The 72089-nt window shown below is 33.7% G+C and overlaps 3 protein-coding genes and 2 long non-coding RNA genes across 7 annotated transcripts; 2 read left to right on the top strand and 3 right to left on the bottom strand.

Moving 5' to 3' along the window:
* Window positions 1-7954: 7954 nt before the first annotated feature.
* LOC25483350 (uncharacterized) lies at window positions 7955-9300 on the bottom strand. Its single transcript, XR_003008095.2, has 3 exons — window positions 9168-9300; window positions 8941-9031; window positions 7955-8230 (listed from the first exon to the last, which is right to left on the bottom strand). It is a non-coding gene; the product is annotated as an uncharacterized lncRNA (long non-coding RNA).
* A 12320-nt stretch (window positions 9301-21620) lies between these two features.
* LOC25483349 (structural maintenance of chromosomes protein 3) lies at window positions 21621-42352 on the bottom strand. Of its 3 annotated transcripts, none has more exons than XM_024776405.2 (30): window positions 42246-42352; window positions 41390-41426; window positions 40917-40992; window positions 39828-39866; window positions 39628-39695; window positions 39446-39517; window positions 37408-37487; window positions 37191-37269; window positions 36970-37087; window positions 36674-36849; window positions 35092-35337; window positions 34875-34996; window positions 34434-34578; window positions 32733-32905; window positions 32511-32610; window positions 32032-32168; window positions 31616-31817; window positions 29576-29663; window positions 29342-29491; window positions 28387-28538; window positions 28075-28266; window positions 27807-27990; window positions 27651-27721; window positions 27429-27580; window positions 26673-26841; window positions 26114-26260; window positions 24640-24735; window positions 24133-24307; window positions 23347-23538; window positions 21621-21948 (listed from the first exon to the last, which is right to left on the bottom strand). In XM_024776405.2, the coding sequence occupies exons 2-29, from the start codon at window positions 41402-41404 to the stop codon at window positions 23348-23350; spliced, it is 3615 nt and encodes a 1204-aa protein (XP_024632173.2). In that variant the 5' UTR covers window positions 41405-41426; window positions 42246-42352; the 3' UTR covers window positions 21621-21948; window position 23347. The 3 variants fall into 3 exon arrangements, with proteins under 3 accessions (XP_024632173.2, XP_013467478.2, XP_039691067.1); XM_013612024.3 differs by lacking the exon at window positions 42246-42352 and adding an exon at window positions 42008-42026; XM_039835133.1 differs by lacking the exon at window positions 21621-21948 and having other exon boundaries at window positions 23342-23538.
* Window positions 42353-45881: 3529 nt separating this feature from the next.
* On the top strand, window positions 45882-46801 carry LOC120580902 (uncharacterized). The gene is made up of 2 exons (XR_005646668.1): window positions 45882-46115; window positions 46509-46801. It is a non-coding gene; the product is annotated as an uncharacterized lncRNA (long non-coding RNA).
* Window positions 46802-47627: 826 nt separating this feature from the next.
* On the top strand, window positions 47628-51364 carry LOC25483348 (eukaryotic translation initiation factor 3 subunit E). The gene is made up of 7 exons (XM_013612023.3): window positions 47628-48094; window positions 49153-49380; window positions 49477-49598; window positions 49805-50024; window positions 50181-50323; window positions 50586-50723; window positions 51038-51364. Exons 1-7 carry the CDS (start codon window positions 47732-47734, stop codon window positions 51135-51137), a joined length of 1314 nt encoding a protein of 437 aa, XP_013467477.1. The 5' UTR covers window positions 47628-47731; the 3' UTR covers window positions 51138-51364.
* A 2088-nt stretch (window positions 51365-53452) lies between these two features.
* Window positions 53453-56201, bottom strand: LOC25483346 (protein IQ-DOMAIN 14). Its single transcript, XM_013612021.3, has 6 exons — window positions 55884-56201; window positions 55406-55522; window positions 54998-55288; window positions 54622-54852; window positions 54302-54433; window positions 53453-54189 (listed from the first exon to the last, which is right to left on the bottom strand). The coding sequence occupies exons 2-6, from the start codon at window positions 55469-55471 to the stop codon at window positions 53797-53799; spliced, it is 1113 nt and encodes a 370-aa protein (XP_013467475.1). The 5' UTR covers window positions 55472-55522; window positions 55884-56201; the 3' UTR covers window positions 53453-53796.
* Between the last annotated feature and the right edge of the window lie 15888 nt (window positions 56202-72089).

The following is a 72089-nucleotide window of genomic DNA, read 5'->3' as shown; positions in this document are numbered from 1 at the left end:
TATACTATACAATTATTATGTGTTTAGTCTACAATCTGCATGCGTTGACTGTCAACGATTTCAAAACATGAAACCCTGTAAAAGAGAATTACAGTTTACACGAGCGCGCGCACGCATACATATTAATTATTAATCAAAGTTCAAAAAACTTAAAGCTCCTAACCCAAGATCTTGGCAACGCCACTGGTTACATGACAATCATCATGCATTACTATTTAATCAGATTTAGAATATGGAATCGGGAATCAAAATTAATCAAACTCTGGAAAAATAATTACCGCATAGTCCTCCTCTATAAGATATCTCACAATCCATGATTTGCTATACTTTGTTACATCGGTAAATTATGCTTTTCCTGCCACATTCTTTTTTCATTTGATGTGTTACGATTGAGCATGTAATGAGAATACTACTAATGACATATTCAAAGTAAATAAATACATCATATATCACTAATCCTAGACCAAAGTAAGTTCATAGTAGAACACTACAAAACCGCAGTGGTGGAGGCAGCGGCGACCCGGAGGAGGCAGCATTGAGGTCTGAGGACTAATTAAACAGGGATGAAATGTTTTTTTTTAAGATAATTTTCTTCTTTCTTTCTTCAAACTTCATTGTATTCCTTTGTCGTCTCTTTCTCACATTTCCTATGTTCAAGTACATGTCACTTTGTTTCCCAAAATATAGTCCGAATGTATAATGCTATAAAGATAAAAGATTTTGGATTATTTCCTATTATTTACCTACTGTCTGTGGTCCTATATTCCTACGTCATCATCAAATCTTAGCTTTTTAATGGTTACAAGTAAGTAAAAAAAAAGGTCTAAAATTGGGAGAAGGGTTCAAAGAGAGGTTAAGCGCTTCAAATAAATGTGTGTGTAGATAATATACCTTTTCTCGTTTTTAATTTTGTTTTTATAAATTACAAATTTAAGATGCCATATTTTAATTTATACTATACAATTATTATGTGTTTAGTCTACAATCTGCATGAGCTGACTGTCAACGATTTCAAAACATGAAACCCTGTAAAAGAGAATTACAGTTTACACGCGCGCGCACGCAGGCACGCATGCATACACGCATACATATTAATTATTAATCAAAGTTCAAAAAACTTGAACCTCCTAACCCAAGGTCTTGGCAACGCCACTGTTTACATGACAATCATCATGCATTACTATTTAATCATATTTAGAATATGGAATCGGAAATAAAAATTAATCAAACTCTAGAAAAATAATTACCGCATAGTCCTCCTCTATAAGATATCTCACAATCCATGATTTTCTATACTTTGTTACATCGGTAAATGATGCTTTTCCTGCCACATTCTTTTTTCATTTGATGTGTTACCATTGAGCATGTAATGAGAATACCACTAATGATATATTCTAAGTAAATAAATACATCATATATCACCAATCCTAAACCAAAGTAAGTTCAATTATATTGGATAAACCCTACAAGGTATGAACCTGTCTTTCTATGAGCACAAAGTAGGAGCAACACACCTCTATATTCAATGCTTTCGTGTTCTTACAAATAAATTTATGGTAGCTTACGTGTTCTTAATATAGGAATAACAAATGGATAAGGATCTAAACACAATAAGGAATAAGTTATTTCTTTTGAGATTAGCCTTCTCGGTTTCCATTTTGTTATTTTATTATTTAACTAGTTACAAACCCGTGCTTCGCACGGCTTGAATAACGTATCTTATAAAAAGATTATTCCAAAAGAAATATTTACCAAAATATTTATGAAAGCTCTACCAAGTCTTGATTCATGAAAAGAGGATATACTTTGTTCATGAAACCAGGAAAACATGATCATAATTAGGTTGAAACTAATTGGAACCAATGCAGGGTAAAGGGCATAGAAATAAATTTGAACTTCGTCGAGTTTCTTTCTTTTTTTTAAACAGTTTCACTTATCACCTATAGAAGTTGAGATTTGATTAAATATGATTGTTGGTAATGTTTTTTGTATAATTAACATGAACTTTCTTACAATATTATTAGTGCAATTTATCTCTGTATAAACTTCCTAACTCAACTCCTCTAGAAGCTCCATGAACATGTAAGTCAAACATTTATTCAAAAAAGAAATTGATTAGTATCAAACGGCCAAAGGACTAAAGTTTAAAATAGTAATTTTACGACCATGACAATGATAATTTTTTTCAATCAAAGAAGGGTACCACCATTCCTATTCCTCAACTATACCATCAATTGTACCACAAAATATAAACGTATCACTCACCCTAACTTCCTTTAGTTCTGCAATAGACTTCTTTGGATAGAGATGCAAGAAATCTTCATCTATCGATGGTTTACCCCTCGGACCAATAAGCGGCACAGTGGGCTACTTCCGATTGAATTAACATCCAAACTGATACAATATGCAGTCATTGAGGCGTAAACAAACGCAACACATACATATTTAATTAATGTGTATCAGAATCTGAACATATATTAAAAACCACAACAATCCAAATAAAATAACTAACCCTTTCTTAACTTCAGCAGCCTCTGATATATCCAGATTGATCATAATTCGGGTAGTATTCACTACATTTTGCGGGGATCCATTCTCTACAAAAATTCAACCAATGACAAAACTTATAAGAATATTCATACATTAAAAATTCAAAATGTTTAGAAGAAATAGACCAAAAACACACCACTGAAAATCTTCACTTTTGTGAACTGCATATCCAGCACATGCAAACCTTCATCAACTTTGGCCATGAGTTGTTTCAAGTGATCCACATAATCTCCAAACAGAGCAATCTCACATTTTCCACTTGTGACAAAAACCAAACAGAAGTTTAAACGATGGTCCCTTCTATAAACAAAACGAAGATAAATCTTAACATGCCTCATAAAATAAGATATCAACATGTGATCAGTTAGCTGAAGCAAAATCATCTTGGTGATCTTCCCATCCTTAATATACTCCCTTACCTCCAATATTACAGCCAATGTCATCTAAACAACAAAAACGATTAAGAAAAGAAAGAGGTAATCATAACAAAAAAGGAACAATAACAAAGGGAAGCATAAGGAAAATAAGCAAATTAGGAATATATGTAGATAACTCTATGAAAACAATAAACCAATCAAATAATCGTTGTCCACGGTTTGATGGTTAACCTCAACTATATTAGTCAAAGTTAATCCAAACATGGGAAGCAAGGGACCCTCAACAACACTCACTTTGGTCCTCATATGGAAAAACAACTTATAAGTATGTGTAGTTGTCCTGTACAAACCACTGCTTAGAGCATCTGAATTCTAATCTTATAAACGCATAATTACTTGAATTCTAATCTTCCGATTTTGCCAAAGACATATCCTGAAAATGCCCTCGATGACAATGTAGCACCTTTTTATTCTACTCTTTAAGGGGCTGACACAAAGCATTATAAAACTTTTATGCATAAAAAGTGTCTCTTTCACTCTGATCAATAAAAACTGGTGCAACTATATAGTAAACATTTTAATGTTTTTCAATGATTAAAATTAGGTGTCATTGCATGAAAGTTATATTATGTAGTTCGTAACACCATTGTTTCTACAAATGTGTTTTCATGGAATGCTATTAACATTTTTGTCTTTAAATGTATGCAACATGTTTTAGCAATTTTTTACAGAGATGTTAATTTTCATTTGTTTCAACAATGTTGATGCATTTTTTCTAAGAATATTGGTTAAGATCATAGACAAATCAATTGGGTGACATAATGCACTGATAAAGTTAATATTTTCCGTCCTATGCAACCAATTATAAATAAGAGTTCAACTGTTCTTGTTCATTGGTGACTATATTCAACCAATTATTTTTTTTTAAAGAGGCAGAAATAGAAATCATAAATTATGATCAATCTTATGTGTTTCACATGCTAAAAAACTTTAAAATTAAAAAAAAATGTTGTTCAACTTACATACATGATTTCTTTATCATATTAGATTTTGGACACAACCATTATTTTCTAGTTAGAGATCCTGACTAACATATCAGAATCTAATTATATATGAAAGTCAAATAACTTTGCAAGAGTCTATGACATGTTTTCAAAAAAGCAGACAAAGAAAAGGTCAATCACTCCTTCATGATGTGTTTGGCCAACTTAGTGGAAGACAATTGCATTGGATTATAGGCATCAGATGCAATGTCATCTTGGTATTTTTAAGTGGACGAACGCTTTGCATGAGTGCAATTCCAAATCATTTTCACCACAAGCAGAGAAGGAATGTTGTCACAATAAGGATAAAATTTTCATAGTTAAAATGAATATAATATTAATTATTACAATAACAAATCACAGAGAAATTCAATGTGCTTAATTATTATACCGTAGGAGTGTTAAGGGAATCTGAGCACTTAGCAGAAGCATTATTCTTCTCAAGAATGAATGTCTGGGTTGGATTATCATAGATAACATTCTACAATAATAAAATGAAAACCAAATATAAGTGCCAGAAAAAGAAACAGTTAAATCAATTATTAAAAAAAGAACACGACAGACACAAAGAACCTCATCAAGTTGTTGCTTCTCTAGCTGAAGATGAGACTTAATTTTTTTGATGACAACGGGATCACGGGAAACACCTAAAACGAATGATTGATGATAGTATGGATGATGGTTGACACGTAACACAAACTCAAGGCCGAGTAGTTTATATAGATGTTTTTGGTATATTTTAGGATCATCTCATCGACCTTCATAAAAAAATACAATTACATAAGTTATAATATCTATCAACCATGCGAAAAATAAGATGAAAACTAAATTAGGGATACCTCTTGCATAGTCTTCCTAAGAGCTTGGGCAGTAATACCAATAATCTGAAGACCTTCACTATCCCAGAACACAAATTTAGCCTTGTGACTATCATGAACAACTTGCACAACAACCTTGTATTTGATAAAATGGATAGATTCAAAGACATATTATAAATGTGCAAAACAAAAAACACTAATCTACCACATGAAATTTTAAATATGTAACCTAGTCAATGGAGCATCAACATCCTGTCCGCATGTATATCTATAGCTAGAAACCATTTGACTTTGATTCCTTTGGATATTTGGTGCAACTCTTATAATACCATCCAAATTGGTCAGGATTGAATTTAGTTATTTTTCCAATAGTGATGCAGTATGTATCTTAACACAAATTAACAAATTTTGTTATAAGAATACCATATTTTTGGTGACTTTCAAAAAGATAAGAATTTATATTATTTGACATTATATTTGCTACATTGTTGGTGTCATTGAAACATACATGTTTAGTTTTTTTTAATAAGAAAAATATATGTATAATTTATTACAATATAAAGGTGCAAAATATATATAAGTATAATTTTTTTAGGCATCTATACTTGTATTTTAATTAAAATCAAAATTTTATAAAAATAATCATATGCATTATGCAACGCTAAAAAAAATTATACGCATTAGCGTAACAAAAAAACAGACATACGGACATAAAATATTACTCTAAATGCTAGCGTGTGTGAATATATTTGCGAGGTTGAAGATAGAAAATAAAAATATTTGGTATCATTAAAAGACAACGTGAATAAAAATATTTGTGAGGTTGTGATGATTAAACTATATTGAAATTAAATATTTGAGTGATAAAAAGATAATAAAATTCCCTTGAAAAAAAGATAATAAAATTCCCTTGAAAAAAAGATAATAAAATTAAATGGAACCTCCTTAAAAAATTAAATGGAACGGTTCAAAAAATAAAATAAAATTAAACGGAAGAAAAAAAAACATATTGAAATATAATATTAAAAAAATAAAGAAAAAGGTTCCCAACATGAGTTTAAGAGAGGTGCTTGTAAAATAAATTGTCGACAAGTAGTTTTTTGAGATAGCATTCCACAACTTTTGGCCAAAGCTCATTCCATTCAATTTTATGCATTAAAAAAATACTTTTTTTAGTAAGTACTTAATTTGAGTGGTTTAATTTTGGCTCGTATCAAACATTTTGGCCTAACTTCTCCTTAAAAATGTAGAAAAATTGAAAAAAAGTCGAGTCAAACGGTGTTTTAATCTCCCACAACAACAGTTTAGAAACAACTGAATTTATGATTATTTTTATTCTTATAAAATAAATATAAAATAAAAAAGAAAATAATATAAAATAAAATATAGAATATTATATATATATATATAATGAGGTGAGGTTAATGAATAATTGAATTACCAAATTGCCCCTCTTGAGGGCAAAAATGGTAATTCATAGGATATTAACTTTTATATAAGTAAAGTAATAGATTTTATGAAGTTAATTCTAACATTGTTTGATTATTGTTGTGAATTCCGGTCTCAAAATCACACCAATACAAACTATGATGTGTGGAGCAAAGGAAAGTAGTAACCAATATCAAAGTGAACACAAGCAATAATCAACAATAACAGCACCTAGATCTAATCTAGGAAGTGAAAAGCACAAAACCACAAGCAAAAGATAAAAGGAGAGAAGAGAGAAACAAACACACCAAAGATTGGTCACCTAGTTCGGTCCAAACTTGACCTACTCTGTAGGAGAGATTGATCTCTCCAATCCACTATCAATGAGTTCTTACGAAGAGATACAAAAGGGTTACAAGAAATTAGCTTTGACAAGTTCACAAAGAACAACCCTAATTTCTACCCTTTTTTCTCAATCTCACCAATGAACAAGATACTCAATGATTTTCACTCACCAAGGTGTTTACAATGTTTCCCAACCCAAGAGAACTCTAATCAAAGACCCTAAACCCTAAAGTTGCTTCCTTTGATTTCCCAAGTTTCTCTCTCTTCAAGCTCTCTTTCAAAATCTGCAAAGAACACTTATATAGCTGTCTTCTGCGTCGAAATCGTGTCACGTTTTTCCCCAATCGTGCCACGATTGATGCGTTCGATCAAAGGTACGACCAACCTTATCCTGAAAATCTTGCCCAACAAGCCAAAAATCGTGTCACGATTTCCCAAAATCGTGTCACGATTGGACGCCCTGAAAACCAGCTCTCGACATTACCAAAATCGTGTCACGATTTCTCTGCTTCCCAACTTTGCAATTTGAAAACATACACAACAATTATAATTAAAAGATATTTCATTGTTTTTTCTCTCCATTTTCTAAAATTTGATAGGTATAGAATATGGTTAATTTGAAAACAACTCATAAAGTTCATTTTATTGCAATCTTCTCCTTTTGTTTCTAAAATAAATTTAATAGGATTTCTCCAAGTTGAGTTTGAGAGCTTATAAAATTGTTCTATCCCTTTTATGCAAAAATGGATCAACTTCGTTTCCAACAAGCATTTTCTTTTTGTATTTTAATTGTTACACTAATTGTGTAACTAGACTCATAATGATATGGAAGAAAAGGTTCAGAATTCCTTTGACATTTACAATGTTGTATTTTGCTTCATTGCTTCATCAAAGTTGTAAATATGGATGTTAGATTTCATTGGGTTTTGATGGGACTCTATTTCGACATCTAGAACTCAAGATATGATTAAAATACTACACATAGGTCAGCATGGTCGTGCACTTTCCCCCGGCTTAGGAAAATCAACTTTTCTACCACTTTCTGTTTTGAATTAGGTTTAAGTGTCTTCATAAAAGTCGTAGATATGAATATTAACATTCATCTTAATTTGGTTGAACTCCATTTAAATTTTTAGAACTTGAGTTATGATTAAAATACCGCGCATAGGCATTATGCGTTTGGACTATTTAAAAGAAAACCTCTTTGATTATAAGAGACAATTTTAGGAGCCACAATAGACAACCTGCCAAAATTTTGGAAATAATTTTGTATTGAAATTTACTAAAGCAATAGGACGAAAATTCTCGAACTTATCTGCACCAGGCACCTTAGGAATCAAAACCACCAAATTAGAATTCAAATTTAACTAACTCCCAGAAGACTTGGTAAAAATAACCATTAAACCCATCAGGCCCGGGAACCCATCTCCATTAAGATCAAATAAAAATATATATTAAAGTGTGAGGGAAATTATGACATACAATTAAATTATATGCTTATATCAAACATATACTATTTTTCATATTAATGGATAGAACTTATTAATACAAAATAAAGTGGATAAACATCTTCTACCAAAAAAAAAAAAAATAGATAAACATCTTTAATAGCCACCGACAAATTGACTTGATACGAATGTTGATTCGTACATGTTCCTGTTACAAGCGCCTAACACATACAACGAAGGATGGTTTAATCAAATCATGTCAAGGTATATTAGTAGTAGAAAAAATATTTAAATTTAGTCGTATATTCACACTTAGTAAAATATTGAACATATTGCACATTTAAATAGTTCAAAAGACACTAACACATATACATAGCACCAATATGGTTAAGGAGACATAAACATATCAAAATGTACACTAATATACTTCAGGCTTAATGATGTGTTTCGTCCTTACAATTAGGCGTCATTTAAAAATTAGTCTCTGTAATCGCTAATCCTGGCAATTTACCCTTGCATTGTTTAATCATTTAAAATTTCGTCCTTTGACCAACTTAATCACTACCAAATCATCAAATTAGCAAAATGACATGGGAATGGACAAAAATACCATCGTTTTTATTATGATGAATGATAATATTTCACTCCTTAGTTAGAGAAAGTTCATAGATATGGTCGGGAATAATCACATATCACAATTGTTCATATCAAAACAACACAAGATAATATTTCAAGCATTGCCAAGTTTTTTTTATGAAGACTATTTTTTTAGACATTAATGTTTACGCTATACACCATACCAATTTATCATAGCTTAACACACAATTATAAATCGACATAGGAGGGTCTTATGTTTGTTTATTTTCTCGTCCTCCATTGGTTAAGAAAAAAAAAAGATTAATTAAAGGGTTCAAGATTCAAATAGACTTACGAGCACGCACAAAAATAAGTGAAACACTTCATAACCCAACCAAGGGGACAATTATGAAATAGACATTCACTACTGTAGTTGCACGTCTTATCTGTATAGTATAGTAAGATAATAATAAATGAATGTTACTTCCTTCAAAAATAAAAAATAAAATGAATATTACTTAAATGTAATGAAATATTATGTATAACATAAAGAAGAAAATGCGAAAATAATGCAAGAATTACTTCGGCCATTGGTTACAACAAGAAAAAGAGAAAAAAAGATTATCAAAGCATAAAAAGATATGGAAATTTGAGTCATATTTTTCTTCTCTTAAATGTTTTTTTTTTTTTTTCTCTTAGATGTTATAAATATAAACTTGTTTGATTACTTTATAAGTAAAGTTTCATGTTTTTTTAATGTCAAGTAAATAGTTTTTATCCCTTTGGTGATGCAATAAACCATTATTAAATTGGAGTTGTTGTTAAATGCCTCCCAGCTAGATCAATAGGTCATTTTTTTTTAATGTAATAGAGTGAAAGTAACAAGTAATTCCTATGACATACTGATGAAGGTAAAAAGGGATATAATTTTGATTTGAATATATTTGTGAATAATGCGGGGATTTCGTTATTAAGGTTAAAGAATGATGGAAATAGACCGAAAATGGTAACTAAACAAAATCCCAATCTAAGGAAGATGTTTAGCTTGGTAGAGGATCGCCATAAAAAATGTAGTTTTTTGATAAGATCAAGTCATGGTTTAATCCAAAACCAAAAAGAAGCAAAGCTTTCAAATTCACATAAAGTGACCTTTTTTTTTTTTTTATCAAAATTCATCTTATTTTATTCATTGTGTGAGTCCCCTTTATATAGGAATAGGCTGCAATACTTATCAAAAACTACAATTATTGCATGATTACTAGTGTTATAACTCCTAGGTTGCTAGTTATTAGAAGAGAGGTTACAATTTAATTGGATCTTTGAAGTTGGTCGCTGATCAATGCATGAGGATGTTACATATTCATTTGCACATTGATTAATCAAGGCTTGTTATTTATAGATGTTACAATTCCACAAACACCATCTTTAATTTTTCAGCTTATACACTTTAATCATATCTTCAACTTACAGTTCATTTTACACCATTAAATATTCCGAATTTGCTCTTCAGACAAAATGTAGAGAATTTTGTAAACTTTCCATAGAGTAAAAGATTACCTCACTCGGACATCCAGAACTCCATATATATAGCCAAAACAAGACATACATATCATGACCTACGAAAATAAAACTTTGAACCAAAATTAATTTGGTTCTTTTTCACAATGACTTTATTATTCTTGTCAAGGGAGAGAATTTTAGGATCACATCACATACCAACTATATTAAATTGATTGATGTCTTACTTGCATAAATTAATTTTTCATGCATAAACTCTTTTGTTAAAATTCATATTTCAAAGCTATGGGAAACCTTTTTGTTGTAGTCTGGGATCTTTTGTGCATTTTATTATTATTTTTAAACACTTCTTTAACTCTTGAATTAACTCAAATGACATAACTAATGATCTGAATCGACTAACACATGTTAGAAAGTTTTTAGTCCATTTTAAATTGATACAGGTCAGGGCAGTAGGATCGTCAAATTGATTCAATCGTCAAATTGATTCAATATTCATGGAGTTCATGTGAAATCGATTACGTTCCGGACGACATAAAACCCAATGTGAATTCACCAATGAAGTCAGGGCCCACATTCCTCACAGAGAAGCACCATGAAGGTGTATGATAAGTCCTATGTGTATTGCCGCACAGTAGCACACCAGGAACAATTCTAGCCGCCATAATCATCTCTAATTGCTTTGTAATTGTTTACACGTCTGATTGTATATCAAGTGTAAAATCAAACAATTTTTTATTTGATTACGATATATTGTGAGAAGTCTCTTTCAGTTGCGATTGAACATTATAAGTCTCTTGCTTGTGTGCTTGAACATTGGAAGTTTCTTGATTGTGTGCTAGCATTTGAAAATCCCTTTAAAGTGCAAGGAGATTGTACTACTCTCGATTTATGAGAGGAATCATGATATATGTTTGTGTCTCTCTCTCTTTCTCTCTCTTTGTGTTTTGATCTTAAACCGCTGAGTTCAAATATGCATCAGAATCTGAACACTACTCCAGACTCTGATTAGTGAAACACTCTCGAAAATAATATATATATCCCAAAATCAAACCTATAAAGCAGAGTGAAAGGCATTGATGCTCTAGGTCCTGATGGGTTACATGCCCTTTTCTATTAGTCTTATTGGGTGGGAAATTATTGGTAATGATATCATAAGTTATGTCTTGAATATCCTAAATCAGAATGGAGATCCTAGTCATATCAATTACTTTCCTTTGCCTTATTCCTAAGATTAAATATCCTAAACTTCCTACTGATTATAGACCTATCGATCTTTTCAATTTAATCTTAAAAACTATAAATAGAATAAAAAGGATCATTCTTCCGAATGATCTTCCCTTATTAAATCTATCTATTCTAAAAGTTATTATTTAAAAAACAAATTCAATGGAAGCATGAGAAGTTACATTTGTAAGCTTTTGAGAGAACCACAAAACAGAACATTAGCTGGTTGACTGATTTCTGTGTCTCCGTCTTCTTTAAGATTGACCAGCATGAATATCGAAGTTGGTCAAATTTCTTTGAGTTGTGTAATGCCCTCCTGTTTCTACCAGTAATAGGTTATGATTTTGAATTCTAAAGTTTAATGTAGTCGAAATTCCCACATTATGCACACGAATTCGATAGGTCTTGCCTGCGAAATATATTTGTAGTTTCTGTCAGAATTCAAGTTCTTCCAATTCTAACAAAATGCAGTAGAATATAAGATGAAAATCTATGTCACATTTAAAGGTAAAGTAACTCGAAAATGAAATGTAGTAATAAGAAACAAATGCAGCCAACAAGTTATTACCAATCTGAATGTTATACAATACCATTTGAGAAAATACAAGGTATTAGAAAAAGGATTCAAAAGAGAAAACAAAATAATACATTTCATGTTTTAACATAAATCAAGAATGAGAGCTGAAAATTTAAGATATAGTTATTTGAGATGTTTAAAACTATTTTTTTTACTGAATGGCTCTGGTCAAAACAAACTACTCTGCAGAGGAAAGAACTAGCCAAAACCAATATACTTAAGAAACTATTAGGAAAAAATACAAGGCACCAAAACTCGCAATATCTACTAGCACCGACCCTTCAGAATAAAGGTTACTGTCTAGTATCCGACACGTGTCAGTATTGTATCTTGTGATCATGTATGTGCTTCATATAAGTATATGGCATGAAAAGGGGAAAGATGAAGATAACTAATGTCCAGTTCGATTTTGAAGGAATAGGACAATTCGTGCCAAGAACTCCGTCTTGCCACGAGTTACGCCTCATTTGAACACCATGCCTGTCACAATCATTTGTTTCCTCAAATTTATTAGATTGCCACAAAGTATATGAAGAATAGTTATGTTGTTTGAACATTAAAAAAAGACATCGTATACAAGGCATGTCGTGAGATTTTTTTGTCCTGGACGAATCAATAAATTTGTATTCCTTTTACTTATTCGAATGTCTTTCTTATTGTATTCTTTATTGCAAAAGATTCATTCTTTCAAAAAAATAAAAATAATTTAGTAGAATTGATCAAAACCAGTTAAAAAGAAATATATTTATATGTACTAACCACCGAGTAAAAATAATAATTTTGATGCCCTAAAAAATTGGTGTCTAGGGCGGTGGCCGCTCCTACCACCTATGCTCAACGCCATATGTTTAATGGTAAAATAAAGTTTTGAAAACAAACCATGTGAGAAGAAGATCTTCATCCAGATCATTGAAAACATTCAATGATACATGATTATTGGTAGTAACGTTAATAACTGGCCTGGGAATTTGTTGTTGATAGCTATAACCTGCAATAAATCAGATCGTTTAAAATTGATAGTAGAAGCAACAAGTCAAAAATTATATAGAAAAATCACTATACTATTATTCATCATCTGGTTGCATGTTGTATACATTTTTGCCTCTGCAAATATGTCTCGTTTTGAATTTAGTCCTTGTAAAAAAATAAAATTGTTTTTGGTCCTTGCGAAAGTTTTTGATTTTGAAAATAATCCCTCCAGGGACTATTTTCAAAAACAAAAAATTTCGCAGGGACCTTTTTGAAAAACAAAATATTTTGCAGGGACCAAAAACTACAAAATGGGTTCAATCATCATGTGCCACGTATGCAAATCATCACAAAAATAGGGTCAGGGACTATTTTCAAAAACAAAAAATTTTGCAAGGACCAAAAACAAATTTTTTTTTTACAAGGACTAAAACCAAAACGAGACATATTTACAAGGATTAAAATCATATTTTAACCTTAATTTTTTTTCATTTTATACTCAAGTAGTTTTTTCCAAGTAATATGTATTAAATAAGGTTGTGTGACAAACACGTATATTTTTCTTTTGGTTACATGACAGACACATATCTAAGTATATCAAAACAAAGATGATTTAAATTTACGAAGAAAAATAATTAAACAACATATCATATATGTTTAAAATTCTTTAACTATCAAATATTATTTTTTGTTCCTCAAAAAGAAATACTTTTTTTTGAAGAAAAAAATAGAGATACTGATTTTAGTTTTCCGCGTAAATAAGCTCTCTAAACTTGGATTACAATAGTAGAAACTAAGATTGTTAGCATAAATAAAATAAATTAAAATTTGCAATTTTTCTCTATTTTAGCCTAAGACACATATAAGATTATTTTGTGTTGTGCAAAATTATTATTAAAAATTTAAATATCTCATAAATAATTAAAGAAAAAGAAGACTCATTATAGTAAGATCTCACTCACTAGTACATGTCGAGAAAGAATAAAATTAGTACATGTAATCATAAAAATTATTTTCTTATCTTTTCAAAAAAAACTTATAGATACATAAAATTGATTAAAATAATAATTCAATCACATAATTAACCAAAATTTTTGCAATCAATTCATCAATTAAAAATGATTATATTAAAAGTTACCTAACGAATATATAATAAATAATTTATATAAATGGGTACATGATTTTGGGAGGCTTTTTCACTTCTAAGTTTTTTTTTTGGTGGTGTCCGGGTTCGAACCACGTATCTTGCATATACTTACCAACTGAGGTAAACTCACAGAGACTAAGTTTTTCCTTCTAATACTTCATTTAATTTTAAACTATTATGTCTACAATTTTATCCATTTTACTTTATTATTTAAATTATTAATTAAAATAATTTTGTCAAAAAAATTATTAATTAAAATATTGTTGAATCTCATTAAAATAGGAAGAACACCACTACGGTAGGAATTTAAATTATTAATTAAAAAATAGTTAAATCTCATTAAAAAAACAATATTTGACACTTTTAAAAGGGTTTATTTTAATCTTATTTCGTTATAGTATATGAACAATATTGATTTCTCTCATGTGACCGAACAAAAAAATGTCAATATTGATATCCTTTTCTATATTTACAAAGTAAATATGCATGCAATCTTATATGTATAATTAATGATTTTTTTTAGGGATATATTTAAGGGTTAAATATGTTTTTGGTCCATATAAATATACCAACTTTTCGTTTTAGTCCCTCTAAAATTTTCCTTCAACTTTTAATCCCTGTAAAATTTTCAATCACTACTTTTGGTCCCTATTTTTAAGTAAATTTTTGTATTTTTTAATAAAATTGTGCAGAAATGTATGAAATATTGTAAAAATCACTCCAAAAAAAAATTTTGAATTTTTTAACAAAACATGAATTAAATATGAATTTTTTACCGCCAAAAATATAAAAATTCATATTTAATTCATGTTTTGGTAAAAAATTATAAAATTTTTTAGGAGAGATCCTTGTAATATTATACGTTTTTTTGCAAAATTTTATTTAAAAATATGAATTCTACATATGAGTTTACTTTACGAGGGACCAAAAGTAAAGATTGAAAATTTTATAGGGACTAAAAGTTGAAGGAAAATTTTAGAGGGAATAAAACAAAAAGTTGGTATATTTATAAGGACCAAAAACATATTTAACCCTGTATTTAATGATTGATTTTTTTTTTAGGGAATATATTTAAGGGTTAAATATGTTTTTGGTCTCTATAAATATACCAATTTTTTATTTTAGTCCCCCTAAAATTTTCCTTCAACTTTCAGTCCTTCAAATATTTTTCATCTTCACTTTTGATCCCTCTCTTAAAGTAAACTCATATGTAAAATACATATTTTTGAATCTAAACCCAGGAATTATGAAGATGTTTGCTTGGACAAGGGATTTTAGTCCTAGTTTGCAGAATAGTTCCAATGCACAGGTTTGGCTAAGAATTTATGGTCTGGCTCAGGAATATTGGAGACCTAGGATTCTTTTTGCTATAGCAAGTAGTGTAGGAACCCCAATTTGCACTGATTCTCCCTCTTCAAGGCCTGTGATAGAAAGATCTTTTGGACAATTTGCTAGGGTTCTTGTGGATATGGATATATCACAAACTCTAAGGTATCAGGTACTTGTTGAAAGGAAGGATTTTGCCTTCTTTGTTGATTTCGAATATGAAAACTTGCCTGATTTCTGCAATCATTGTAGGAAGGTTGGGCATTGTATGGACGTTTGTAGGTTTATCACAAAAGTAGATGCTAAAAATCATGATGTTCCATCTAAAAATGATGTCGCTGAGATAAAGAAGGATGAGAGAAACAAGAAAATGAATTGGGTAAAACAGGGCAAGACAGTTGTTAACCCTATTATTGTCGAAGAGATTGCAGATGCTGACAAGAATGTTTCTGCTGCTAAAGCAGTTGTGGGTGCTGATGGTGTTGGCACAAGTGGAACTAGAGATACAGAAGAAATCCAACAAAGGAATCGTTATGAGATTTTAGAAAATGAAGTAGAAATGAAATGAGAAGGAATGATATGGAACTTGAAAATGAAATTAATGAAGAATTTCATTCTGGAAAAGACTCTGCTTCACATGAGTCTGAATATGTGGAAGATACAATGGTTGATGGAGATGACTTTAAAGGTAGGGATATGCCAGAGGGTGAAGAAGTTACCTCTAGCTCTCAACATATTTCTACCAGGCAGCAGGACATAGAAGAAGCAAGAAGAGTGGAAATGGAAAAAAGAAACACAGAGTTTCTCAATCAGTCTTGGGCTAACATGGCTGAAGATATTGATGCAGAGATAAAATTACTTAGTGATTTGGAGAAACTACCCATTCAGGAGGATGTTGATGATGGTTTCCAGGTGGTTAAATCCAAAGCAAAGATGACAAAGAAGAAACCAGCTGTTGTGGGCAACTATGGCACCAGGAAAAAGACTGGTAATCCAAAACCCTTTAGACGAATACTTTATATTGGAATATAAGGGGTATAGCTAACTCCCCATCAAGGTTAGCTTTGAAAAGACTAATTTTACTTCAAAAACCTGACTTAATTTTCATTTTTGAACCTTGGATGAATTATGATGATTTCCCTTCTACTTGGTTACATAAATTAGAGTTTAAGACTTTTTCCTTCAATGAAAGACAAAATCTTCTACCTAATTTATGGTGCATTTTTGCTTCTGACATTAACCCTACCTTGATAGATATAGATGACCAACAAGTTTCTTTTAGTATCACTGTTGATAATAACCTAGTGTATATGTCTGCTATATATGCCTCTACTGATCACTTGAGAAGAAGAAACCTTTGGGATAAGCTCTCTCTGCTGCAATCTCATTTTAATGCCCCTTGGGCTTTCATTGGTGACTTCAATGTGATTTTAGGTGCACATGCATATTGTGGTAATTTTATCCCTGCTAGAATTTCTATTGCTGATTTCCAACATTGGACAGATATACATGATCTTGTTCACCTCCCCACTAGGGGTGTATCTTTCACTTGAAACAACAGAAGATCTGGTAGAAGGCATACTAAAAAAAAGACTTGATAGAACCATTTGTAACCAACAGTTGCTTGACCTTTGTGCTACCATTTCTTGCTCAACCCTCACCAAAACTAGTTCTGACCATTATCCTATCCTGTTAGATTTCTCTTTATCCACCCAGACTTTTGCCTCCAACTTTAAATTCCTCAAAATGTGGACTCTTCATAAAGATTGTAAGCAGTTAGTCTCTGATACCTGGAATACTAGAGTTATTGTCTGCCCCCTACACATCCTCAGCACTAAGCTCAAAATTTTGAAGGACAAACTCAAACTATGGAACAAAGATGTGTTTGGCAATATACATGGTTATGTTTCAGAAGTTGAAGCAAAACTTGCAGCGATCCAACACCAAATTCATCTCAATGGACATAATGACTCCCTGATGATAGAAGAGAAGAATGCCCAATGTATTCTTGAAGATGCCCTTAACAAGCATGATTTATTTTGGAAAGAAAAAGCAAGAATTAATTGGCATTTGGATGGTGACAGAAATACCAAGTTTTTTCATAGAGTGACAAAAATCAAAAACGAAACAAAGCTCATTTCTTCTCTAAGAAATGGAGATGAAATAATGTCTGACCCTCAAAGAATATCTTCACATGTTATTAATTATTATGAAAATCTTTTTTCTACTAACTTTGGTTTGCAGGATCCTTTGCTTGCGAAAGAAGTCATCCCAACAATTGTTGATTCCTCAACCAACAGACTGCTTACTATGATTCCTTCCCTAAGAGAAATCAAAGATGATGTTTTTGACCTAAATAGCAATAGTGCCCCTGGTCCAGATGGGTTTGGTGCTGCTTTCTTCCAAACATACTGGGAAATTGTCAACACAGATGTCATTGCTGCAGTACTCAATTTTTTCAGACAGGTTGGCTTCCCAATAACTTCAATGCAAATTCCTTGATTCTTATCCCCAAGAACCCCAATGCTGACACCATTGATCAATTTAGACCCATTGCTCTTGCCAATTTTAAATTTAAAATTATTACAAAGGTACTTGCAGACAGATTGGCAATAATATTACCAGGTATCATTTCTAAAGAGCAAAGAGGTTTCATACGAGGCAGGAACATTAAAGACTGCATTGCTCTAGCCTCTGAAGCAGTTAATGTTCTTGATAAAAAGTGCTTTGGTGGGAACCTTGCACTGAAGATAGACATCTCAAAGGCTTTTGACACCCTAAACTGGGATTTTCTTATTGCAGTTTTGAAGAAGTTTGGTCTTAATCAAATTTTCTGTGATTGGATTCTCACCATTCTCAACTCAGTCAACATATCAATTTGTATCAATGGCAAGCAGGAGGGATACTTCAAGTGTAAAAGAGGGGTCAGGCAAGGAGATCCTTTGTCCCCTCTTTTGTTTTGCATTGCAGAAGAGGTTTTAAGTAGAGGAATCGCTAAATTGGTGGATGAAGGGAAAGTTGATCTTATCAGTGCTTCAAGGACATCTAAAATCCCCTCCCATTGTCTTTATGCAGATGATATAATGGTATACTGTAAAGGAAAAATGTCTAGTCTTGAGGCTTTGAAGGACCTATTTACTTCCTATGCTAATTGTTCTGGCCAAGTGATTATTTTAGGTAAATCTTCCATTTTTTTCTGGTGGTATCAATCATGATAGATTGTTAAATATTGTTCATTTCTTAAGCTTCTCGATGGGTTCTCTTCCTTTTACCTATCTTGGTGTCCCCATCTTTAAAGGTAAACCAAAAGCCAATTATTTCCAGTCAGTTGCAGATAGAGTGAAAATCAAGCTTGCAGCTTGGAAGGCTTCCCTCCTAACAATGGCTGGAAGAGTTCAACTGGTAAAATCTGTCATTCAATCCATGTTTATTCATTCAATGTATGTGTATTCTTGGCCAACAAGACTGCTCAAGGATTTGGAGAAATGGATAAAGAATTTTATCTGGAGTGGTGACCTTAACAAGAGGAAACTGGTGACTGTTGCTTGGAAGAAAGTTGGTGCTCCCTATGAAGAGGGAGGTCTAAATCTGAGGTCCTTAATTTCCCTTAATGAAGCAACTAACCCGAAGCTCTGTTGGGAATTTCTTCATTTTGAGGAACAATGGGCATCCATCTTGAGAGGGAGAGTTCTCAGAGGTACTTGCATCAAACATCATATTTTTTCATCTATTTGGAGTGGAATCAAGTCTGAATTTTCAACTGTGATGGAGAATTCAACCTGGTAAATTGAAAATGGTGTTAACATCAACTTTTGGACTGATGTTTGGAGGGATGAACCAATGATCCACACTTTAAATGTCTCACCCTGCATGATTGAGTCTTTCCCTTCATCTCTATGTTCTTATATCTCCAATTTTCAATGGAGTTTTCCCTCTGAAGTTTCAAATGTGTTCCCTCAAATTAGAAGTCTTGCTGAGCAAGTTACTCTTCCCAGTCAAGAGAAAGCAGATTGTTTGGTTTGGAAGCATAATTCAATTGGCACCCTATCTCTTAAAGAAGCTTATGAATTCAAAAGACACCATTTCCCAAAGATAGACTGGACAAAACACTTATGGTCTATTGATATTCCTCCCTCCAAGTCTATCACAGTCTGGAGAGTTATGCTGGATAAATTACCAACTGATGATCAACTGGCCAATAGAGGTTGTCAAATGCCTTCCATGTGCTCTCTCAGCTATAAATGTGAAGAAACCTCATTCCATCTTTTTTTCCAATGTTCTTATGCAGTGCTTGTTTGGAGATGGCTAGCTACTATGCTTAATTGTACTATGCAATTTCAATCCAAAGAGGATGTCTGGTCTCTATGTAATAAAGGTTGGAATGCACAATGCCAATTGGTGGTGACTTCTGCTCTAGTGAATGTATTCTGCTCAATTTGGTATGCCAGGAAATCAATTAAGGTTCAATAACAAAAAGATTGATTGGAGAACAACTGTCTCAAATATATTATCTTATGCCTCCCTATCAGGTAACTTAACTGGTAAGAAAGCTTCTTCTGACATGAGAAACTTCATTGTCTTAAAGAAGTTTGGTGTCAGTTTACACCCCGCAAATGCCCCTAAAATTATTAAGGTTGTGTGGAATCCTCCAATCTTCAATTGGATAAAGTGCAATACAGATGGCTCATCTAAAAACAATCATTCAACTTGTGGAGGGATTTTCAGAGACAGTCAAGCAAAATTCCTTCTTTGTTTTGCAGAAAATTATGGATTAGGTAATGCTTATCATGCTGAACTCTCTGGGGCTATGAGAGCTCTCGAAATCGCAGCTCAACACCAATGGCATTCTTTATGGTTGGAATATGATTGTATGTTGGTAGTTAAAGCTTTCACTAATCAGCTTCTTATCCCTTGGTATCTTAGAAACAGATGGGAAAAATGTCTGCAATTTGTTTCTGGCATCCATTTTTTGGTAACTCAAGTATATAGAGAAGGCAACTGTTGTGCTGACTCTTTAGCTAACATAGGTCTTAGTCTTCATGGTCTCACTGTTTGGTTAGAGATCCCTGATAGTATTAGAGGGATTGTGGTTAAAGATAGGCTAGGGATGCCTAATTATAGGTTTGTAAATCCGTGAGGAGGTTTGGTCCCCCTCCTTTTTTGTTGTTCCATCTTTTTCTTTGTTATTATATTTTAAGTATTAAAAAAAACATATTTTTGAATATAATTGTGCAGAAAAATGCATAATATTATAATAAACTCTCAAAAAAAATTAGAATTTTTTAACAAAACATGAATTTAATATGAATTTTTATATGTTTGACGGTTAAATATTCATAATTAATTTATGTTTTGTTAAAAAATTCTAATTTTTTGGGTTAATATTTTTTACAATATTCTACATATTTCTGCACAATTTCATTAAAAAATACAAAAATTAACTTAAAAATAGGGACCAAAAGTAGTAATTGAAAATTTTACAGGGACTAAAAGTTGAAGGAAAAATTTAGAGGGACTAAAACGAAAAGTTGGTATATTTATAGGGACCAAAAACATATTTAACCCTATATTTAATGATTGATGTCAACATATATTTTAGAAAAATGCTGCGAGCCTGCAACAAAAACAACCACGAACAACTCGCGAATGATGTGTCTACTAAAATCACACGCTTGTTGAGTGTCTTCTGTGAAGAAGGCGATTTCATCTGCCTATTCATTTGCTATTTACCATTGCATCTCATCACCTTAGTAACTCCTTCCATAGCCTCCCTTATTGTTTGATTAGATTATTAATTAATTGTCTAAAACTGATCTCAGAAAGGAGATTTCAAAGGCTGTAAATAATAAATCAATTAATCTTCATATTGCAAATTATATATTGTTAAGGATTGTGATTTTTGGAGACCCACGTGACAGTTTGATTGTTTATCTTAATATTTAATTTGATTGATGGTATATGGTGACGGGTAGCAAAGACTGCTCTGCAGTCGAGGATCTCTAACATTTCATGGATGCTCGTCCAACGACGGCAAACCATTTCAAGGTAAATTGAACACTTTGGTGGTCGTTGAAGCCTGAGGAGCTCGTGTTTACGATGAGAGAAAGGAGGGAGAGGCTAAAGTGATGGAGATTTGAGCGAATCAGGTTCGGTTAGAGGATGGGTAAGACTTCTTTGAAGGAGAGTCAAAGTCGGTGTGGTTGAACAATTTGCGGAATTCTCGTAAAATATTTTACGTTGTACATAGGAGTCGCTGGCTTTTTAATCAATCAAAGGTGTTAAAAAAGTGTTAATATTTTCTTTTATCCTGTCATTTTTTTCGCCCTAAACACATCAAATCAAACATCGAACAACCGTTACATTTTTTCAAATGAAACGGAGTCAAATAAAATATACAGACCCTGATCTTCTCCATGGATCTACGGTTATCACGGTAAGCAGAAGATATTAAAAAGGATTTACAAAAATTAATGAAGGGTTATCAAACTTCTGATACTAAGGCCTATGTTATGGTAGCAGCAGTTCACAAAAGAGCAGGTTGGAGAGTTTGACAACTAGGTTGGAGAGCTGATATAGGTCGGACCATGCGAATAGTACACCTAATAATACATGAGAGATAATGAGAAAAAATGATATTATTAAAAGGGAAGGCAAGAAATATAAATATAAACCAAATAAATTAAATATTAACTTTTCTTTATAATAAATAACAACAATTCATAAACCGGGGAGCCCCTAATATGGACCCTTTTTTTTAGGACCCACCCATGGTCCTTGCTAAATGACTTGCAATAGTGGGTAAACACACTTCCTTCTCAATTTACATGGATGGCCTCCATATGAATCTTTAATGTGAGTGAGCTTTTGCAATCAAAACAAGCGAATCATCTAATTCACAACAAGCTCAATCCTTGATTCCACAACTTTAATTTCATCATTCAACAAAAGCTTAAATTCGAATTCAACAATTTAACATAGCCATCCAAAATGGTCTCAAAAGCTTAAATTCGAATTCAACAATTTAACATAGCCATTAAGTCGAACTGAGATTCCATTGCAACTCTAGCATTTGAATAAGGTCTCAAAAGAAAAGCTTCAATCCATTTTTCGAGAAAAAGGGCAAACGCCGCTACCGTGATTGCAACTATTAACGCTCTCACGCTCTCCGCATAACATCTCCATGATAATCACTTTCATACAGAACCCGAAGTCAAGTTTGTTAACTGGAACAAAATTAATGGCTCCATGGAGGACCTGGGATGTTATGCAGAGAAAACGTCGTGAAGCTGTGGTTTTGAATCAGCTGTCGCGATGGATCAAGCATTTCAGAGCAAACCATTTTTCTTTTAATCTGGATTTCTTAAACCGGTTCGAGTTTTTAACTAAGAGGTTGAAGCATTATGTGGTTGTTACATTCTGTGCGGAAGTTGTTCTTCCTGTTAGACTTGAAACGGATGGCAAAATAACAGAAAGGTGAATTGTACCAAATTTATACTGGAGTGGAAGTGTAATTACCCGCTATTGCAGGTCATTTACAAAGGACTATGGGTAGACCCTAAAAATAAGGGTCCATATTAGGGGCTCCCCATAAACAGACGTTGAACATAAATATGTATTTGACTAAAATGGTGTGATAAATTTTAAAAATGGAAATAATAAGTTCATACCAATTCAGTTTGTTACCCCAAAAATAAAAAATAAACAATTTAGTTTATAAAGCCTTGTAAGTAGTTTAGAGATACTAGTATTATCTTGCTTTGCAAGCTTTAGATAGCTGTCATACCAGCCTAGGGATTAACATTTTTCCCTAACATTCATCAATGGCGTAATTCTAACACAGTTTATCATTTTTCCAGAAAAATTAAGAGTTCAGTTTGTCTACCACAAGAATACGAGTTTCTTCCACTTTGTCTAGCCCCAAATAAGAGTGACGAGCATTCATCACAGTCATAAACATCGGAAAGAGAAATAGTGAAGTTATAGTGTTTAGTGTTTACCTTATTCAGCATTTTGTGTCTGATCCTGATTAATGAACTCTAGAGCATCATTTTCGGATATAACATTAACACGGCTGACCCTGTTTTTGTGAGTCACTCCATATATCTTGTCGGCAACTTTCACTAGCTCTGGACGGAATGTTGTCGTGATAAATTGAGTGTTTGCTATGTCTGCCAGGCGCCGTATCATGTCTATTAAAGTCAAGGATCCCCAAAGGAACGAGAGTATAAAAGGAAATCTAGATGTTACTAAAGAGTATCACAACCATGAACAGATTTCTAATATCACAAGTCCACCTAACAGTAATAAATAAACAATAACAAATGTTTTTTACCACTGACATGGACCAAATGACACTTAATACCCTACCATATATCATGTCACATACCATTTCTGTAAGTATTTCTCTATTCAAGCCTTGTGTAGCTTGCTTCTTGAAACTTACTTGAAATTATATATTTTTCTCTTGCACAGTTGTCTCTTTTAATGTGCATGTGTTCCTAACAGAAGTACTAAATGCAACAAAATAACTCATGCTATGAGGAATTTAGTTAGCAATAGCTGAGGAAAAGAACACAAACCGAGTATGGGTTGCATGTTCAATGATAAGGAACCATAAGGTTTATATATTCCAATGGTCAAAGATCCTCTACGTGCAACTGAAACCTTCACCTCTAATATGCAATGCAACATTATATGAAGTGGCAGGTGCAGCATGCAGATGGAATAATGCAAGAACAGACATTGGGCATGACAAATAGCACCCACAATGATAAAATGGATACTTCCAACAGCAGTTCTGTACTGAGGATCCAACGCTGCATCAATCTCGTCAAATAGATAAAAGGGTGCTGGATCACATCTCTGTATGGCAAAGATAAGTGTAAGGGCAACAACAGTTTTTTGACCTCCCGATAGCTGTTTCATGGACTGTGTTTCCCCTTGTCCAGTAAAAGAAACCTGCAAGGTATAAACATGTCTAGGATTAATGAAGAGCCACTGAAGAAACCCAAATCCCCAACCAAAATGTGGTAGACAGAACAGTTAAGGGTCAGAAAACAGGACACGTCTTTGTTTAATGATATCAAATTTTTCTTTTTTTTTTTTTACTGTGCTGCCAATTGAATGTAATTCATCTCTAAATGCCAACAAGAAAACAAAATAACTAAATATATCTCAAGACATGAACATTAATATTCTACACACCATGCCGTTTTCTGACTTTAAACATTCAAAAGGTTGTACATACATTACATAAATAAAAATAAAATGTAAAAATCAAATACGCTTGCCTTCACTTTCACTCCAATGTACTTTTCTACTCTCCCCTCTGGATTTGGTTCCCGAGGACCATCCTCGTCTTGATCATCATCATCGTGATCACCATCCTAAGAGAGGAAATAAAATATAGAAATATCATTTGCATGAGTTACAGTAACGAAGGTAAAACATCAATTTATCTCTTGGAGATTACTCTCACAAACGCCACATTGTGTAAATACATGGAAATAACTCAATAATCAAACGCCACATGCAAACAGAAGCAAGAAAACAGTTTTGACATGAAAGCATACAAATTTAACGATGTGAAGAAAAACAAATCTCGAAGAATACTAGAATATTCTTAGTCTAAATTATTGATAACAGTTTTCATTTTACGATTATATCACTCATTAATTTGAGGAGTTGACATTATGTATTCCTCCAATAAAAGGCTCTCTTTCCTGGCATGGAAGAGACTATATATAGAAAGGAATATTAGTTTCTCATTGAAATTACACTCTTGACCTCTTGCAGGAAACCAGAATGAGTGATTGAAATGAAGGCTAGCCAATACTCCTATGGATCCCAAATGCAAAACTTAATGAAAAAAGAAATGTTGATATTGGGAGATACTAGAAGTTGGTTGGAAAATTGGTATACTTGGCCCATACCCGTCCTGATATTGCCTTACCCGTCTGTGTTGTCAGTCAGTTTATGCACTCTCATGAAAATCATCTTGAGGCTGTATAGAATTGAGATACGTAAAAGCTACCCCAGAAAAGGGTCTATTCTTTGAAAAAACCAATGATAAGAATGTGGCTATTTTTACTAATATAGACTGGAAGGGTTCTGTAAAAGATAGGAAGTCTTCTTTATGTTATTGTACCTTCGTGTAGGGAAACTTGGTAAGTTGGAGAAGCAAGAAACAAAGATCGGTTGCCAGAAGTAGCACGAAAGCCGGGTTTAGAGCAATGGCCCAGGGAATTTGTAAGGGCCTATGGATATATATAGTCCTAAAGGAACAAAAGATGATGCTAGAACTCCTGTTGAAGTTGTAATGTGAAAACCGCAATAAGCATAGCCCAGAATGTCATCCAGCATGACAAAGCATATTGAAGTTGATCGTCACTTTATAAATGAAAAATTGACTCCGTAATTTTATGCTCGTCCATTTTGCCTTAAAATCAACTAAAAGATGGCATTTAACTTAGAATTTAGCAAGGCTGACACTTGAGCATCTAATAAGAAAGTAGGCATGATGGAAATTTATTTTTATTGTTGAATATATCACTCCTAAATTTGAGAAGTTGACATTTAAGTGTTTCTCCTATAAAAGGAGTGCTCTTCTACTGAAATAATAATTCTCTGTTGCTATATTATTTTGAACAATTATACAACACACAACACATATAACAAACAAACTATTAAGCATCACCTTTCTCTATCCAATGCAATCACAAAAATTGATGGGAGAAGCTAAGACATTAATTACTAGCAACAAACCTTCTTCTTCATCATAACCAGATGACCATGGCCCCCCTGTACAAGTTCAGAGAATACTTCTCGGAAATGCCTAGCAACACCTTTGAAAGTGCGCTCTATTGATTCATCCTTCCGTTGATCTAGACTTGATATTAGCTCTCTGATTTTCTGCAATTATTTAACGGCAAAAAAGTCAAAAAAAATTAGCAATGTTGTATACAATACAATCACAAATGCAAAAGTTGGAATTGAATCAGTCCTACACTCAAACCCAAACTTAAAACCAAAAATCACATTAAAACTACATTACAGGGCATGATACATCAAAAAATGGAAACTCAATCAAAAGAATATCACAAATATAGGTCATTCCACATGCAGGTGAATATTCAACAAGACGACTTCATAGACACATAAACTGCAACAGCATTCACAGCCATGAAAAATCATTTGTTCGAAAACCTTTAGATGATAAAGTGCAGAACCAGCAATACTTGTCAGGCAAAATTGGCCATTGAAGACTTTTTTGTATCTTTGGAAACAATTATGAAGAACTTCCTATACTGGAATGACAGTATACCTCATCTCCTGCATCAAGTTCAGCTTGTCTTTTCTGAAGTTCTTCTCTTTGTTCTGTAAAATTTATGTACTGATCGAGTGCTTTCTTGTTGACATGACTAAACTGTTGCAATTCATCATTGCACCTGTGCAGCATTTTTTGCAAATCTTTAATACTCCTCCGTTTGAACCTATCATGTCCGATGAAAAAAGGAAGAGTCAAATAAAATTGGCAAAAACCACACTGCAGAGAAAAAGGTAAACTATAATGTAGAAACCATAAACCACATCTCTTGATGAAACATTTAAAATATCAAGGCAACACGATCAAGTTTATCACAAAATCTAGACCGAAAATATTCATTGAAAAATATAAAACACAACCAATAGATGGATAACAAGTAGAGAATGCTCTTGGCCTTTTTTTTTTAAATAAAACTTCTGTCTACATAAGTGCAAGGATTAGCCATGCCATATTTAAATGACGCTTGAGTAGAAAGGAATATGATTTTCAGGAAAATGTGACTTTGCAGAGAAGTTTGGAGTATTTGCAAGGCACAAGGCTTTCTTAGGAAGCAGACGCTGTCAACTTTGAAGTGAGAATGAAATGTTGCTACTTGGAAGTTTACATAAAGTGATAACCTCCGTGAAGAAAACGATGTGCTTAAGTGCTCTCTATAATTTAACTGTCATTTCATTTATTTTCAGAATATAATTCATCTTTTATCCTATCCCTCTAAAAAAAATAAGTAAAAGTAAGCTGCTAGGCAAAACTTACGACTCAAAAGCATCTGATGTCAATGGGCCAAGTTCCTTTATTTTCTTGGTATACTTTTCTTCTTTAGCAGAAAATTCACTTTTTCTACCCAGCAATTGCTCTAATTCTTTAGCTTCTTCCTGATGTCTTCTATTATACTCCTCCTCCATAGACTGCAGCCAAATAACTTCATCATTAAGGACCAACAACACGTAACCATTGAACAATTTAAAAGAATAATACCTTCAATTTATTAATTTCATCTTTGATCTTTGCAATTTGCTTGTTTCGATTATTTATACTATCAGAAACTCCTGAAGAAGAAATTTTGGTCAAACAAGGAGTGACAATTTGAACTTCAAGATATAGATATAAGACAACATTGGCTGACGTTCTCACTTTTAAGCTGATCTAATGTATCATCAACCAATACTTTTGCATCATTAAGTTCCTCCCTCTTGGAATTGGCATCAGCAACCATAGACTCATCATCATCAGATGATATCACAGCCTCCAGCTCTTGTTTTCTTCTCCTAAGATTAGTGGTTAGATTAGTTTCCAGCTCTGCTTTCCGTGCTTCACTCTGCAAAATTTGAAGTTAAAATGGAGACAATAGAATAGATAGCCCTATACATATTATGAACATCAATATAATTCACTCAATAACCTCAATGCGATCAGTCTTGCAAGCAACAAGCTTCTCTTTAAGGTCTTTGATTTCAGGGTTCAAATCAGACAAAAGCTTTTTTTCCTCAGGTGTTAAATGATCAATGAGCTCTGTGCCCATCTCAGCTTTTTTCGTAGCAATGCTACCCTTAAGCTGTTCAATCTGATTCTGAACATCTTCAAGTGATTTCTCCTACAAGTTATTTCGGAAAAGATAAAAAGCAATTAGCAGTGAACAATCTCACAAGCAACTACCAATAGAAAGGAAGCTCATGAGTGGTAATTGAGTAGAATCTGAGAAATTCAATGATACCTTCTTGGCAAGTGCTTTAGAGAATAATGGCTTCTGTTTATTAGAATTAGCAATGTCCCGTTTAAGCTCTTCTATCTCTGATTTGCTATGAGCGCATTGAGCATCAACCTTCTGCTGCTCGGTAACAAGATCATTAATCTTTTGATCTATCTGTGAGACCAGTTCAGTGAAAACAAAACCATAGGGGAAAATGTTTTTTCGGCAAGGAATAAAATAGGCATCACAGAATGAATCACAAAACTAATGGATATGTGGTACTTAATGTTACCACGTCATAAACAAATCAAGCGGCTCTTACCAAAAAAAATTAGTACAAGACAAAACAAGGAATAATCTAAAAGTAAAATCAATCATCATCAATGAATGAAACAGATGTAGCAAACCCTATACTAGGGGTCAAAAAGAAACGCAGAATTTCAGTAACGAACAAAGTGCAGTAACAACATAACGAAAAGCGATTCTATCAAGAAATTCTATCAAGAACCTTGTATTTCCTTCAACTCAGCTTGCCACATTTCTAATAAAACAATTCTATCAAGAAAGTGCATCTTAATCATAAAAAATTTTGTTTAAAGACAGCATCATGAATATGTCCAAGATACCAGAAAAAAATAATGGTCAAACCATAACGAAATCACTGTCTGTAAGAGTTGCAGTTAATCACAGAAAATTATAGAAAAACAATATCATCTCCCTCTATACTGCCAAAACACGTATTATAACATAACCAGAAAAAATCAAAAGCAAAAAGTAAATATGACTGCTGGGTACACATTGCCAAATGGTTTTTCTTCTCATTCTTAGAGCTATTTCTTTCAAACATTTTATGGTAATCAAGGTCCTCCGGATTTACTTTGTTTGCTTAGTTTCATTATATGTCGTTTATAAATAATGAGTTCTTACCCAAAAAAATGGAGAATGTACAAAGTGTTTATTTACTAATATTAAAGGATATCTTGTATCTCAAATTTAACTTTCTCCAATTCCTCCTCCTTAACGTGGATACTGTCAGCATTCTGCTTAATGGTATTCATAAACTTCAGTCTTGATCGTCTGTGATCATAAAATCCTCCGGTCATACTACCTTTTTTGCTTACTTGATCACCTGTATAGAGACAGACAACAATTTGTCAGGACAAAACAATAGACCATCTACAATATGCAGACACAAGCAAAGAGCTAAGCAAACCTTCCAGTGTTATGCAGTCCAAACCATTGGTACGAGCTACCTTTGAAGCCACATCCAGATTCTTGCAGATAACTGTTCTAGCAAATACCTAATAGAAATATCATAACTGATGTCATGGAACATCTAATGCAACTTTATAACGAAGAGGATGACATCGCTGATGTAGACTAAGTAATATTTAGGTTTGAAGTGCTCCTCTTGGAAGAGCATTCCCTTGAAAAACCTGAAGACTACTTTAGGTATAGAGTGATATGACTCAAACTTAAACGCACTACATTAATAATGGCTTAAGTATGTTTGTAGTTAGTCCCCCAAAATATGCTTTCTAAAAACCCACTTTTGGGGGACTAACTACAAACATACTTAAGCCATTATTAATGTAGTGCGTTTAAGTTTGAGTCATATCACTCTATACCTAAAGTAGTCTTCAGGTTTTTAGTTAGTACCCACTTTTGGACTGTTAGGGAAAACCCAAATCCGACATTGAAAAGGGATAAAGCATAGAGAGGACTTATAAAGAGAGGCACCCCTCACCTAACAAATCGGTTTTGTAAGGAAGACTAAGGTCAAATATATAAACCTAAGATAGAATTATCCAAGCATCAAGCTAATAGTGCTAAGCATGAGGAGGAGGTATATTGAACAAAACTCAAATGTCCCGCATTGAAAAGAGATAAGACCTTTAAAGAGTTAGTAAAGAGAGGCACATCTTACATTACAACCGGTTTTATAAGGAAGAGTTAGGCACAATATAAAAACCTAAGATGTACAAACCAGCAGTTTACAGGAAACAGAAGGGGTTTTGATATTTTTGTTTAAAAATAATTAAATGAAACTTACAAAACTACCCTTTAATTAATCATAATAACCCCTAAATAAAACAATAATCCATTCATGTCACACTGTCCTAACTCAACATGCTGCTCAACTTGCATCAATTTTATTATGTTATTGTTAAGAGTCCCACATTGGATGAGATATGGCCTGACAATATGTTTCTAAGTTCGAGGTAGTCCTCTCCTCGCCTTAAAAGCAGTTTTGTAGGGTTGAGTTAGGCTCATCCCAAATTCTAAGATGGTATCAGTCTATCCAAGATTCGATGGGTCGCCTGATCAATGAAGGATCCAAAATAATTAACCAGTGAGGGCAATACTCATAATTGTTCTTTAAGGTTATTTTATTCTAAAAGCATTGAATATGTGTTCATTTTCAATATTATAAAAAGTATTTCTTTATAAAATAAACAAACAATCATTCAACAATTTCCCAAATTTTATTTTGTTTTTTTATAGGAGAAAATTTATTAAGCGCACAACAATATAGAAGGTGTGCATAGAAGCCAATAAAAATGTACAATAGTCAAAATCTCCATCTCATCCTGCACTCTACAATAAATCAAAAAAATTAACGATGTTTCCTAACATAACCTGCTATCTAAATTGCATGATGCAAGCAACCTGATAGGTCTAAAACATCACAGCATCATATCACCTAAACACAAAACCGACCCGGCGACCTCCTATACCAAATAATTTCATATCAAATTTTATGATATTTATAGTAAAAAAACTCTTTTAACTGTTGTATTTGTCATTGGTGGCATCACATTTAACTCTACAAATAAAAATCACAAAAGATACAATATGTTTTTTGAATATATAGTATTTTTGTGTGAAGAAATAATAGTATATATTTTTATACAACAAAGTGGGGTATGTGCCCCCAAATTTGTATGAGTACAGCCATCCCTGCACCTGCTACCAGACCACTCAGGTCACACTCTAGATTTCTTGGGCATGAGGTCTGTGTGTTAAAGAGTCTCGCATTGGATGAGAAATGATTAGGGGCCTATAAGTCGTCGGTAGTTCTCAACTTACAAGCCAGTTTTGCATGGCTGAGTTGGGCCAAACCCAAATTCTAAGAGTTATAATGGAACCAGATAAACCATTTAAGAATTACGTTTAACACTACATATCACCTGAAGATAACTTGCCATATACCCATATGTAAATAAAATACAACAGTTGAGGAGAAGCTAACCTGACTGAATGCTGGAGTGTAGTCATGTTTAAAATTCAATTTCTTTAAAAGAGGTATGACATCGGAACTCTGTGGATAAGTGACGCGAGGAGCATTTACTCTGTTAAGTGGAATAAATGTAACACGCCCACCTTTTTGTTGATTAAGGTGTTTAATTATCTCGGTTGACTTGTCATCATTTTCAACAACCACATGAAATAAGCTGTTAAAACAAATTTGTTAAATTAAGAAATCAAGGCAAATATGCAAAATTATAATACCAATAAAGAGATCAGGCCAAAAACAGATACTAGAGATGAAAAAAGTAAATTACATGCTATGGATGTACCTAATCTACCCCACCCCCATTTCCAAAACAAAAATACACCCTATGAATGTAACATGTGGTAAAGCCTACTTATTCAAAGAAGGGATACCTGTTTCCTGCTGTCACTTCAACTGCGGTGAAAAACTTTTCATCACAGTTCAGCAACTCAATAATTGGACCGTGAACTCCAGAAATGTTCTGAGTTTTGCAGATCTTCCGAACTGAATTCAACCCTCTTCTAACATCCTGCATATTATAGTACAGAGTATCAAACAAGGGAGTGTGTAATAATGCCAACATCATCATGACAGATCATCCCCGAACTGGACAGATAATAATAGCGGGCACTCTTATCAAATGCTAAGTAGTCTACATTTCTCAATATTAGATAAACAAAACACTGAGTCACAAATACCATTATATAATTACAGAGAACTAATTCCGTCACTCAAAAAACACCCTGAAACATCTTATTCAAAATCAGAGAGTGATGATGTCCTTCACTGCCATCAATCTCAAGATCTTTCTATTTCCTTTATGCATTGAAAAATAGCACATTAAAAGAAGCTTTTAAGATATGCTACTCACACCAGGAATCGCATGATCAAGATTCTTTTCAGCCTTCTCAACTTCTGCTCTCAATTTATCAATTTCAGCAGTAAGTTCATTCTCTTTGCTCCATAAGGACCTATGATGATGATGATGATGATGATAACAATAATGAAACAATATCAAACCATAAGAAGTATCTCATTGACTATTAAATCAAAAACATGTGTACGCATCACAGAAAAGACAAGATATACGAACTTTTTCTTATCCTGAAGGCTGTCTCTTTCTACTTTATAATCACTAAACCTTTCACGTGACTTAGCAATTAGAGATTCCAAAGTAGTAATATTTGCTTTACGACTCTGAATATTCTCATCGCAACCACGCATTTCATCATTAAGCCGTTGAATTTCTTCCATCAGCTTTTTCTCCTGTGGCACAAAAGTTCCACTACCCGTAAAATACTCAGTCAACAAAATTTAATATATCAATCTTAATACCACAAGTATCACATGGCTCAACAGCCAATAAGATTTATGAACCTAACACGGGGTTTAGGAAGTGAGGAAAAAATGAAAAGTCTATGTATATATAACCCAATTCTTATTAAGTCTACATAAAAACTTCCATTTAGCAGAGTTAGAGTTTACTTTTACTGATATGCAAAATCATTATAATCATTATAAGAGCAAGAAACAAATTTTAAGAGTCTGGTGGCCGAGTGTTGAAAAGCCTCTTATAAGAAATTGGCAGTAGTTTATGAGCGCAGCTTTTCACAATCAGAGGCAAAGTACACTTCAAAAACAAAAGTCAGCAGCTGGCTTCTGCTTTTTGTTTCTAAAACAATAATAAACATAAAAAATTCTTGAAAAATTAAACAGGATTTCATTGAAACATATATTCCCAAGGGCATATAACTTGCTTCTACAGGCTGCTTCTAATAAACAACAGCAAGACCAAACTGACCCTCAGTATCCGGAAACACATCAATATTGCAATGAAGCACAACGAGGAAGTGGACTATAAATGTTGAAATTTGAGGCTTAACTCATCCTTACAAAACCGGCTTGTAAGGTGAGGAGTGCCTCCTCTTTATAAACTCTACTCGAGAGTCTTATCTATCTGATGTGGGACTAGGAGCGGACCGCAATAAAGGCGGAATTCCAACACACCCCCTCACGCTTCAGCCCGGCCCAATGGGCCTGAAGCGTGGACGATGCGGGAAATCCAATGATAGATCTAGGATAGGCTCTGATACCATGTTGAAATTTGGGGCCTAACTCATCCTTACAAAACCGGCTTGTAAGGTGAGGAGTGCCTCCTCTTTATAAATTCTTCTCAAGAGTACTATCTATCTGATGTGGGATTAAATCCACCCCCTCAAAGCCAACACAATGAAGGTGTTGGAGGCTGCAATGAAGGCTAACCAAAGGTCGCAATTTAGGCGACTAGGGGCAGACCGCAATTAAGGCGGAATTTTCAACAATAAAGTAGAATATGTCTTGAATAAAAGTGTAACTTTGTATGCCTCTAGGAAAAACTGTCATATTTTGGTGGTGATCAGACTTTCAGACAACAACAATATTACACGGGTTCCTCGATTGAATTTAGAGTGACTGATAGGCTTATATGATATTGTTTATAATAGTAATTGCAAGTTGAAGTTCCTTCCAGGGGGATATCATATCCTCTGACCTTATACTTCTTTTTTTATTTCTCTAATAATATTAATCATGCAGAAAAATGTATATGCAATGGAGCTCAAAAATATCATTTCTGTTTATTGAGCTAAAATTTAATAGAAAACGGATCAACAGCCTCATGAAAAACTGATAAAAAAAATAAAAAAAATAAAAACGAATCAACAGCCTAATGAAAAACTGATAATTCCATGTGTCAAGGAAAAAACAGTATTTTGTCCATAATTCAGAATACTTGTGCCATTAAATGAACCCTTGCCTGCGTTGTGTTTGTTGAGAGCACACGTTCAAGATCATCAGTCTCCTTTTGAAGCCACTTATCACGAGCAGCTTTACTTGAAAACTGTGTTGCGCGTCCTTGCTTTTGATAAAGTATACTGAGTTTCTTCTCGCGTTCCATTATTCTAACAATAAATATTTGTTTAAGAAATAAGATTCAAATAAAAAAAGCTGTACAGATATGTGAAAGATAAATCATATTTCTCTAAGTATACCAACTACTCCAAATTTTATTGTTAAATGAGAAACACTGATATATATATATATATATATATATATATATATATATATATATATATAGAGAGAGAGAGAGAGAGAGAGGTAACAAACAAACCGGGAAGTCAAAATGCATGCACTACGAGGGGTAAATACATTATAACTTATTGAAACATATCAGTAGACAAGTACAACCACAACATACCCCTTGGTAATGTCTTTTTCTTTCTGAACTAGATTATCATATAAAGGACTAATGTTGTTCAGTTCATCCATCGAGCCTTGTATTTTATTCTCAAGTATTGCCAACTGTTCTGCAGCCTCTTCCTAAAACCATGTAGGTCAAAGATAAATCATGACAGAAATACGCCATTCAAAAGAACTATAGAACTCATAACATGATATCATCATTAGAATAATACCTTGGCATGCCTATTTCCAGAGATCTTCCCTTGTAAGTCTTTGACATCAAGCTCAAGCTCTGTGCGCTTCTTTAATGCTGTTGTTCGTTTCTTTTCAATAACTTCTTTTTCTTTGATAAGGTTTTGATGTTCCTTTGTTATATCTTTCAAATTATTCTCCAAATCTTTGGATTTCTCTTGTGCATCAAGAACCTCATTATACTTCTTTGCTGATATTTCAGAGACCTTGTTCCGAGCTTGTTCTATCTAAAACAAGGAGTCAAGAATCTACCTTCAGGCATCAGAAACTCAATATAGTAAAAACAGAATTAAAAAAGTCTAGAAGACTATAACAATATAAATTTGGCATCCTAATTTTTTATTGATCTATGAAGACCGAAAAAAAGTTAGAGTGTACAATTATAAAGCTGCAAATAATTGCATTGAATATTTGAGAGCATTTCACCCTAGTTCACTTAGTAGGGATAAAAGGAGTCAAGGATGTTAGGCTGATCGGGAATTGGCGAGGATGAAATAGAGATGAGAGACAATTACAATAGAGAAAGGGAGGAGTGACATAGTAGCCAACTGCTAGAAGACTAAAGAGCAGAAGATTTGGGTATGAACGAGGTGGAAGACTTACCCTAAAACCTGCTCTGCAAAACCAAGTAGTCTGGTCTCTCCAAAACATCACAAATTTAGAGATGTCAACTAAGTTGGAAGATCATTAATTTGCTATTAATATGAGTATAATGTCAAGTACATTTTACTCGCTACACGATCGAACTCAAGTGTTATAAATGCCGGAATTCTTAACAACCGTGATGGTCAATTTGTGACGGACAGCAGCACCATGGCACTTTATAGCAGAAACGTAAACTTAAAATGTCGGAATTTTAGCCTTCAGCCATTGTCCGCCATCCCTAATCAATAACATTGTTTGGCTTTTACTTTTACCAAGGTCATTACTTTCCTCCACCTTTCAGCAAATTGATGACAGACCAGTCTACGGCACAAGGCCTTGGAAAGTTAATGTCCAAAGAAAATGGAGTTGCTGGTGACAGTAATGTGTATGTACGGCAGTTATTTTATTAAGCAGCTAGGACAGTTAATTTTATTAGACAGATAGAATGGGAGGACAGTTATGTGCATTTTATCCCTGTATGTATGGGTGGCGGTTATTATTATGGTAGGTAGTGAACTGAGTTGATGTATTATATTTCTGGTTTACTCCAGAATCGTTATCATTAAAACCTTCCCATTTGTTTGTCCAGTCTCTTTGATACTAACAATTGAGAACTGTGATTCGGCTGGAGGTATCTCAAGTACTTAAGTATCTACCACTGTCTATTTAGCTACACCCAAACAAAATATTAATTGAAAACAAAAACAAGGTCTTCATAAGGATTTATACTATAACATCTGCCATCTGATCTCAGCATTGATTTTGAACCATACAGCAAGAATTAACAAAAACAACATATCATCACCTAAATGGATTTAATAGACAATCCAATCATCAAGAAAGAAGTTCAAAAATAAAACACAGTAAAAAATATCATTCAAATAATTATAAATGTGAAAACATTTTAATATAGAAAACCTCTGCAAGCTTTTGTTGAGCATCTTGAACTTCTTTGCTAAATATGGCATATTCCAAGGATTTTCTCTGCTTGTCAAGGTGCTGATATTTTCTAAGTTCCTCTTTCTCCTCGTCTAGTTCCTTCAACCTCTCGTCTAAATACTGTACAACTTGGATAATTTGTTTTCTTTTGTTACCTGTCTCACAGTAAAATACATGATAAAAACATCTATAACATGAAATTAAACATAAAAATTCAGAAATTTTAAATTATAAAAAATAAAAAAAATAAAAAAAATAGAGTTTGAAAGACTTGCCTGTATCCTGCATTATTTTCAAACTTTCACGGCGCCTCTCCTCATAAACTCTAGTACCACCTATTTCCTTCAGTAAATCCAATCGCTCAGAGTCTTTCATCAAGGTCAGGGATGCTATCTAGGCAAGAGCAAGAAAACAGCAAGTTTAGTAATTGCTTCAACGTTTATCAACATAACAATCTAAAAGACCAAACAATAGCACCATCAGCATGCACCAATACCTTTCCTTGTTGCACAACATAATATGGATTTGAGCGAGAGAACCCAGCACTTTCTAGTAAATTCATCACTTCAGTTTTCCTGTAAAGTATTTATCATCTTTCTTTAGGATATAGGTAAATAACTACTCAAATAACCAAAGGGCATAAGATAAAACGTCAATTTTATATAAAAATGAATGTACAGTATGTGCTCTATATCTTAATCTATTACACTCACGTGATGTGTTTTCCATCTAGAAAGTATTCATCCTTTTTCAAACCAATCGTCCTGCGTAAGTGCACTTCCTCTTTGTCAACCTATCCTCCGACACAAATAGGAAAAATACTTACTTTGACACATACCCAACACATCAATTTTATGCACACATACAATAATGAGAAAAAGTGGAAAGAGAAAATAGTTGAATAATATTTATTTTTTAAAGAATTAAGTAAAATACATTTTGATGTGTGTGTGTTTAAATAATATGTCCAAAGTGCCCAATCAGGACTACCTCCACAAATAGATACCAAGATAAAGTACATGTGCAAATATCGCAATAAGTGGTTGTCAAAGATAAAGGACTTGAATAATAAAGTAAAATGCAAGCTCTTCGGGCGCAATGTAAAAAATGCATCGCCAAGCACCAATCGATAGATTTTTCAGACAACTTAGATAAAAGGATATTTATTATAAAGCAAGTTCTGAACAAATGAAATTGTATCAGAATGTTTTTCAAATAAAAACTCTCACCAACCCAGAGAACCATATCATTAATTAAATTACTTCTCAACTTAAGGAAGAGTACAATCAAAACCCCAGAGAACAATGCCAAGCACATCCATGCATGGAATAAGAATAAATTACTTCAACATAGAAAAATGATGAGTTAAAAATGGCATGTATAATTAAAAGAGGAATATGGAAATAATATGCATCCAGTCATCACAAGTTGTCAGTTAACTAAATCCAGATTCCTTTTTAGCCTATAGATCCTTTATGTTGATAGATTGACAAAACCCAAAGTGTAGAAATCAGTGCGTGAGAATGGATAAATATCCAATCAACCACCATTTAAAAAGGTAGAGATTAATATCGTAACTAATACTATAGCCAGGAAAAAAAAAGGTGACTAATCAGAATCTTTGCAAATATAATCTATAAAATATTTCTAGATAAAGTCATTTTCCCTGCCATGGCAATCATGCAACAGGATTCAATTTACGCACAATGATAGACCAGTCGCACAATGATAGACCAGTCAAGTATGTGTACCAAATCAGAAAGAAAGAAGGATAATAGGCCTGGGAACCCAAGTAGGGAGGAACAGTGAGGCGTGAAGGAGGGAACAATGGTAAAAGTGTTTCCAGAAAAATCAGCATGCATTCCTTTGATCATAGGAGTTTCATTCCTCATCTTGGGGAGGACACTCAGGGGCTTTGAGGATATTTTAAAGGGCGGCTAATGTGTTCCACTGAAAGGGAATGAGAAAAAACATAGAAGAGTTGGTGGAAAAGTGTGCAATTTGCCAACAAAACAAGTATCAGGCCCCTAAACCAGCAGAGCAGCTGCAACCAACTCCGTGCTGCCCAAATCAAGAGGCGACGATTCTATTTTGGTAGTGGTGAACAGGCTGTCCAATCCAAGGTTGTTCATTTCATTGCACTGAGCCATCCATATATTTCTACGGTTGTGGCTCAAGTTTTCATTGAGGAAGTAGCAAGGCTGCAAGGATTCCCTGGTCCCATCATTTCAGACAAAGATGATGAGTTTATGAGGCTGTTTTGGAAAGAGTTGTTTAAAAAGGCAGGGACCAAGTTGAAATATAGCTCAACATATCATCCCCAAAACAAATAGGCAATCGGAAGTAACTAATAGAACTTTAGAGGTGTATTTGAGGTGTTCTATGAATGGCCATCCAAAGATTTAGTAAGTAAGGTTAGTATGGGTTGATTTTGGTCCAATTCCTCTAACAATGCTTCCATAGACACACGACTTTTTAAAGTTGTCTATCGAAGGGAAGCTCCAACCATTGCAGAGGACTCTTCCCCAGAATTTATGTTAATACAATTTTATCATTTCCAGAAAATTAGAGTATTCGTCTATTACCCAACAAGACAAGAAAATAGCATTTCTATTCTTTTTCAAGCAGAAAACAAAACATGCATAAGTGGTCTTTTTATAATGTAATTAAACCAAAGGAACTTCAAAAAAATTGGAAAATCATCCTCCTTGTCTACTAATATAAATGAAACTATTATTTTCAAAATATTACCGGGATACGATTGTCCGAATTATCAAACACAATCTCCACAAATGCAGATAAAACCGGGTGTCCAGCCCCTTCCTGTAGAGAGAAAAATAAATTTAAGCTTTGTCAAATTCTAGAATTGATTAGCCCTGCCTGGGTAGGAAACAGAAGTAAAAATATAAAAGGAGGTGTGAATTGTGTCATACATGGAGTAGTGCATGCCTATCCTCACTGCGTAGGTTTTGAAAGAGATCACTTAACACAAAACGAATGGCTAGATACAAAACAAAAGGAGGGAAAACAAGTGTCAAATTCAAGATGAGCAATTCAGTTTCAGCTACTTCACAAAGAGTAAAATCTGGTCAAGTTATAAGTACAGTGACACAGGAAATGGCGATTTTCTTACCATGGAAAAAGTTTGTTTTACCAGATCCATTAGCACCAACTGCAAAAAAATGAGCAAACAGATACTATTAATGTCACTGAACACATGAATTTGACCGAAACAGGAAAGATGCAAAATGACATTTTGAGACAACTTCACATTAAATTAGATGGAATAAACAAAAGGAAGAATTATCAGAGTATGAAGAGAATGTAGTGAACAAAGGATGTACTTTCCAAAAAGGACTCTTTTTCGCTAGCCCCCCTCACAGAAATAGTTAAGCTAGTAAATCTTCTTTCAGTAAACCCTAATCTCACTAATCTTCCAAACAGAATTCCTTTCAGTAGCCCAAGTTAGGAAATGGATTCAAAGGTTTGTTCCAAAGGGGAGTCTTTCGATTGGATTTGGGATAATAACATTCATTAGAATCAAAAACATATGACTTTTTCCAGAATTACAATCTTAATAAAGCACTTTCTAATAAAACCATGGTCATGCCTCAACCAATACTAGTAATGGTTCCTACATTGTTCTGATACTATATCTACATGGGGCAGCTTTCCAAAGCCTTTGCAGAATTTATGGCAACGCTTAATGGAAATCAGCAGATTTTGCGGTAACTCAGTGTTATGGTTAGTGCTAAGATAGCTGGTTGTTTTAGGCATATTCATCTAAGATTTTGTAATGAGTATTCCTGTTTCTCTCCATCTTGTTACTCTTGAGACTACCATACTGTCAACATTTGGGCATCTGTTCCTTTTCATAAAAATTGTCTTTCATCCTTAAAAAGAAGAAGAATTGCGGAATAGGATCATACCATAGGAAAAGTTTCCATTATACAAAGAGTAATACTGTATGTATGTCTATTTGCAACTATTTACAAACTATGCTGACAAATATCATTCGTAATTAAAAAAAACACTTAGATTTCTACAAGCTATAATGCACTGAAACGAAACTTGACTAAATTCATTTCACATTGTATCAAATTCAAACTTTATTGAGCTTCCATCATGACATGTCACAAATGAAACTCCTACATCATGCATTTCAAAGGATTATGCTGAATCAACACAAAATCATCTAAAAGCTTTTGAATAAAATTATTACCAACACAGTTAACTTTAGGACTGAAATCCTCTGTGGCAATTTGCTCTCGATAACTCTTGAAACCTTCAATCACAACCTTAAAAAAAGATACAAGTCCATTTAGCAAGGAACCAACTCCAAAAAAGCAAGAATATAAAGGACATCGAAGAAGGAAAAAAATTTAAAATATGGAAGAATTATTTAACCAAATGTTACTTCCTTCTATCACTATTATAAGCAAATATTATTTGGCCGGGTTTGTTGAATAACTGATGTATCTAGTCTATATTATAAACCAGATACATCCAATTTTTAATGAACCTAGAAAGGGTTAGTGGCGCAGCTTGTTGCCTTCCATTCCTATGAAATTTTCTATATGATGATAATTTGAAAGGTAATCTTTGCTTATAATAGCAACCAGAGTATATTACAACAAAAGTAAATGCAAATGAAAAAATAAATAAATGTATCAAAGAACTTCTAAACAAAATTACCTGCTTAATGAACATGTTGAAACTATCGTAACCAACCCTACAAAAATAAAATCATATGTTAAAATTCATAATTCAGAAATTCACAATATAAAATCAGAATTTACTGTCCCGTGCAGCGGCGGAGCCAGACAAAAAAGTTTGGGGTGGCCGCCATCCCGCCATCAAAATAAAATAAAATAAAATAAAATATATTATTTAAATTGACTATATATAATGAAGAATGATTTAAATTGACATACTGTTTATGCATAATATGAAACAACACAATCCCACTACAAATCTACAATGAATTATTCAAACATTTTCCTTTACAAAGCATTTAGTCTGTATAAACACATGCAATTACATTCAATTTCAATTTCAATTGAAGAACAACGGATGGAATTGGAAACCAGTGGCAATCAACTAAGTTACTAAAGATGGAAAACTCATGGCAATCAATAAAGAACATGTAATCATCAAATAAAAAAAATAAAAATCAGAATCACAAAAAATTTCAAAAATCGCTTCCTTCATAATCTGCGCATGTAGCAAATTCAGAAAACCAACAAAGCAATACTGAACTCATAAACGACACAGAAATAGTAATTTTGTTTGTAAAATCAAATTACACATTACGTGATGAAAAATGATGATCGAAACTGTAGAACGAAGTGTTCGTTCACATGTTAGCATCGAAATCAAGCAGCGTAACACGCAATTGAAGTAAAAACCATCTCAGAGATTGATTTAGGGTTTAGGGTTTCGAAGTGAGTGATTTTCACTGAGAATCAAAACAAAGAAAAACAAAAACAGTGCAGAGCGATTTCGAAAGCATGAAAGAAGAAGAATTGAAAGCGACTGAGAGAAAACCTACCAGAGAGAGAGAGAGTTGAGCAGAATAGAGTTTGAAGCAATTTGAATTTGTATTGACTCGGACCCAATTGAGTCTATCCCAATTTTTTTCGCACCAAATTATGATATATGTTACGGATTAAAATTAAATTAAGTTAATAATAATAAATAATTTTAAAAAAAAAATTATAGGGTATTTTAAAATTAAGAATCTATATTTCTTTGCTAAAAGAAAAAAGATAAATTTTATCATAGTTTTGAAACCTGGACCGGCCGGTCGAACCGGTCCGACCGTGAACCGGAGGGTGTGTCGGTTCGAGCCTTTTATCGGATCGGCCATGTAATTAAACCGGCTCAAACCGGTAAGACTCGTTAAAAACCGGCTAAAACCGGTGACTTGGCCGGTTTTTTGATCCAATCCGGTTTAATTTTTTATCTTACGTTTTTTTTTTCATAATTAGTCATTTATTAGATTTAATATGCATTAAATGTAATTAAAGCCTAAGTAAATGAGAGCAATTTAAAGAAAGAAATACATTGACTTTTGATTTTTGTAGAGAAATAAAAATTTGAAAAAATTGTATGCTAGGATTCAAACTGCACACATGAGAGGGGACGACTTGGAATTTAACTACCGCACCATCTATTTGTTTGTCTAAAATAATCAAATATATTATATATGTATGTATGCTGCATCTTCATTTTTTTAAAAGCAAAAAACACATCGTTGTTTTTTTCTTCAAAAAGATCACATGATCTTTAAATGTCTCTATTTTCACAATAATAATAATAATAAATACCCCTAAAAAATAATATGCATATAATTTTTTTAAAATTTAGATATTATATTAATATTAATAAATATGAAAAAAAAAAACTATTTCCTCTCAACAAAATATAGGTATACCTTTTAAAAAAATAACTAATATATATTACATGTTAGTTTTTTTTAGTTTTTAAATGACCGAGTCATCGGTTCGACCCAACCTAATCAAGTTAAATACCTATAAAAATTTAATATTAACACCGGGTCATATGACCGAGTCATACGGTTTAATCCGATTCAGTCATGCAGTTCAACCAGTGAGTCAGTGGTTCGACCATTAACTCATTGACCCAGTATCCATGTCGAGTCGATGACCGAGCCGAGTTTTAAAACTATGAATTTTATGCATTGTTCCTATCAACTGAGTTAATATATCATAAAGAAATATTTTTCAAAAGTAAAAAAAAATTAGAAAAAATACATTTTTCCTTTTTAAAAAATTATTATTTAGTTTGGTTGGATACAATTGTATAAAAGAGATTTTTGGTTAATATAATATTATAATATTTTTTGGTAAAGAGATCGAGCCTCCACTTATTGACACCTTGGAGTTTGTTGGATATTAGACTGGCCTCTTAGTACAACATTGGTAGTTCATTGTTAGTCCACTTATTCTCGGCCAACAACTCATACGTTTGAGACTTGATTTCTTGTTCATGCAAAAGATCCATTCTTATTTGATGTTATGCCACTATTGGACGCCTTAAATGATGCCTTTTTTTTTCTATTGAAGCTTATATAGCCGATAAAATATAGATCAGGCGTATTGCAATTATCTATGGAAACCCATGTAATTACTCGATATATCTCTCAATGATACACCAATCCGAGCATAAATCTGGCATTGGGTAGAAGGGACATCAACAAATTATCCAAGGCGAGTCATTAAAGTGCGGAGGGAGTCCACTTCCTTCGCTTGGTAGGAAACTTCTTTCGAAGGCCAACGTCGGCTAAACTTTGACACACCTCAGATGATGGGGGATCAATGGATGTTGAGTCGTCCCCAAAAAAGTACTTATATAAGTCTTCACTAGGGATATTTGGAACTACTTGGAAAGAATGAATATGAGGTGGATTTTCTTGTTAATTACTTATACTAGAAGGTTGAGGATCTTTCTTCACCTAAAAAGAATCGGGCGTTGTTCATCGATTATATTATGGAGAAATACAAATAAATTTGAAGGAAAACAAGAATGTACCTGAAAAATGAAAAAGCAAAAGAGTGAGGAATCAAAAGCACAAAAATCTTCAACCATCATAGAAAAAAATTCCTAATAAGGAAATGATGAAGGGGATATATTCAAAATGGAGGGCACCGTTCATCAACGATTGAAAATGATTTGGAGGTAGTCATTGCGATCAAACAATACGATCTTATGCCAACGAATATAATTGTTCATATTGCATCTCTAAAAGCAACAATCACATCACTATGTTAGTCGAACACCACAACATGAACAAATGTTGAAAATACGATGAAACAAAGCAATGTAACCCATGAGTAGTCACATCATAAATCATTTAAACTTTCATCTTTTCTACGAGCTACAAGTCTATAGGGGGATAACATATATTGTGTACAACTGAGTTTCACATTGGGAATCACGCACTAACACTAGTATTTTTTTTCTTTCGAATTTCATATCGAAACTTTTCAATAACTTTTCTCTTTAATAATATTAGATCCGTTACTTATCATAGTGAGCAAGGGTTAGTGTAATCGTACGATGCTAGTGTAATGGTACAATGCTAAAAGGAATGACTCGATTATCACTTGGGTCATCCAATAGCAAAGGCCATTAAGAAGATGACATGAAGGCGGAATAAACGAGTCAAGTTCAAGTCCATTGAGGTGACCACATTGTCATATCACACGGTGCAACACAAGATCTGACCTTATGCACCATATCAGGATTCATCATGTTTTGTACCAACGTGTAACACATAGAAATAACCTTATACATCTTAAGAACCACATTGTTTATACTTATGAGATAAATAAAGTGTCGTTGCGCTCTACCACTTTAAGCATTATACATGTTTTTATTTTACGGGTCAGGCATCTCCACACACAACTGTATATATTAATCTTTAAGTGTTTTTTTTTTTTTTTTTTTAAATATTTAATCCTTAAGTAACAACTATAAATTCATTTCAAAAGCTAGATAAGCGCCGGGGGGGGGGGGGGGTAGAGCTGTCAAAACGGGCGGGCTCTAACGGGCTTCGGGCTTTATCGGACCGGACCAAAAAGTCCGGTTGAAAAAACGGGCTTAAAATATACTATCCGAGCCCGGCCCTACACGGGCTAACGGGCCGGCCCTTATTAAAAATTACATTTTTTTATATAAAAAAGTACTATAAAATACTCCTATAGATTTTTTTATAAATAAATTTTTAATATGTTTAAATAATGTCTAGCACAAAAATAAATTGCAAACATTTTCGTACACTTGTCGTAAACTAAAACGGCGAGGATAACAATTTTAAATAAATTAGATACGTTATGGTTATAGATATTTACTTCCCTTAAAAAAGTTATAGATATTTATATATTTGATCTTTAAAATTATAAAGGCTAAAATATGTTTTTGGTCCCTGCAAATATAGCGAATTTGAGTTTTAGTCCCTGGTAAAAATAAATTTTGAAATCCATCCCTGCAAAATTTTTTGTTTTTTAAAATAGTCCTTGACCCCACTTTACTGATGATTTGGCCCATTTTTGCATATGTGGCAGGTGCTGACTGTATTATCTTGTACATGTGGCATTTTACATTATTTTAAAATCGTTTTAATTCATAGAAAATTAGTTAAAAAAATAACATTTTATTTTTAATTGAAATAAATAACCAGAACGTGTTTCTCAGATTCTGTTTTTCTTCTTCTTCATCAACACGGCGGTGAATGACGGTGATGGCATGGTGATGGAAGAGAGTCACGTGAGAACAGCCACGTTGTGGCTGTTGCCGGCGATGGCAGATTTGGTGGTTGGTGAACGGGACGCCGGCGGTGATGACGGTGGTGCACATCGTAGCGCGACGAGGTCGATGGCGATGACTTGATAACTGGGTTTGTGACGTTGTTTTTGAATCTGCTATGGGGTTTGTGTTGTTCGGCCCTTCAGCTGTTGATGAAAGTTTTTGTAATGTGGGGATTTATGTTGTTACAGCGCTGATTTCTTCCATTTTGCTGTATTTTTTTCCTACATAGTCCCTTGCTGCTGCGCTTGTTACAATATGCAGCGACTTCATTTTGTTGTATCAACTTGCTAGTTTGCAATTCTGTTTTTCCCTTTCCCTTGCTGCTTCTGATTTTGTTATAGGTTTGAATTTGTAAGAAGATGAATTGGATTTAAATTTGAGAGAAATATAGGTTTAATGAATGAAAGAATGATGAATTTTGGATTGTTGAAGATGAATATTTTGATTATTCTTCCTAGTTTTTTAATTTTTGTTGTTACAGGAAGAAGATGATGGTGGTTTGGTTATGGGAAGAAGAACAAGGTTTGGGGTTAGGAGGGATGAAGAACACGTTAAGAAGATGAACAATTTATTTTCCCCCTTTTCTGCAGTTTTATTTATTTTTTAATCAAGTAAAAATATTTTTTTTCAATTCAAAAATATATTATCTAATTTTTAAAAATGATTTTTAAATAAGTGAATTGCCACGTGTGCATGATTGCATGGTCAGCAACTGCTATGTAGACTAAAATGTGCCAAATCAGCAATAAAGTGGATCCAAGGACTATTTTAAAAGACAAAAAATTTTGCAGGGATGTTTTCAATTTTTTTTTTACCAGGGACCAAAACCCAAATTCGCTATATTTGCAGGGACCAAAAGCACATTTTAGCCAATTATAAATAACTAAACGAGTAAATATAATTTTATATTACATTCATATGTGTTAATTCATTGAATTTTCACTTTTATTTTTTAGTTTGATAATCAACTAAGTAAAGAATTATTTGAAAAATATATATAATTTATAGGATTTTTTTGTTATGCGGGCTACCCGCGGCCCGTTCGGGCTAGCCCTAACGGGTACCAGGCTTTTTAAGGCCGGGCTAAAAAGCCCTATTAAAATTCGGGCTCAATATTTAAGGCCTAAACCCTATAATTATTAATCGGGTTAAACGGGCCGGCCCGACCCGTTTTGACAACTGGGGGGGTGTTTGAATTGATGAAGATGGAATCTTGACCATTGCAATTTTTTTTTTAGTACAAAGATTCTTTATTATTATGACTAAAATTCATTTTTTCAAGGTGAATAAGTAGGACGTTCAGGGTTCAAACCTCGACTCTGCATATAACAATGCACGTCTATGCCAATTGAAGCTACGCTCACGGGGACAAATATTTTACTATCATATTCATTTATTGAAATGATTTATTTTATTAATAGAAAGTGAATAATTGTCTTCATGAGCTAAACTCAGTTGTTTAGGACAATGCATACTGCATACTATATGCAAGGTCCGTGGTTCAAACCCTCCAAAAAAATAAATATAAAATTGCACTTTATCCCCCTAATTTCTGAATTTGGTGATTTTAGACCCTTATATTTCTTTTTCACCCCACACAAAAAAGCTTGGTTGTTTTAGATTACTAAACCCTAAAAAACCAAATAGCAGCTGCACATCTATCTCACAGGTGGCCAGCCAGCCGCATCTGAAACCAGACGAAGAATGGCGGAATACGATCTAACACCGCGAATGGCACCAAACCTCGACCGTCATCTCGTCTTCCCACTCTTAGAGTTTCTTCAAGAGCGACAGTTATACGATGATAACCACATCCTTAAGGCTAAGATCGAACTCTTAAACAACACAAACATGGTTGATTATGCTATGGACATTTTCAAAACTCTTTATCAAACTGAAGATGTTCCTCAGGATATGGTTGAACGTAGGGCTGACGTTGTTGCTAGACTTAAGTCTCTTGAAGATGCTGCTGCACCTCTTGTGGCGTTTCTTCAGAATCCTGCTGCTGTTCAGGAATTGAGAGCTGATAAACATTATAATCTTCAGATGCTTAATGATAAATACCAGGTTTCAAGAATTAATTGTTTATTGTCATGAAATAATCTGTTTTTGATAGTAATTAATCAGAAATAACAGGTTTATAATCATGTAATGTCATTTGTTCTTTTTGGTTGTTCGGTTTTTTTTCTAGACTAGGTGTATGTTTGGTTCTGCCCTGAGAAAAATGTAGAATTGTGTATGTTTTGTTCCACTTTTGGAGGAATCAAAATTGATTCTAGAGGTGTAGAATTCATTTTTGTAATATTTGTCTGAAAATAATGTAGTTTCACCCACATTTGGACATGAAAACAAACACATACTTTGACATTTTTGGTTGTGCATTGACGAGAATTGATTTTGGAAAATGAGTTGATGGTAATGCGATTTATGTTTGGACACATTGTAAAAGTGAGTTGAAGGATAAATTTGATTGTAAAAATCAATTCTAGAATCATAAGTTACAATTTCTAGATTCAAGTATAATAGTTTCTTGAAGCAAAATTAATTCTACTTTAGGGAAACCAAACATGTCAAAATCAATTCTACACCTTATAATCAATTTTGACTCCTAAAAGTGGAACCTTGCATACACCATGACTGTAATGCTGAGAATTATAACTTGCTAAAATATAGGTTTTGTCTGTAAATTAATTATAGTTAAGTTTGTAACACTAGGCGGCTTAAGCTGCCAAAGGGTAGTGAGTAATCAAATAGTAATGGGTGTTTCGCAACGACTTAACTGTGTGCTTATGAAAAAAATGTTTATCACATGATAGTTTATGTAATGTATACGTTGTCTGTTCTATAAAGTATCTTGTTGAGCTTATTTCATAAGTTCAAAACAGTTAATGGACATCATAAGCTATTTTATACGCCCTTTCAAAGACTTGCACAAGTACTTATGTCATATAAGATAATCCTATATAAGTTCTTTCAAATGCACTTAATATGCTCTCTTGCTATCGAGGAGCTAACGCTGTTATTGACTCAGATCTTTATGCTTAACTCCTTATTGTTTCTAATAAAATACCACTTTCAAATTTTGTTGTATTTGAATTCTGACTTCTAAAAGGATGATTCTACAGATTGGTCCTGCACAGATAGAGGCATTATACCAATATGCCAAATTTCAGTTTGAATGTGGGAACTACTCTGGTGCTGCTGACTATCTTTATCAGTACAGAGCATTATGCACAAACAGTGAAAGGAGTTTGAATGCATTATGGGGAAAGCTGGCCGCTGAAGTATTGATGCAAAACTGGGATATTGCCCTGGAAGAGCTCAATCGCTTGAAGGAAATAATTGACTCAAAGGTTGTTTATCTGTTCATGTATTGAGTAGCACCACTTTCTTGCTTGTTATGCTGATGATATTAATAAAAAATTAATGTTGGTGAACTTTTTTTGCAGAATTTTTCATCACCTTTAAATCAGGTGCAAAGCCGAATATGGTTGATGCATTGGAGTCTGTTCATCTTTTTCAACCATGATAATGGAAGAACACAGATAATTGATCTGTTTAACCAGGACAAGTATGCATTGTCGACTTATTTTTCCTTTCCCCCTGGATGCCTTAATTTGATTTTAATCAAAACAAATATTTAAATATTGTTTTTGTAGTTAATCTGCGTAGTACTTTTTCAATTGCATGCTTCCTCTCCCTGGGTGACTATTTCTTGCATGTTCTGGGTTTAGTATTTTAAATGTTGCTTTGTCTGATGTATGATATCGTGTCCAGGTATCTTAATGCAATCCAAACTAGTGCTCCACACCTTTTGCGATACTTGGCCACAGCATTTATTGTCAACAAGCGCAGGAGGCCTCAATTCAAAGATTTTATTAAAGTTATTCAACAAGAGCAGAATTCATATAAGGATCCCATCACTGAGTTTTTGGCTTGTGTTTATGTCAACTATGACTTTGATGGCGCACAAAAGAAGATGAGGGAGTGTGAAGAAGTAAGTTCTCTTTCTGTTGTCTAGCTAATAAATGTCAACTATTGAAGTGATGTAAATTTTAATTTGTGTTTGTTTTTTATTTTATTTGCGTCCTTATTAGGTATTTGCTTCACCTATGTGTTGATTATAATATGCTTACCATTTGCAAAAATGCAGGTAATTCTCAATGATCCCTTCCTTGGTAAACGAGTTGAAGAAAGCAACTTCTCAACTGTACCATTAAGGGACGAGTTCCTTGAAAATGCTAGGCTGTTTATTTTTGAGACCTACTGTAGGATACATCAACGAATTGACATGGGGTATGTAATGTACCTAATATCTGCTACAAATGTCGTACTACCGTCTGGTTTAACAACTTTTATATAAGCCTCTCTTGTTCACCTGGAAAAACACGCCTCAACTTCTGTGTCATTGATCTTGATAGTCTATTGAAATCAAATGCACAAAATAAGAGTCGTGTTTTTTCTATTGTCTCTGGTTTTTACTTAATAGACCATACATGCAACACAACTAATTTTTTTACTATAGGGTTGCTCAATTGCTGATATTTCTTTTGAACAGAGTACTTGCTGAGAAGCTAAATTTGAATTACGAGGAGGCTGAGAGATGGATTGTGAATCTCATCCGTGGCTCAAAGCTTGATGCCAAAATTGACTCTGAAACTGGAACCGTTATCATGGAACCCAATCATCCAAATGTGTAAGTTGACTTTGTTACCGACTTGATAAATATGGGATTTTATGGTCTTATGGCTTTTTACTGTATTAACTTATGCATAACTCGCATTTTAGACTGAAAGTGTGTCCAAGTATCCCAAACAATAGTGACACTTGTAGTTGCATATTATCACTTCTATTTTCTAAAATTATTATTGGTGTCTGTGTCAGTTTGGTGTAGTGTCCAGTTTTCGTGTCTGTGTTTCATAGGACTATTACTACTGTAACTAGTATTCTGGTTTTACCTTTTCTACTTTGTTTCTAGGATCCTTAATCTTTGAATTGCTTCATGTCCAGGTATGAGCAGCTGATAGACCATACAAAGGCCCTTAACGGCCGCACTTACAAGTTGGTCACTCAACTTCTGGAACAAGCACAAGCTCAGGCAGCTCGTTAAACTGTCTAGGTAGACTGAGGAGAGTGTTTGTTCTATCTTCCCGGGATGCATCGTTTTGTTTTTTTGTTATTTAGATTGCATTCAAATTCATGGGATGTAACCTTACTTGAAGGTTGTTTTTCTGATAACTCCTATTGTTTTAACCGTCAATGTAGACATGTAGTATTTATAACTACCATTTTGTTTAATACATTTACCATGAATATCATCATTTCAAGCTGTAGGAATACGTCATTCACCATATATTTTTTACGAGTTTGTCCGCTGCAATTTTCGGCCGCAAAAGCCGCCACCGCAAAATTCAACTCACCATAGCTCCACTATGTACTGCGATTCCGCTATATTGACGCGGTTTACATACAATACATACATTTTTTTCTTGCACGAAACCTATGACCAATCACATGGATTTTGTTTTATTTCTGCATTTTGGTACTTCGCAAAAGTTTTTTTTTAAATTTTTTTTGTATGGAACTTGGTGAGAATTGGAAAAAGTTTAACGAAATCAAAGTTTTGTAATAGCAAATTCTGTTTATCAATTATTGTAAAATTGCTCAACTTGGAGTTCTTTAGAGTACAATTTATCAGTAAATATGTTACCAAATGTTCAGCTTTAATTTTAGTTCTTAATGCGGCGTTGTTGGAAAGTGGTGTTGGAGATTACATGTTGATAAAAGAGCTTTTTGGTATAAAGTGTTGACAACCAAGTATGAGGAAGAAGAAGGTGGCATTAGGCGAGGTGGGTCCAGGCATCAGGGTGGTGGAAAGATTTATGTGCTGTGAGAGAGGGTGTTGGGGGTTCTTGATATCATTGAAAAGTATAAATACAATTTGTTATAATTTGAAATTCACAATTCACAAACATCAATACTTATATCTAACACAAAAAAATAGTTAAATGATTTGAATTAATAAATAATTCAAATAAAATTTAAATTTATACAAAAAATATTGGTTATAATTTATACACATTAACAAAATAAAAAATACGGACATACTAGGATTTTGACCTTGGTGTCATTAACTTTTGATGCCTTTATTCTTATCTTTTTCTCAGCCAATCATTTTCTCTAATCTAAATAATTTATTTTAATAATTTATTCATCATTTTCTTTCTTCGAAAATACACTAAAGACACCCAAGTGAAATATCTATATATATATATATATATATATATATATATATAAAAGAATATGACCGTTGCATCGGGTAACATCATATTTATATCTTTAAAAAAAAATCATATCATATTTATAAAAAATAAAAAGAGCATTTTGCAAACTATTATAGTAAAGTTAAAATTACATTATAATTCCAAGTTATAAGTATAAGGGGAGAATTGAATAAAGAAAAGTGAGGTTTGATTATGAGTGAATATGAGCTGAGCCTGGTGCTTTAACTCTTTTCACTGCTTATATATATAAAACAATGACACACCTTTTCAGTACATCGATACGGGGCTTGTTCATTTCATGCTTCTATGTGTTCCACGTTATCTTTCATAGATTGTTATGCTGCAACGTTTTCTTGCTTGTGATAAGACATTAAGACTATAACATTGATATCTTTTAAGCTAGTAACTAAAGAGCATCGATGTAGCATTGGCATGACATCGACACATGAGTTCCATTTCAGTATTTTCATTGTCTTAAATTATTATTAGTGTCTATTTGTCATTGTCATCATGTTCAGTGTCTGTGGCCGTGCTTCATAGAGAAGTGACGAGTTGGCTTAATTTTATGTTGCTTGGTCAATTTGGTAGTGTTGCTTGCGGAACGTGAATAGACACAAGTGAGTACAAGGCGGTGTTATTCTTGTGATATTGAGCAAACTGAAATGATTGGATCTTTGACATTAATTAACCAATGGATTGCAACAAGGATGAGACTGTGAGGTTCACAATGCTGCACTCAGCAAACTCTCTAGGTGTGAAATGGACTGGTATGAAATTCTTCAGACAGAAAGACTCTCCGAGGAAACAATCACAAAGAAACAGTACAGAAAGATTGCATATGTGGAAAAGAGGGATTCAACGTTGGAAATGATGATCAAAAGAAAGATGTCAATGTTCAAGAAAATGACGTTTATCTTTCAAGATTGAACGTTAGAAGGTCTTCTCAACAAAAGCACGTTTCATATGTGGAAAACCATGAAGATGACGATTATGATATTCCTTCCAAAGAGCCGCAACAAAACGAATCATTTAACAATGATGAAGTTGAGTAAAAGAACGTGCCTGAAGAAATAATTTTATGGAATACAAGCAAAGACAAGCATTCACATATTCACATATGAATGACATGGAGGGAAATTCCAATCAAATTTCTTCAATACAATACATAATTATTTTAGCAGATTATCAGATGGAAATCTTCAATGACAGTATGACACCAAACTCATATAAACAAATGAAGAATACAATGGAGAAAGATCGAATAAAAATAAGATGTATACACATTTTAGACATGTATTATGTACTCACCGGTAACACTTCTCCTCTCAAAAACCAAGAACAAAAAAATCCGTTAAAAGAAAAACGTAATGGTCAGACTCATACATAAAACACTCCATATATGCATGTGAAGATTTTCAAAAGGTGAGGAATCATGCATGAAATGAGCTTGTTAAGTAGTTTTTCGCAACACCCTTGAGTTGATTTTTAGAAATTCATGTATTGGTGCTCATTCTGATTTGAACACACATCCGAAAATCCTGTTCTTAGCCTTGGTGTGCTCATAGACCTTACTTTTGCTTTGCTAGATTCAGTCACAGCCATGTACTTAGGGAAAACCGGAGAATTCGGCAGAGAACTCTCATCTCCGATTGAACTTCTTTTTACATGAGAAAATGATTTTCTTTGGACTGAAACTTGTGATTTCAATCCTTCTTGCACTTCATTTCTTATTGTAATATTCGAAGGATGAGCCGGTTTATAAAGAACATCCCAGTTACATGTTTCTTTATGTAGCCACTCTCCTAGAGTACGACAATTATCTTCAACAAATTCTTTGTTGTGCAAAGATTCTTCCACCATTTGGGAAAACATTCTCTCCTAAAATATATAAATTGCATGGTTATTTTTTAGTATATGACATGAAAAAAGAAAGGTTCAATTTTCCATTTTTTAGACTATTTTATGTTTATGTGAAATGATATGCGATTACCTTTTGCGAAGAAGAGTATTGCCTCATGCGGTCTCTTTTGACAATAGCCTCTTGCTTTCTTAACCATATGGCTTCAATGTCTTCTCTCGAGTGTGAGCTACAATTCCAAGTTCTTTGACTATGGAGTTCAGGCTGCAAAAATTCTTGAGTTGATTATATATATCATGAGGGTTGCTCAAATTTAATATTAGAGATGTAATTAGTTAGTATCGACACAAAAAAGGCGTAACCTTTGATGTAAACATACATTCTCGTTATCGATACATTTTCTATTTTACTTGTTATACTTTTATCTTATAACATAAATGTGATATATTTACCTTAAGTTCATTCTCTTCTATCTTTTTCTTTTGCTTTGGAAACTGTTTTATATGGTCATTTTCGTAGTTTTCTTCCTTTGTATGGCTGCTTCTTTCCTCGATTTGCTTCTCAGTTTTTGCATTTGAGGGAATATTCTTCAAAGTTCTGGACACTCGACGCCTAACAGCTTCACCGCGAATTATGGCTTGAAGTCTTATCACTCCCTTCAATGCTCTTAATGCTTTCCTAGCCTGTTTTTACCAATTTAGAATTCAAGATTAAGTGAAACCAATCTTAATGTAAATCTCTTGGTAACAACAAACCTAAAATATTAAACCATACTCAGAATTCAATGATGAATACTACAAAAGAAGAAACAGGTTGTAGGAAGCTCACAAGATGCGCACGGTATACACTTTGAATCTTGATGGCAGCCAAACTTCTGTCTCCCTTGGATAGATACGAATAAGAACGAGACGTGCCACTTGTGAGCTTGACAACCTCAGCAGCAGCATGTGCAGCAGCAATAGCAGCTTCTGCTGCAGATGCTGTTGCAATAGCCACAGCCAATGCATGCTTTCTCTGTTCTTCACTTGCTTCAATCAAAGTCTTGTTTGAAGCTGTAATTTTGGGGTATAATAGCTTTTGTTTAATCCTTGCAAATCTCCATCCACATTTCTTTTGCTTCTGGATGATATTACACAAAATAATTAGTAACCAAAATAACTTTTTATTATTTATAGTACTATTGTAAGATGATCATAACAATCTATAAGAAAATTTAGACATGTATGTATCTCTTACTTTGTCCTTTGACTCAGAAATGAATAGACTTTTCACCCAGCCAAACCAGCTCTTCCTCTTTGCCATGAAGTTTTTTCACATACCATTTTTATTCATCAAACACATCCTATACTTGATCTTCAAGAAAGAAGAGGAAAGTGATAAGTAACATTGATTTTTTATTTAAAAATGGAAAAATAAGCACTTGTGGAAATAGCTTACGACATGTTATAAGCCGAGCCTGTGGAAATAGCTTACGACATGTCCATAAGCTGTTTTTATCTTATTTTCATAAGCTCTTTAGTATAGCTTTCGAAAATCATTTATTGTTTATATAAAAACAGTTGTACTTTATATTATCGATTGTTATAGAAATAACTTATACATAAACATTTATACGATAATTAATTACGCAATAAAAACTTAATTAAGTCATTTACATAAACAAGGCCTAAACATACTAGTAACAGTGCAAGTTAGACCATTTCAAGAAACTAACCTTTTCATAAAACAAGTGACTCCAAAAAAACAAGATGGTGAAGTTAACCAATGAAAAGAGAATTTTTAAGCACCATGAAGATGATGAGTACCCTCCTAAATGTGTATATTTCAAACTCACAAGTGTGATTCTTTGTTCTTTGTGTGTGTGAACAAAATTTATAGCTTTTATGAATAATGTGGTTTAGCATTGAGTACCTACTACCATGTAGTATAATAATATAAGCTTATAATGTGAAAAGAGAAGAAAGAGCTGCATTGGGAAAGCCATAATTATGGATGATTCTTGTAATGATGATGTGGTCAATGGAGTTGGCCTCTTTACATGACTCATGGTTGCTTTAAAGATAAACTTCAATAAACACTAATGGGTCCCTATTGTTATGGTCCATTTTATATGTTTGATTTGCCACTCTAACTAAAATACCTTTTGTTAACCAAATGATCGGAAGAATCCAAAAGAATCGGACAAACTCTAAATTATCAGAACCCCTTCTTCTAACAACTAGATGGTTAACATAAAACAAAAAATATTTTGTTTTCCATCGATATAACCGGTAAAAAAATGGGACATTTTGAATTTAAGTAAATAATAATAATAAAAATTATAATAAAACATTACAAAATTTAAACTTATAACATGCTATATATTCTTTATGACTCAAAAACTTGTAACATGATATATAACCTAAAATTGGGCAATCTTTTGTCATCATAAATTGTTAAATTTTTTTGGGTGGTATTTGCCTATTTTAAAGTGATATAGCAAATTTGAGAAGAGATCTTTGAAATGTTACATAAATATTTGGAGTTTTCTTTGTTAGCTTTGTAAATTTATTATCACATGGTATGGTAGGATACGATATATAACCGGACCGATGCTTTCGGCTAAGGGGGCATTATCTCATTTGCATTAATGCTTCATGGTGAAATTTGAAAAATAATAGCATGTGAAAGTGACCTATCAAATTCAAAACACACAAGACTAATTCACCTATATTATCAATAATAATGCTTATGTTACCCATAGTTGGCACTTATCAGTAACTTTAATCATCTCTACTCCCTCTCTTCACTTTTAGTATTCGTTTTATGACTTTTCTTTACCTATTAATACAACCGATAAATTGTGTAGAACAGTTGAAAGAAATAGAAGACATTGAAAAGGGAGGGTTTTGTGGATTTCATTTTTTTTTTTTCGTAATACAAAAGTCTCTTTAATTTGGGAATTCAAAAATTGTATTGGAGGAGGGTTTATATAAATTCTTCAAATTCAATCTATGTTGTTATAATATTTTTAAAATTAAAAATATACTAATCATAAGCATGAATTTTATCATTCTTTAAAAAATTACTTTTTAAAAAATATGAAACATTTCTCCATTTTCATCCATATTTCCCACCCACAAAGCCATTTCTTCCCCTATGCTCCAAACTCCCAAACAAAACCTAAATGTGCGTACCTCTCCTTTTTAGTTTTGGAGACAAAATGTGACGACATATCTCAATCAATAATTGAATATTTATTTGTTACATTGTGGAAGTCTAATCGCTTCCGCTAAACTCAATGACAACCCCTTTTTGTATAGGTATGTGAACATGAGTTAAATTTTTATCGATTAAACTTGCATATTTTTTGGGTATAAATTAAACTAATATTGTCAGCTAGTTGGGTGTAATTGGTGATGACAAATACGTCATCGGAAAACATTCACATAAGAGAAAGTTTACATTTTAAATTCATTCAAAATTTACTTTTTAAACTCATTCAATAAATAATGTATCTAATATATATTAGAAACTAAATACATCATTTAATAAATCAACCTAAAAAATTAACTTATATAACAAGATATTTTGACACCACCAAAATTCTTTGTTGAATACCCATACCCGATTTTTATATACAAATTTTGGTCCCAATTTCTCTATGGTACTTGATGTTAGCACGTTTTTGACTTGAGAGAATTGAGAATTTAAGACTGGGTCCATACATAAACACGGGGTACTAATAAGGTGACTTTAGAGCTGTTTTTGGTTTTAATCAAACCTTTTTAATTTCTTTACCACAATTTGTCTAAGAAAATGAGAAAAAGAGTGACTTTCGCGCTGTTTCTATGTCCCAACAAGGTGTTCATTATGAGAAAGGTTCAACAAACTTTACTATTTTATTTTATCTTATATGATTGACAAAGTATCTCACACGGTCTTTTATGTTCGTGAGTTTAACTCAGTTGCTAGGAACAGTGCATAAAATATGTAAGGTTTGAGGTTTAAACTCAAATCACCACAAAAAAAAAATGTTTGTAACATGTTATTCCTCCCGTCTCAAATTATACAAAATCACATTAAGAAAAAAGTTTGTCTACAATTATAAATCATTTTACAATACCAATGAAACATTAATATTACTTTTCTATTATACTCTCAACTAGTATTTATTATTCTCTCGTCTTTCAATTATTTAATTTATTTTTTCCATACCATTTATTAAGGACAATTTTGTTAAACAACTAATATTATCCATATTCCATACAATGACATTCCTTAATACGTGTTAAATGTTCAAAAACACTTATAATTTTGGACGGAAAGAGTAATTACTTAAGTTGTTTTGCAATAAATTGGTCTTTTAAGTCATAAAATATTTTCACCATTATCCTCTTTTCATCAAACTCAATTAAAAAATATTTATGTAGCTGTCTAATGCTAAGTTGGTTGGTCCAAATTCACTGTTCTCAAAGCTAGAAAGTTCTTAGGTGTATCATTTAGTATTAGTTTGAAACAAAATTGTTCCATTACTTGATATATAATTGTTAGTGCATTTCTCTTTTGTAGTATTTTGCATGATATAAAAATTAAAAACTATAATAAATAGGATGAATTAGATTTGATGTATATTGAACTTATCTCCGGCATTATTAAGTGCTAAACACCCATATTATTAATTAAAAATAATTGATTTTGAAACCTAAAAGAAGATCAAGTTTTTAAGGAAGAATGAGTTTATGTATCGATCATACATCTGCATGATCTGTTACATACTGAATCATGTGTTGTAAAAATTGGTTGGGGTTTCTTTGTATCGGTATATACTTTGTATGATCCGATATATACTGAAAGAATTTTTGAAAAATGCAAAATTCAACTTTCATGCATCGGTCCATGCATTGCATGACCTGATACCTAATAGGATAAATATCCACTTTTCAAAGACAGAAATGTTCATGTATCGATACATGATGCACATGGATTGATGCATGCTGATACTTTTTAATTGTATCATCTAAAATCAAAACAAAATTTCAGCTACAAAATTTTCAAATCTTTATACTTTTTTAACAGTATCAAAAGAATTTATGCATCTTTTAATAATAAAATATAGAGAATATTGACTTTTCACTGAACCGTTGTGATAAGTTGTTTTCCACATCCGGCAGCATATAACCGATTTGATAAGTGATCAAATTATCTAAAAACATTGGATTTTCACATCAGATGTGCATTTGCAACTGATGTCAAATAGGTATAATTCACATCAGGTGTAAGTTTCCTCGATGTGAATTTTCGTATCCTTATAACCAAAAATATATTTCACATATATTTTTTTACGGATAAATAATATTTTTTTTACGCTTTCTGCTTACGGTGTGCTAATATAAATATGACAGTGTACTAAATATGCATACAGTGTTCATCCCAACATATAAATAATATAAAATAAATCAGAATTCATCACAAATAAGATGTCACATTTTGTTCTTCAAAATATCATTTAACACAAATAGAGTTAAATTCACAATTTATTTAAACAACTGCTTTCAATAATCCAAAATAATGTCGCAGCGGAAACATTTAATCTTTAAGCATTACTTGGCACTAAGGCCTTAACATCAATAACATAAATAAAATCCACCTAAAAGTGGTCCAACATCAAATTATAAGAAGATACGTAACAATGGAAAATAAAACACATAAGAATTCTCACCCCGTTACGTATCAAAGCATGACTCCTATGACGACACGAGAATTCAACTCACATCAGCTGTTACTCCTGAATATCTGCACGTTACCCACGTAGAGGTAACATTCAAACAGAAGGGGTGAGATTTCACATTCGATAATAATAAGCAATAATTCTGTAAAAGAATTTAACAACACACAACAACAACAACTCATCATTAACAATGCTTCACATAAGTCCAACTACAAATCATCAATTAACTTCGCTCAACAGTGCAACGACACGACTCAACAAATACAATGCAATGCAATTATGCATGTGGTACCAACAGAGCTACAACTCCCTTCGCTAATGCCGTGATTCGGCTTTGACAGGCTACAACCCCCTTCGCTTAATAAATCACCTATACAGGCCATCGTGGTGTCAATCCAGTCCATCGTAATTAAAATGAAATGATTATGCAATGACACAATTAAAATGCAACAACAGCAACATCAACTTCGCATCACAATTTCACAATTAATCAACATTATTCTTCGCAAATAAACAATAATTTCATCCACACACTTATAATTACGAAACTCAAGCATGCATACCTTAATTGAACCCCTTAATACTCAAGTTTGAAGTTTAGAAACCAAACCATAAGTATTGGAATGACTTGGAAATAATTATGCTAAGTTTCTTTAAAATTTCCCCAAGATCTACTTAAAGTGTTTTCATCATAACTCAAAATCCACAAAACATTTTTAAGTCAAACCAACGCCATTGGAAAGATAGCAAAATTATCTAAAACCTGCATGTTTACACCAAAGGCCAATTCAAATAAGAAAAAGGGTGAAAAAGTACAAAAACTCAAAAATCGAAGTCTTGACAGCACGTAAACAAAGGCACAACAAAGCAGTCACCCATGAGGGCTGTCTTGCTGCGCCCAGGCATGGGCAGGCAGTTGCCAGTGTCCTGCGCTGCAGCTCTGTGCAGTCCTGTTTTTTTTTTTTTTTTTTTTTTTTTTTTTTTTTTTTTTCTTCTGTTTCTTTCCGGTTTTACCATTTCGCACGTAAAAACTCAACCATTAACCCTATTCCAATTCCGTTTTCGCCTACGCGTTCTATTCAATAAATCCTATCATATTTTACTGAAAAATTATATTTTCAAATCTCCAAAACAGCTTATCCCAGAATCACTTATTTCCCAAAAACACTTAAAATCACTTTTATTCAAAATCTCAATTTTTGACCCATTGATCCCAATTTGATAGGAAACATTACCTAGGGTTACTCTACAACCTAAACATCAACTTTCACATTAATTTATTGGATTACTTACACTTTCAAGAATCAAATTGCAATTCAAAACCCTAATTTCTTTAACATCACAATTATCAACAACATCAAAGTTAACCCCTTTTTCAGAATTATAGAACTCATGTTAAAGAAGGTTAGTCCCACCCTTACCTTAGATTGGATGAACTTTGAATTCTTTAAGCTTTCCCTTGCCCTCTCACAATACTCTTCTCTTCTCTGACTTCTCACTTTCACGTTTCCTCCAAAAACTATTTTACGTGTCTGACTCTTTTTTTCCTAACCTCTCCTTATTCCTAACTTAACACATTCCCTCTTATTCCAATTTTTCCCTTACTGCCTCATTATTCTATTTTAATTTTATTCCTTCACTAATAATACTATAATAAGCTACTAATATTCACCAACACATAACACAAAACATCACACATCGCAATTATTCACATAAATTATTCAAAATGACACTAAACTCGATAAAATAAATAAATAATAAATTAAGGCGTTACAAAAACACAAACACACTACCACAATCCAAAACTCTAACACATAACTCAAATGGTTATTACTACTCGTACTACCTTACAACGTCATGGAAAAGTCAATAAATCTAGCACTTGACCCTTCTCTAGTTGACCAAATACAATACACAATAATCCTCATCCTCATTGCCTAAACTTGTAACATCCCGTTTCCCAAAATCAATTAAAATAATAATAATACATCAGTCATCAGAGTAATCACAACGGGCATGCCACATTTCTTCATTTAAAATCTTCTAAATAGAGTGTATATAAAAATCTATTTAATCAAACGTCATTCATAAAATTCTCATTAAACTTGCAGCGGAATATTTGTAACATCAATAAGTCTACAATAATTATTCTTGGCATAAAAGCCAATTCAACATAAAATTCAATCACAAAGGGCTACATCAACAATATTTCAAAATTGATACATAGGAAAGAATTCAAGCAATAAAATCCCATCCCACGTATCAGAGCCCTAGACACTGTGAGCCACCACCTACTACTCAGGATCACCTGCAAGTTACCCATAGGAAGGGCAACATTTTCAAGCAGAAGGGGTGAGATTCTCAAACAATAATAATAATATATAATAACATAAATGAATCTAACACCCTATCATCATAATCATTCATCAATTATAGTATAACATCATTAGCAACTTCAACATCCAACAGTAATAGAAACAGTAAGCAACGACTCATGCAACAACCCGACTTCACCTCTAAGACTCATGCAGGACATGACAACTCTACTAAGACTCCTCAACAAATGCAACTATGCATGTGGTACCATAACAGAGCCGAAGCCCTCATCTTTATAGAATGGTTAAAGCATTCTTTTATCAGGACATGAGTCCTCATCATTAACATCGTTTTGAACAACATAGTGTTCCATCGTTTTGAACGACAAAGCGTTCCAGGACCGAAGTCCTCATCGTTTTTATGCTTATGCAACTGACTCCACTTGTGTATATCTGCATACAACTCAACGACAAATGCATATGTACTCATATGACTCACCACCCCTTAATGCAACATGTTTCATTCACTTGATTCAAGTATTCCAACATCTTCAAAATTCATAAAAGTTAACCAACTAAATATCATCATAAATTAAGTAGGATTTTATGTCTATACAAAGGTTATACAAGCTAGAAGGAACACCTAGAAGTACTCAAAAGGATCCCTTAGTGCACGAAGCAAGGTTCAGAAAAAGGCTGACTAACACTCAGTTCGCTTAAGCGACCAGCTTACAGTAGGTCTGGGTTCAGTTCGCTTACGGGTCGCTCACGGCTCGCTTAAGCGAATTCTTGGCCGAATCAAACTCAATTTTCGCTTACCAGCTCGCTCACTGTTCACTTAAGCGAACGGGTAAAATCTAATTTCTGGGCAGCTACATGAATGTTCGCTTAAGCGACGGGTACTTCGCTTAAGCGACCACTCTTCTGGGCAGGGTAAAAGTTACGATTTTCAGACTTATCCTCACTCCAAAAACCCAGTTTTAATCCCCTAATCACCCAAAACGTTTTCCAGAAATGTTTACAAGTCCTATATACAATCAGACATCAAAAGGAACAACAATTAAACATCAACAACAACAATTCAGCCCAATCAAGCATTCATACAGAACTTCCAAAATTCATCCATCATATTCTATTTTCATTTCAATTACGATCAATATCAACAACATGGATTAAGAAATCATACTAATCATCATTAACCCTTATTTTCCCAATTTTACCTTAAGAACAGTTTAATTGATTAATTTTCAGAAATTACATATTATGACTATTGAAAGATAATCCCACCCTTACCTTAGAATTGCAAAGACAAATAGCACAGCAAATCAGTTCCTAAGTTCTTCTCTCTTGGTCTTCTCTCCTTGCCTTAGCTTTTCTCCTCTCCACTTGTTTTCACGTTAAACTGTTTTCTGACTTTTCCTTCCTTAACTCCCTAAAACTATAACTTCTCCTTTTTCATTAAAACCTCCCTTATTACTATTAATTTCTAATTATTCCCCAAACTCCTAAATAATTCCATTATTCATATTATTCTATTTATATTAAATAAATTATATAAATAAATACTACACACCACATATATCACATATATTAATTAAAAACACACAAAAGACTCTAACTAATTCTAAAAATAATAAAATAACGACTAGGGCGTTACAACTCTCCCCAACTTAAAGAATTTCGTCCTCGAAATCTTACCTCAAACAAACAACTCAGGATATGATTCTTGCATCTTACTTTCTAGTTCCCAAGTCAAACTTTCACCAGTTGCTCCACCCCAAACAACTCTTACAAGAGGTATCTCTTTACCCCTCAAAGACTTCACCTTTCGATCATCAATCCTCAAAGGTAAGGTCTCCACCGTCAGGTTATCTCTAACTTGCACATCATCTCTCGGAATAACATGCGAAGGGTCTGGTACATACTTCTGCAATTGCGACACATGAAATACGTCATGCAAATTCGAAAGATGAGGTGGCAACCCAACTCTATACGCCACAATTCCAACTCTTTCTGAAATCTGATAAGGACCAATGAACTTTGGAGTGAACTTCCTCGACTTCAATGCACGTCCTACACCCGTCATAGGAGTAACCCTCAGAAAAACATGGTCACCTTCCTGAAACTCAAGGTCTTTCCTACGCTTGTCATGATAGCTCTTTTGTCGACTCTGCGACGCTTTCATCTTCTCTCTAATCATCCTGACTTTCTCCGTGGTCTCATGAACCAAATCCGGTCCCAATACAACACTTTCTCCCGACTCGAACCAGCATAAAGGAGTCCTGCACCTCCGACCATACAAAGCTTCGAACGGTGCCATACCAATACTCGAATGGTAACTGTTGTTGTATGTGAATTCTATCAATGGTAGGTGACTGTCCCAAGTTCCACCCTGCTCAAGCACACATACTCTTAGCAAATCCTCTAAAGATTGGATCGTCCTTTCCGACTGACCATCTGTCTGCGGATGATAAGCCGAACTCAATTTCAATTTCGAACCCAACACATCTTGTAAACTTCTCCAAAATCTTGAAGTAAACCCTGGGTCTCTATCTGACACTATACTCGACGGAACCCCATGCAATTTCACAATATTCTGAATGTAGATCTCCGTCAACTGAGCTACTGGATAACTGATATTAATCGGAATGAAGTGCGCCGACTTCGTCAACCTGTCTACCACAACCCATATAAAATCATGCCCTCTCGGAGTATTAGGTAAACTTGTCACAAAATCCATAGAAATGCTACCCCATTTCCACTCCGGTACATTCAACGGTGTCAACAAACCTGCAGGCCTCTGATGTTCAACCTTAGACTTCTGACAAGTCAAACATGCATACACAAACCGAGCGACATCCTTCTTCAAACCAGACCACCAAAACAACTTCTTCAAGTCATGATACATTTTTGTAGCTCCCGGATGAATACTCAAGTTGCTCTTATGACTTTCTTCTAAAATCAACTTCTTCAATTCTTCATTGTCAGGAATACAAATTCTGCCTCTAAATCTCAAGACACCTTGCTCATCAACCTTGAAATCACTATTCTCCGCTTGATTACTAGTAACCATCAAATCCACAAACTTGACATCAACTTGTTGTGCTTCTCTGATACTATTCAAGAATTCACTATTGATTTTTAGCATACCCAACTGCACACTTTGAGACGACAATTCACACACGAGACTCAAGTCCCTAAACTGTTCGAGCAATTCAAACTCCTTTACCATCAAGGCCGACATGTGCAATGTCTTCCTACTCAATGCATTTGCAACTACATTAGCTTTACCCGGATGGTAATTCAAGCCAAAATCATAATCCTTTAATAACTCAAGCCATCTCCTCTGCCTCATGTTCAATTCTTTTTGGTCAAACAGATATTTCAAACTTTTGTGGTCACTAAACACTTCAAATCTTGAACCATACAAATAGTGTCTCCAAATCTTCAAAACAAATACCACCGCAGCCAACTCCAAATCATGCGTAGGATAATTCTTTTCATGAACTCTCAGCTGCCTAGAAGCATAAGCTACCGCCTTACCATCTTGCATCAACAAACCTCCCAAACCAAACTTGGAAGCATCACAATAAACTACAAAAGGTTCTTCCGGCTTTGGCAAAATCAAAATAGAAGCAGTTGTCAATCTTTGCTTCAACTCATTGAAACTACTCTCACACTGAGCATCCCATACGAAAGATTTCCCTTTACAAGTCAACTGAGTCAATGGAAGTGCCAACTTTGAAAATCCTTCTATGAATCTACGGTAATAACCGGCCAAACCTAAGAAACTTCTGATTTCGATCACCGACTTCGGAGTTTCCCACTGAGATACTGCATCAACTTTCGAAGGATCAACCGCGATACCATTACCAGAAATAACGTGGCCTAGAAAACTCACTTCACTTAACCATAATTCGCACTTCGATAACTTGGCATACAACTTTCTCTCCTTCAAAATCTGCAACACAATCTTCAGGTGTTCGCCGTGTTCCTCTTCAATTTTAGAATAAATCAAAATATCATCTATAAACACCACCACAAATTTATCCAGAAAAGCATGGAAAATTCGGTTCATATACTCCATGAACACACTAGGCGCGTTAGTAACACCGAAAGGCATCACTCTGTATTCGTAATGACCATATCGTGTCCTAAAGGCCGTCTTCTGCATATCTTCATCCTTCACTTTAATTTGATGGTAACCCGACCTCAAGTCAATCTTACTAAAAACTTTAGCACCCACCAACTGGTCCATCAAGTCATCAATCCGCGGAAGTGGATATCTATTCTTTATTGTAACTTTGTTCAACTGACGATAGTCAATGCACAACCGCATACTACCATCCTTCTTCTTCACCAATAACACAGGCGCTCCCCACGGCGAAACACTGGGTCTTACAAACTTCTTATCAAGCAAGTCCTCCAACTGTTTCTTCAACTCGGCTAATTCAGAAGCTGACATGCGATACGGTGCCATTGACACTGGTTTTGTTCCCGGGACAAGATCAATCGAGAACTAAACTTCTCTTTCTGGTGGCACATCAGGAATCTCATCCGGAAAAACTTCAGGGAATTCATTCACCACTGGTAGCCTGTCAATTACCACTTGATTCTCTAACGACAAAGATGCCATCAACGAAAACATAAGAATTCCATCTCGTTCCAACTGCTTCAACTGTTTAGTAGTTAGAAACTCTGCTCCACTCTCCTCTTCTGCAGAAGAAAAGTGCACCGTCTTGTTAAAATAATTAATACAGACTCGGTTATACTCTAACCAATTCATCCCGAAAATAACATCCATTCCCAACAACGGCAGACACACTAAGTCGACCTCAAAATCTCTACCAAACATAGACAACGGACACCTTAAACACACAAGAGAAGTAGTTACTGAACCCTTGGCTGGAGTTTCAACAACCATTTCCCCTTTCATATCAGATACAATTAGGCCCAACTTATATGCACATTCTAAAGCAATGAAACAATGCGTAGCAACAGTGTCTATAATAGCAATTAAAGGAGTACTATTAAAGAAACAAGTACCTCTGATAAGTCGATCCTCATTGGTAGTCTGTGTACCAGTCAAAGCGAATACCTTTCCTCCAGTTCTGACCTTCTTAAGTTGCATGCACTGCGCACCAATGTGGCCCTCCTCGCCACAATTAAAACAAACGATGTCTCCACGCTTGCATTCAGCCAACACATGACCTTTCTGACCGCATCTGAAACATTTCTTCTCATCTTGGGTGCAAGCATTACTCTTGTGGCCCTTTACACCACATTTGTAACAAACAACATCAACAGGAGCATTTCTCCCCTTAGGCTGCCTCTCATCATTCAATCTTTGTTTGCCTTTGTTAGCAGGAGCACTGTAGGGCTTCGGGCGGCTACTCTGACCCTTATTTCTTTTCTCGCTCATCACCTTATAATGAGCCTTTGTATCCTCCTCATAAATTCTACAGCTACTCACCAATTCCGAGAAAATTCTGATCTTCTGATACCCAATGGCTCTCTTGATGTCAGCCCTCAAACCATTCTCAAATTTGATACATTTGGAGAACTTAGCTATCTCCGCAGTGTAGTGAGGATAAAACTTTGCAAGTTCCGTGAACTTAGCTGCATACTCCGTGACAGACATGTTACCCTGCTTCAACTCCAGAAATTCTATTTCTTTCTTCCCTCGGACATCTTCCAGAAAGTATCTATTCAGGAATTCCCTCCTGAATACAGTCCATGTCACCACAGCTTCGTCTTGTTCCAACACAGGTAAAAGGCCTACCCACCAATCATCTGCTTCTTCAGCCAGCATGTGCGTCCCGAACCGCACCTTTTGCACCTCTGAGCACTGCATGACCCTGAAGATCCTCTCTACTTCCTTCAGCCATGTCTGGGCTCCATCGGGGTCATACCTTCCCTTGAATGCTGGTGGATGGTTCCTCAGGAAAGTCTCCAGCATTCTCACTTCACCGTTAGCAGCAGCTGGTTGCTGTCTTACAGCTTGAGCAACAGCCTCAAGTGCAGCAGCGATAGCAGCATCGTTACGACCAGTCATTACAAGATTCTACATAAGAAATAGCAATCAGAAAACAACAAAGACAACATTTAGAGTTAACACTCTATCCTAGGTGGCTCAACACGACTCTACTACACGGTCGGACGAACCAACCTGCTCTGATACCAATTTGTAACACCCTGTTTCCCAAAATCAATTAAAATGATAATAATACATCAGTCATCAGAGTAATCACAACGGGCATGCCACATTTCTTCATTTAAAATCTTCTAAATAGAGTGTATATAAAAATCTATTTAATCAAACGTCATTCATAAAAACTTGCAGCGGAATATTTGTAACATCAATAAGTCTACAATAATTATTCTTGGCATAAAAGCCATTTCAACATAAAATTCAATCACAAAGGGCTACATCAGCAATATTTCAAAATTGATACATAGGAAAGAATTCAAGCAATAAAATCCCATCCCACGTATCAGAGCCCTAGACACTGTGAGCCACCACCTACTACTCAGGATCACCTGCAAGTTACCCATAGGAAGGGCAACATTTTCAAGCAGAAGAAGGGGTGAGATTCTCAAACAATAATAATAATATATAATAACATAAATGAATCTAACACCCTATCATCATAATCATTCATCAATTATAGTATAGCATCATTAGCAACCTCAACATCCAACAGTAATAGAAACAGTAAGCAACGACTCATGCAACAACCCGACTTCACCTTTAAGACTCATGCAGGACATGACAACTCTACTAAGACTCCTCAACAAATGCAACTACGCATGTGGTACCATAACAGAGCCGAAGCCCTCATCTTTATAGAATGGTTAAAGCATTCTTTTATCAGGACATGAGTCCTCATCATTAACATCGTTTTGAACAACATAGTGTTCCATCGTTTTGAACGACAAAGCGTTCCAGGACCGAAGTCCTCATCGTTTTTATGCTTATGCAACTGACTCCACTTGTGTATATCTGCATACAACTCAACCACAAATGCATATGTACTCATATGACTCACCACCCCTTAATGCAACATGTTTCATTCACTTGATTCAAGTATTCCAACATCTTCAAAATTCATAAAAGTTAACCAACTAAATATCATCATAAATTAAGTAGGATTTTATGTCTATACAAAGGTTATACAAGCTAGAAGGAACACCTAGAAGTACTCAAAAGGATCCCTTAGTGCACGAAGCAAGGTTCAGAAAAAGGCTGACTAACACTCAGTTCGCTTAAGCGACCAGCTTACAGTAGGTCTGGGTTCAGTTCGCTTACGGGTCGCTCACGGCTCGCTTAAGCGAATTCTTGGCCGAATCAAACTCAATTTTCGCTTACCAGCTCGCTCACTGTTCGCTTAAGCGAACGGGTAAAATCTAATTTCTGGGCAGCTACATGAATGTTCGCTTAAGCGACGGGTACTTCGCTTAAGCGACCACTCTTCTGGGCAGGGTAAAAGTTACGATTTTCAGACTTATCCTCACTCCAAAAACCCAGTTTTAATCCCCTAATCACCCAAAACGTTTTCCAGAAATGTTTACAAGTCCTATATACAATCAGACATCAAAAGGAACAACAATTAAACATCAACAACAACAATTCAGCCCAATCAAGCATTCATACAGAACTTCCAAAATTCATCCATCATATTCTATTTTCATTTCAATTACGATCAATATCAACAACATGGATTAAGAAATCATACTAGTCATCATTAACCCTTATTTTCCCAATTTTACCTTAAGAACAGTTTAATTGATTAATTTTCAGAAATTACATATTATGACTATTGAAAGATAATCCCACCCTTACCTTAGAATTGCAAAGACAAATAGCACAGCAAATCAGTTCCTAAGTTCTTCTCTCTTGGTCTTCTCTCCTTGCCTTAGCTTTTCTCCTCTCCACTTGTTTTCACGTTAAACTGTTTTCTGACTTTTCCTTCCTTAACTCCCTAAAACTATAACTTCTCCTTTTTCATTAAAACCTCCCTTATTACTATTAATTTCTAATTATTCCCCAAACTCCTAAATAATTCCATTATTCATATTATTCTATTTATATTAAATAAATTATATAAATAAATACTACACACCACATATGTAACATATATTAATTAAAAACACACAAAAGACTCTAACTAATTCTAAAAATAATAAAATAACGACTAGGGTTACAAAACTCACTAGCCAAATTCCCAATATACCTTTCATCATTCATATCTTCTACTTTCAACACAAATCCACCATCATTAATAAATTAATGTAAATGTTAATGTGTGCTAAAAGCACATATTAAGAAACCCAATGTTGTAATTTTATCTTAAACATAGAATTTATTAAATTATTTAAACATTTAAAGGGACATGATCCATCAATTAACATGTCCTAGACCATAAATACATAAATAACCCCAAAAAACAAAAAATATATTTCTAGTATTTGATTATCATTAGCACAAAGAATGCATAGAAGATAGAAATAAGACCAAAAGAAAAAGTGTACTATCAAACTGTTACTATCAAAATCCCAAGAGAATGCTGTAAATGAAAGCACATTAATTTCATGCCGATTCGATGAATTATACTTGTTGAATTCATTCAAATTGAATACTTAGGTAGTGACTAACTGCACTAATCTATATTCACTACATACACTCTTTTAAGACATCAATTTAAGCTCTTTTAAAAACTAAAATTATGCACAAAAAAAAATCAATTATACAGTATCTTTTAAGAAAATTGAGCCACCATTTGTAGAAGACAAATACATGCTTTTGATGCTTACTTTTAGTTACAACAAACTCAGCCTAATAAACATCCCCAAATGCACCCATATATTCCCACTACACTTGTTTCCTTTGGTGCAAGATAAATGTAACTACTTGTACAAACAAGCCTCTAAATGCAATCAATGTGCCATAATATAAGCCAAGCCATAACAAGTTACATCTTTAATGAGGATATAAGGCATGAGATACAATAATTAAAAACCTATGTGAATGAAATTAAAAACCATCATCACAAGAATAAGTAAGAAGAAGTACCTATGTGATGAACAATCAGGGATTTTCATCCAGTGGTGAGTAAGAAGAATAGCTGCAACCGAGTCAGTGATTTGAACAGAGAGATATCAAAATGATGTCAACTTTAACCTCTAAGGTGTCGACACCTCTTCCATCCTCTCTAATGTAACCTTCATCATTGCTACCCTCATCGGTAAACCCGAATCCGTACGTCTCTCTCTCTCTCTCTCTCTCTCTCTCTCTCTCTCTCCCTCTTTCTCTCTAATTTGTTTCGAACAGTGAAAAATAACCACATAATGCAACGAGAGTGATGAACAATACTGCGGCGTGAGAGGAATAGAAGAAAAGTTCCGGCGCGCAAGAGAGACAGAGGTCAACGACCTATGTAAGATTGGTGAGTGAAACACATGGTTTGTGTTAGAGAGACAGAGGTCAATGAACAGTTAGGGTAAATAATTTGTGTGAGAGGGTAAACAAGATCTGTGTTGTTTCATAGAAGAGGGAAAAGTAAAAGAGGGATGTTTTTCCCTTCATGCATAATGTCTCGATATGAAATATAATTGTTGTGATAGCGAATTCGCCATTGTGTTTCTTTTTACTTCGACTATTACATCCACCGATGTGAAATCATTTACCATTTATTTCCCCTCATCTATTATATCCAATGATGTGAAAACCTATTATGAATTTCACAATAATTGCAAAATTGCCACCACACTATATTTTACTTCAGGTATATGTTGACTGAAGTCAAAACCCTAATGTTAAATGTCTATTTTCTACTAGTGCTTCAAAAACTCTCAATCTTTTAAGATAATGATTAGTTTGAATGAGTGTTTAGTA

This window comes from Medicago truncatula, chromosome 1 (genome assembly GCF_003473485.1).
Source record: "Medicago truncatula cultivar Jemalong A17 chromosome 1, MtrunA17r5.0-ANR, whole genome shotgun sequence".
Classification (NCBI taxonomy): domain Eukaryota; kingdom Viridiplantae; phylum Streptophyta; class Magnoliopsida; order Fabales; family Fabaceae; genus Medicago; species Medicago truncatula.
Note: the sequence above shows the minus strand (reverse complement) of the source record. Positions and strands in the feature narration are given on the sequence as shown.

Excerpts from the sequence above, each read along its gene's own strand:
- LOC25483346 (XM_013612021.3), bottom strand. The coding sequence starts at position 55,471 with ATGGCAAAGAGGAAGAGCTGGTTTGGCTGGGTGAAAAGTCTATTCATT. Across the intron at positions 55,289-55,405 it reads TTTCTGAGTCAAAGGACAAA|AAGCAAAAGAAATGTGGATG; the intron begins GTAAGAGATACA and ends AATATCATCCAG. Across the intron at positions 54,190-54,301 it reads AATACTCTTCTTCGCAAAAG|GAGAGAATGTTTTCCCAAAT; the intron begins GTAATCGCATAT and ends TATATATTTTAG.
- LOC25483348 (XM_013612023.3), top strand. The coding sequence starts at position 47,732 with ATGGCGGAATACGATCTAACACCGCGAATGGCACCAAACCTCGACCGT. Across the intron at positions 49,599-49,804 it reads GATCTGTTTAACCAGGACAA|GTATCTTAATGCAATCCAAA; the intron begins GTATGCATTGTC and ends TATCGTGTCCAG. Across the intron at positions 50,324-50,585 it reads CATCAACGAATTGACATGGG|AGTACTTGCTGAGAAGCTAA; the intron begins GTATGTAATGTA and ends TCTTTTGAACAG.
- LOC25483349 (XM_024776405.2), bottom strand. Across the intron at positions 39,518-39,627 it reads ATAGGCATGCACTACTCCAT|GAAGGGGCTGGACACCCGGT; the intron begins GTATGACACAAT and ends TTCTCTCTACAG. Across the intron at positions 34,579-34,874 it reads GAAAAAGACATTACCAAGGG|AATAATGGAACGCGAGAAGA; the intron begins GTATGTTGTGGT and ends ATTTATTGTTAG.